Consider the following 72,089-nt stretch of genomic DNA (forward strand, 5'->3'; position numbering starts at 1 on the left):
TGGTTAGCACTTGGTAATTTGCAACGCTACGTTTTAGGCTCAATTCCTACCAAGGGTTCGAGCCCTCCTCTCCGTCTCACCCAAAAAAAAAAAATTGACATATTTGAGATAATATCCAAATTTTTCTAAGGTTTGAAATTAAAAAAAAAACAAAAATAAAAAATAAAAAACTTATTATGAAAGTTTTTAAATAAAATAATTTATACCTTGTTAATTTGAAGTTTTGATTTTGCCCAAAATTACTTTGTAGTGATCGGCATTAATAGGGTGGTGTTAGTGGTGGAAATGAAATCCACAACGTGGTGGTTAGAGTGTGTGGTACTACATTGTGGAGGTGTTCGTTTCATCTTGCTTTACATTTAACTTTTTTTTCTTATTTTTGTTCTTCGGATATGTTCTTTTTTTTCTTGGAATAAGAGCTTGTTGGATTTTTCCAGTGTTTTAAAAAACGCCGAGTCTAATCGTGAAAAGGGGACCGGATCGCCTAAAAAATCGGAAATCGTCCGGTTCTAGAGAGAACCGGACGTTTCTGTCCAGTGAATCGCCGATTCACTGTACGGGATCGGCGAGTCCGAACATTGAATCGGCGAGTCCGTACGGATTTTTTTTTTTTTTTTTTTTTTTTTTTTGTAATCCATGATCGAATTGTTTTTGTTTTTTTGTAATCTATGATCGAATTTTTTGGTTTTTTGTAACCCATAATAGAATTTTTTGTAATCCATGATCGAAATGTTTGTTTTCTTTTCTTGTAATCTATGATCGATTTTTTTGTTTTTTTTTTTTTTTTTTTAACCCATGATAGAATTTTTTGTAATCCATGATCGAATGTTTTGTAATACATGATCGAAATGTTTGTTTTTTTTTTGTAATCCATGATCGAAATGTTTATTTTTTTTTTTGTAATCCATGATTGAATTTTTTGTTTTTTGCTTTTTTTGTAACCCATGATAGAGTTTTTTGTAATCCATGATTGAATTTTGTTGTAATCCATGATCGAACTGTTTTTTTCTTTTTTTGTAATCCACGACTGAATTTTTTGTTTTTTTTTGTTTGTTTTTTTTTGTTTGTTTTTTTTTGTAATCCATGATCGAATTTTATGTAATCCATGATCGAATTTTACGTAATCCATGATCGAATTTTATGTAATCCATGATCGAATTTTATGTAATCCATGATTGAATTTTTAAAAATTTGTGATTTTTTTTTTTTAATCCATGATCGAATTTTTTTTTGTAATCCATGACAGAATTTTTTGAAAATTTGTGATTTTTTTTTTAATCCATGATCGATTTTTTTGAAAATTTGTTTTTTTTTTTTTTAATCCATATTATTCAAAGAGAAAATGAGAGAGATGATGATTCTGAGGCCACCCTATCCCAGCCATATTATTCACATATCGAGTCCCAACAGCAACAGTGTAGGGATGAGCAGGAAAGACTGTAAATTAAATGCTGAATGGCGATTCATGCAGGGAAAGAACATATCAATATTCGCATATTCATTCAAAAACATGAAAATTCTTAATGGAGTACCCTCATTTTTTATTGAATTCCTAAAAAACAATATTTATAATGAATTTTAATAATTTTTTCGAATTTTTTTTAAGCTTTATTCTGACCGATTCACCGGATTCTCGATCCGGATCACCGATTTGCCGATCAAGGATCGGTTTTTTGGAAGCCCGATCCGGATCACCGATCCGTTTTCTAAACCATTGGATTTTTCTAATACGAAATTTTGGGAAGCAGTGTATACATATTTGGAAAAATGTATTCAAAATCAGATCATCGCAAATAAACCAACGGAAATGATAGCACTCAATGGATTTAGAGCAAAATGCCCCACCCCAATCTGGACCATCCATTCCAACAATATCCGATAGATCTAGGACAATGGGGAGTTTTTTAGAGCTGTAACCAAATCGACCCATGGGAGACTGATTTTAAAAGTTCTGATTTTGGGAAGAAGAAAAAAAAAAGTATGGGGCGATTTGAAGTTTTCAATATCAGACCGCATAAATGGGTCGATCCGCTATTGGAGAGCGGATTGGCCAGAAATGGCAAAAATAAAAAATGAATAAAAAAGTGCAGATCAAACGGAAAAAATAAAAAAATGAATGAAATAAAAGATCGGGCCTATGTTTGCACAAAACTAAAATATAAAAAATAAAAATAAAAACACAAAAAAAGAGAGACCTTCAAGTAAATTTTCCAAATATTGGACCACACCATAATTGTGTTAAAAAGTCTCAATTTACTACGCAATATTTCCTACATGTCATAATTTTTGGGCTGAGTTTTTTTTTTTTTATGTGAACAACTATTTTGGAACTTTTTAAAGTTTTAAACCGGCTTATTTACCAAAAAAAAATTGGTTTAGAAGTTCTAAACCGATCTCTCGGTCCAAAAAAAAAACACCCCCATTCAGAACTTAGACCTTAGAACATGGGTTATTTAAAAGAAATTCAAAAAAAAAAAGTTAAAAAAATAAATTTATTAAAATACACCTAACTTTTCAACAATTTATTAGTTTACCCTTTTTCTGCTATTCCAATTCATGGTCATGTGTATTTTTGTGAGTATTTTAAAATCAAATATGGGTAGAGCAAAATAATTGACATCCTATGTATATTTTGACTCCCTAAAAAAACAAGAGACGAATGCAGAATATAAAATATCAGAGATATTTGCTTAATGCGGCAAAGAGATATTAGCGAAATTTTCCCTATAAATAAAACCCAAAATGAAAAGTCGATATTCTTTTCAGTTAAATATTTGAGAATAAAAATTACGAAAATAGCAAGCTCTGAAAATTTTCCAGGTTTACTTTACACAAAAATACAGAATGTGATATATACTTTAAACCAGTAATTTAAAAAACAGATCGGTACCCCAGATCGAGCACCTCAAAAACCCATCTGGATAGGTGAATCAGCAATCCGAATCGGGAATCGGCCGAATCGGTCCTATTAAGCCTTAAAAAAAATCCAAAACAATTATAAAAATTTATTATAAATGTTATTTTTTAATAATCCAATAAGAAATACGGGTATTACATTATTAACTTTTATTTTTAATCAATTTGTGAATAATTTAGATGATATTTTCCTGTATGAACTTATGTTAACCATTAAATTTACATCACATAAAAAAAAAAAAACATAGAATTACCATGGATAAAGTATATAATCATACATAGACTACAATAAATAATGGATTAAATCGATAAAAAATGGCCACTAAAATCTCGAAATGGAAGAAAAACCTAATTCACTTAAAAAAAAAAAAAACCAAATTATTACAACCTAACTAACTATAATCCAAAATTATTACAACCTATCTAACTATAATTTTATATATTGCAATGAAAATTGTTGGTTTATATTTTATTATATAAATAATAGCAAATTTAAAATATTTTATAATATTATTTAATTTAAAATGTATTATTGACAACTGTAAGAAAAATAATACATTACAAGATTTATAATGTAAATAAATAAATAAATAAAATATTTGATTATCAATACATAACTTATTCGAATGCGCATCAATTTTCGAAATAATACTTCAAATTTTTTAAAATTTAATTTTTTAGAATTCTAGAATAAATTTAATGGAAGAGATTGTTTGTTAGAGACAGAGAAATATTTGAAATGTATATGAACCATATCTTAAAATTAATATTCTTAAATTTATGCTAAAGCTTACCATATTATAAAAATAAAAATAATAATTTGATCAGTTATTCCTAGTTTGTATTAAAAATATTTGTTGTATTAAGAAATATCTTTTATTTTTTGACAAGAAATACTTGTATTTTTTTTACGAGAAAATATGATATTTCTTGTATTACTTCTTCTTTTTTTTTGACAAGAAAAAAAAAGAAGATGTTATATTACCTTCTTTTTTTTTTGCTTGTTGTATTACTTTTTATTTTTTATTGTTTATTTTATCATATTATTTTCCTCATTTTAGTTTTTTTATTAAGACAAAAGTAAAAACCTATCTTTTTTTTTTATGAAGACAAATTTTAGTTTTTTTTTTAAGGCAAAAGTAAAAACCTATCTTCTTTTATATTTTGTGATATTATTTTTTTATACAAAATTTATGATATGATTTTTTAAAAAAACAGTTATGAAAACAAAAAGTGAATTTTGCACAATCACACATAAAACCACTGCTGCTAACCATGGCAACCCTTCGCGCGCTGCTGAAGATTTTTGTACAATAATTACCTATTTTGTATGAATTTTCAATATAATATCGCTTTGCGCAAGTCCCACATCGAAAAATTGGAGAAAGTCTACAAGGTATAAATACCTTTACAAAAGCTTTAATGCCAACATGATGGAGAGAAAGGGTAACCTGTAATGGTATCCTGTAATGGTATTTTGACAAAATTACCAAAATGTCTTCAGGTAAGGACTCGCTTGTGACTTACGATTCAAAATCGCCGATCCTAAAGGATGATCGGGAATTTTCATCCTAAAGGATGATCGGGCAATTCCCGGAGGATGATCTGGAATTTTTGTTCTAAAGGATGATCGGGCAATTCTCGATTTTGATTTATGACGCAAAATCACAAAATCGCAAAATCGTCCCAAAGGATGATCGGGCAATTCTCGGAATTTTCATCCTAAAGGATAATTGGGCAATTCCCGGTTTTGATTTACGACGCAAAATTGAAAAAATCGTCGATGATCGGGCAATTCCTGGTTTTGATTTATGACGCAAAATTGCCGATCCTAAACGATGATCGGGCAATTCCCGGTTTTGATTTATGACGCAAAATCGCCGATCCTAAAGGAAGATCGGGCAATTCCCGGTTTTGATTTATGACGCAAAATCGTCGATCCTAAACGATGATCGGGCAATTCCCAGTTTTGATTTATGACGCAAAATCGCCGATCCTAAAGGATGATCGGGCAATTCCAGGTTTTGATTGCTGTTGGAATCGCCGATTGCCGATCCTAAAGGATGATAGGGGGCCCGATCCTAAAGGATGATCAGCAATTCCAGGTTTTGATTGCGGTTGGAATCCCCGATCGCCGATCCTAAAGGATGATAGGGGGCAATTCACGATTCAAAATCGTCGATCCTAAAGGATGATCGGGCAATTCCCGATTTTGATTTATGACGTAATAGGGGGCGATTCACTATTCAAAATCGCCAATCCGGTCCTAAAGGATGATCGGGCAATTCCCGGTTTTGATTGCGATTGGAATTGCCGATCGCCGATCCTAAAGGATGGTCGGGCAATTCGCGGTTTTGATTGCGGTTGGAATCGCCGATCGCCGAACCTAAAGGATGATAGGGAGCGATTCACTATTCAAAATCACCAATCAAAAAGGATCATCGAGCAATTCCCGATTTTGATTGCGGTTGGAATCGCCGATCCTAAAGGATGATCGGGCAATTCCCGATTTCGATTGCCGTTGGAATTGTGATTTATGACGGCGTTTCACGATTCAAAATCGCGCGATCCTAATGGATGATCGGGCAATTCCTGGTTTTGATTCACGATTCAAAATCGCCGATCCTAAAAGATGATCGGGCAATTCCCTGTTTTGATTCACGATTCAAAATGGCCGATCCTAAAGGATGATCGGGCAATTCCCAATTTTACAGATCGTGATTTATGACGCAATAGGGGGCAATTCACGATTCAAAATCGTCGATCCTAGAGGATGATCGGGTAATTCCCGGTTTTACAGATCGTGATTTATGACATAATAGGGGGCGATTCACGATTCAAAATCGCCGATTCTCCTCTAGGATAAGGCAATTCTCGATTTTTTCGAGAATTCCCGATTTTACAGATCATGTTTATGACGTAATAGGAGGCGAATCACGATTCAAAATCGTCGATTCTCCTCTAGGACCAGGCAATTCCAGGTTTTAAAGATCGTGATTTATGATGTAATAGGGGGCGATTCACGATTCAAAATCGCCGATTCTCCTCTAGGTTAGAGCAATTCCCGGTTTTGCAGAAGAATCGTCAATTCTCCTCTAGGATCGGGCGATTCCCGATTTTGTAGAAGAATCGTAAGCGGTTGGAATCGTGATTTATGACTTAATAATAAGGGGCGATCCACTAGTCAAAATCGTCGATTCTCGCCGATTTTCCTCTAAGATCAGGCACTTCTTGATTTTGCAGAAGAATCGCCGATTCTCTTATGGGATCAGGCGATTCCAGATTTTGAAGAAGAATGGTTTTGCAGAAGAATTGTCGATTCTCTTATAGGTTCGAACGATTCCCGGTTTTACAGAAGAATCGATACAGGGTGCCCGATTCCTGTGTTGACTCGGATTTTAAAATACTCCTTTAAACCAATAGAATACATCCTGAATTACTTCAACACCCGCAGTTGTTTGTTTATTTTCTATCGTCAAATCTTTTGACAAAATTTTACCAAAGCGTTTCTAATTTGGCCCAAAGAAAAACCAAACAAGTTCAAACCTGAGGAAACTAAAATAAAAGGAGTGGACACAAATTAAATCCATCTCCTCATATAATTAACAAAAAAAAAATCACAATCAACATAAATTAAGGGTCGCGATATCCTAACCAACACAGGGAATTGTGATTTATACAAAATTAGTGGAATGGTACAAAAAGACCAACCTCTGAGGGTTTCCCTCTTAATAGAATCATGAATGTCCAGAAAAGGATCATAACCTCTACAAAAACAACCACCTTTTTAGACTTGCCAAAAGAATACCAGATCACCACAAAACAAACGGAACCCAATGCAAGAATCCAAAAGAGAACTTGAAAAAAAAACTCTACTTAGACCAGATCCTCCAAGTCATCAAAAAACGGGTCTTTCAGGAGCTCCATGGCTGATGGTCTCTCGCGAGGTTTGGCCAAGCACTTCTCGATAAAAGCTTGAACTTCAGGGTCTTTCACCTTCCTCAAAGCCAAGGGCCTTATGCCATGGCTGACCCTCTTGTAAATCTTGGCCACACTGTCGCATTCATTGTAAGGGATTTCCATGGTGACCATCTCCAAAACACACATACCAAAGGAGTATATATCTACCATCTCTGTGTAGTCCTCTTCATAAAGCTCAGGTGCCATGAACTCCGGTGTACCAAGTATGGAGTGAGCAGTATGGTCTTGCCCAACAATGGCAGCAAGGCCAAGGTCTCCTATCTTCACCTGCGCATCCATTTCGGTGTTACACTGGAGCCAAAACCCATAAAAAGGGAAGAAAAAAAAAAGGACAAAACAGACAAGTAAGGTCAGCAATCATGGTCTTAATGTGTAGTGTTATTTACATAGGAATGACTGCCATGGAGATTTACAGAGATTGAAATTTCGGATATACGGAAACCTGCAAGAAAAAGGAACTGGAAAAAGCGATCCGTATCAAAGAGCATATTAAAAAGTCTAATCAAACCCATAGAGTATATTCACCCTTTGAAGCAAAGCCCTGGTTAGAGAATACAATCCAAGTTCCATGGATGTTGAAGCTTCAAAATTTCCCTTGCTAGGTTATAAGAACAGCCCTGGCAAGTCTTGATTCCCCTGTTTAGGAACCTTCCTAAGAGATCTGTCCAGCACCTTAGGAAGTGCTTATACGTCGTTGCAAAGCAACCTATAAAGGTTCTTGAGAGCAATGGTTTTGCTCACATTTAGGATACTACCAGAACTTTGTTTTGGTAACGAAATATATTAGCTCTCGATAAAGCATTCACTCTAGAAACAAGAAAATTTACCTCCATCCTTGTCACAAGAACCAGGGTCTGAAACTAATGGGAGAAACCCAATTGCCACTATATTTTCGACTGAAAATCCAAAAATTGTCAGTGCTGATCACTTGGCACTCCCTATCAACTTTAATCATTTTCGTAACAATTAAAGACAATAGTAGCTTAATAAACATGCTGTTAATTTCTGTTAAAGTGATCACCAAAAGATATCCACAGTATATGCTAACAGGAAGATTAGATACCAGTTTTAATTGGGATCCACAAAACAAGAGGATAAACTCTGCAGAAGGCATTAATCAGGCATATCAGTGATAGTCAATCACTAAATTTAATTTTGACATAAGAATAGAAAGATATCACATTATATAGAGAACGTAAACAGGGCGCGCAAAGTAGGACCACAGAAACTCAAGTAATCAGAAAATCAGTGTGCGATTAACTAAGGAACTCGGAAAGTAACAAAAGCGGTAACCAAACCCTAAAGAGAATTAATCTGAAAATAAAATATTAACATAATTCACAATTAATTGTGAAAACCAAGAAAATAACATGTGCCATACCTGCTAGCAAAACTAGCAATATAAAAAGAGAATAAGGTCAAACAATGAAAATTATTAAACAAAATAAGAGTAAAAGGTTAAGCAGGAAATGGAAAATTAATATCTATAGAGAGAGATTCAAAAGCCAAACTTTAAAAACCATGATCATAACAACCAATGTAAGAGTAGGCCAGTACTTGAAGAACAAATCAAATCACCAAAAAAACCAATAAACGATACATCTCAGATAAGCAAGTGATTCATGAGCCAAGTAAATAATCCAAAAAATAAGCCAACCAAGAGAACAAGAAATCCAGAAAATTACACGACCATGACAACAAGGAATCAAGAAAATAACACAATGACTAGACAGGAAATAAAAAAACTAACCTGACCAACATTGCCATTGATGAAAACATTGCCACAATTGAGATCCCTGTGAATGATGCAAGGCTCATGCTTATGCAAATACTCCAAACCCCTTAAAATTTGCCTTGCCCACTTCTTCAAAGCCATGAGAGACACATGCTTGTGCTTCTTCCTGTACTCCCTCAAGTTCCCAGAAATGCAGACCTCTGTAATGAAATTCAGGGTATTGTTCTCTCTACCCAACCATACAGCATAGAGAGCAATGATATTCTTATGCCTCAAAGACCTCAATAAATAGACCTCAGACTGAATCCTCTTCACCATTCGTTCATCACCAGAGAAATTCTGCAGGTCGACCTGGTTCCATGCAATTTCGATGCCTTCTTCTTGATCAAAACCCCTGTAAACTTTCTTCACCGCACCGGAGCCAAGAAGTTCATTGTAACGTCCGAATCTCCCTGATGGATCAGTCTCCACAAATGGCTCCGCGTCATTCTCCAGAGGATCAGACATTGAGCTAGGCATCTCTTTGATCGAGAAATATGACAGAGACGCGAGAGAAACCTTTGGTACCCGTACAGTCTCCAGCGTTCCTTAACCAACGAAATCTCTGAAATCAAACAGCAAGACAGAGAGAGAGAGAGAGAGACAGAGACAGAGAGAGAGAGAGGAGAACCACCAAAAACCCTAGGGTTTTTCAAACCCTAGAAAAGTAGCAGGAGAAAGAAGCATAAACTCAGAAACCCTAGGGCTCAAATAAACACTGAAGGGGAGCAAATAACAAGGAAGTAAGAGGTGAGAGCTTCTTGAACGTGCGCAGTTGCAGCCATGGATGATCTTACGGAATCATTCAAAGAAAACCTAAAAATTAATTAGGTTAGTAAAGAATCACATATTCTGGTTACTTGATCAATCAACAGATCGCAACCACTTAGGCTTGGCTTAAATGGGATTAGTAGCAGAAGTGAAAGGGTTAATATCCCTGCTCATTTAAGCGTATCATGGCTATTTAATTTTGAAAAAAAGTTCATATAGGGGTGAGGCTCTAATCAATCAAAATAGGCACAACTCAAAAATTCATGTTTCTTAATTTAATCATCTCAACTTCAAGATGTATCTCAACTTCAAGATGTATCGACATGAGAAAAAATAGATTTAAAGTCTTACAAGATGTATCGACATGAGAAAAAATAGATTTAAAGTCTTAAATGTAATGCATATTGTAATGTATTATCTAGACCATTAATTTTTACGATTTTCAAGTGTTCATAGATTTCCTTGGTCTATACTACTCTTTAATATTTAGACGATCATAAAAATTTATGATACTAAAACAATATATTTTGGTACTATTTGAAGTGGTGCCTTACTTTGATTGTTTGGGGCCTCAACCTTATACAAACCACACTTTTTTTTTGGTAAAAATTTATATAAGGATGCAACCTTATAATATATAACTACCGATGCACTTCAAAAATCCATTGGAAAAGGTAGTTATAATGTTGAAAAACCCTTTGATTGATCATCTCGACATCAAGATGTATGACCATGAAAAATAAAAAGATTTTAAGTCTCATAAATAGTGCATTTTACAACATATTATCTACACCGTCCATTTTCAAGATTTTCATATTTTTATATATCTACTTGATTTTAACCATTTTTAAAATTTAAAATTTTATAATTACATATAAAAATAGATTTTAAGATAACCCTAAGAACATTGTACATCAAAATTATATACCATGATAAAATTTGAAGGTGCACATTACCTCTATAGCTACGGATGCATCCGTATGCCAACTGAACCCATCATTTTTATATTTTATATAGGTGCACGATGCTGAAAAGTTTAGGTACCTAACATTTTAGCTCAATTCGAGGCATTAAAAAAAAAAAGAAAATGTTTAAGCATTGAATTCTTTCAACTGTCATTTTGTATTGATTTATAACTATATTTTTATAGGATTGTCTACAAAAAGATTATTTATCATTTATTTTTTATACATGGAGGTCATAAACAATCTCACTCATTACATATCAAATTAGATATTTTGGGATGAGTTGCACTTTAGAAAGAAGAAGATAGACCCACTAAAATTATAGGGAGTAAATTGTAGAGAGAGTCTCAAATATTTTTCCTAAAAACTTTGAAGTCGTAGCATCGTAGGAATATAGCTATCCCAAATGTCCCCTAAATCATTCTCTTTAAAGGGTGCAGTTTGTATAGAGCCTAGGCTCTAAACAATCAAATTAGACCTTACCTTCAAATAGTCTCGAGAAATGTGGTTTCAATATTGGAAATCTTTGTGATAGCCTTAAAATACATGTTCATTTTTATTTATAAAGTTTAAAGCTTTAAAAATAGTGCAGATTGACAGATCTATGAAAATTTGAAAATCTTAAAAATTAACAGTCCAAAAATGCATTACAAAATACACTATTTTCAAAACTTGAAATCCAGTTTTTTCTCATGTCCATGCATCTTGATGTCGAGATGATCAATTTGATGATATTTGGGCATCAAAACAACTTCTTCTAGTGAAATTTTTGAAATAGGCTCAAATTTGATTGTTTAGAGCCACGGCTCTATATAAACTTTTCCCCTCTTTAGTTACATCCTCTCTAAGCACAAGGACCATTTTTATTACTATGACATGTGTCCCACCTTGAACTATGGCTTACTATTGTAGTATAGACAAATGAAATTTTTGACATGTACATGCCCAACTCTATAGCTCAGGTATAAACCGCTTAACCTAAATCCAACCAGGGCTCATGTTAGGTCAAAGTCTTATCTGAACCCCAAAGGATTGGGTCCGAATAAGGATCTACTCCACCCATTTACAACCCAAGTTTGTGGATCAAAGATAAATGGTTGGCGAGAGAGAGAGAGAGAGAGAGAGGTGTTATGGAGTTTGTAGATTAAAGAGAATCGATTGGAGAGATTGAGATAGAGAGAGAGAGAGAGAGAGAGAGAGAGAGAGAGAATTTTGTTGTTTATAATGAAATCTAGCAAGATCGCAGATGAAATCCTATCAAACTTATGCTTTGAACGTATTAAAACTAAAGATAGGTAGAAATTCGTCCGGTCCATCAAATTACAATTCAAAAAGAAATCAGATCTAGAGAGATGGGGATCCTTTGAGAACTGTTGGAAGATTTGGGACAAAATCACTAAAAATCTTATCAAAAACCTTAAAAATTAAAACAAACTACATTAATATAAAAAATAAAATTTAAACTAAAATTAAAAAAAAAAGGAAAAATAAAATATAAGATCGGCCCGATACACTCGAAGACCCGAGTTGGTACTCGTATCAGACCACGGGTTGTTTACACCATGCTCACTCGCTTTTTCTTAAATAGTGCCTAGGTATTTCTCCCTAGGGTTAGCTTTAATAATGGCAATTAATAATTGTTAAAATTAGGGTTTTACTAAATTATGGTTTTTTGGATGACCTAGGGTATTCTAGGGTTTTGACTAGCCTAGGGTTTTTCTCTCTTTAAGATCAGGGTTATGAGTAAGGTGTTCAGGAAAGTTTATATGATGAGTTGGTCGTATTTTGGGTTCGTTTATAAATCCTCTCATGCGTTCTAATGTGTTTCCAATAATTATCCCACGAATTATCTCATAATTATTTGGAATTATCAAAAAAAAAGACTAGACGATAGTCCTTTTGTCGTTTAGGCTTATCTAGATCAAACGACAATCTCATTGTCGTATGGATAGAATTTTTGTCATTTTTGGTTTAGATAATAGTCCCACTGCTATCTAAGGTGTTTCTAGGCAAGTTTTAGGTTGGACGAGGCTCCCACTATTATCTAAGTTTTTTGGGATGGACAAAATCACTACTGGTTTCTGGAACTTTCTAGAATTTTTAGTAAACAAAATTGTACGGGCCATAACTTCCAAACCATATATCGAAAGTAGACAACTTAGACCATAAAAAAGCTATTGATCTATTTGTAATTTAGAATCAAATTTTGCCCAATTCGACAAAGTAATGAGGGGTTTATAAGGCTAGGACTATGTCAGTGTTCTAGTTTCTGGGCATTCAAACTACGAAAAATGTTAGTATAGGGTCTTAGTAAGTTATTGTGGTCCTTAAGGTTTAGGAATTTGAGAAAATTACCAGTTTTAAAATTAGGTCTATACATTTGTTCTTTAGAGAGAGTGGAGTTTTATAAGTGTTAGTTTTGTATATCTGTTGTATATTATGAAAGTAAAGTATATTATAACTAGTGAGTTTTTACTTTATTAGTTGGCGTGCAAGCAAATAATGAGTTCATTCCCCATCTAACACGCATATAAATTCCCTATATCTATTTTACATTATTAAGCATGAGTTAAAGGATGACACGAAGCGCAAAAATAACAAGGGACCTAATTGACGAGAGGAGGGAAAATATCCTAGAAGAAAAAAGATATGGTGAGAGAGAGGGAGAGGGAGGCGACGGGGACGAGATCTATACTTCACTATTAAGTGTGAGTTAAAGAATGGAACACGTAGCGTAAAAATAGCATGAAACTCTTATTGAGAAGAGAGGGGGAAAGAGATATCCTAGGAGGAGAAAGACATGGGGAAGAGAGGGATATGATGAAAAAGTTGTGCGAGATAGGAGGGAGAGAGAGGAAGAGAGGGAAATTCATCATGAGAAAGGAAGAAGATGGATATTCATCATGAGACAGGAGGAAGAGAGAAAATCATTCTTTCAAAACAGGTTGAGGAGTGCGAGCCCTTAATGGACGTCATATTTAATTGAAATGGTAGGGCTTCTTTTTTGGGGGTAAATAAGTGTTAACCTTTAGTAAATAAGTGCTAACGCTTATTGTTGTGTATATTCTTATACAGCATATAGAGAGAGACCTGGAGAGAGAAAATTCAGGAGAGACTGTTGGGTGTATTTTTAGTTATCATACAAGATTAAATACATTTTGATGTACCAATAAACATAAGGGCATGACCTTGAGACAAATATTGAAGGGGCACGAGATTGATTTCTTGACAGACGATGGATAACTATACATGTCGATTTTTTAAAATATATGCAAATATATGCTCCTGATGTGATATGCAGATATGATATGTCTAAGACTCATCATATGAAGGCCCCAATATGCCTTGAGGGTCCAGGTCGTCGGTCAACCCATGTATGTCATGGCTAATGGCCAATGTTAATAAACAGTGTCAAGACATCTCAATTTGAAACAGATTTTAAGTTACATATACGCTTAAGGCAATATAGCATCTCCACATGATATTGGAGGAATTTTATATGGTACAACATACTTTCCAATCCGTCGTCAATTAAGTATGTGCAGCTTGACTAAAGGCAAATCATAAAAGATATCAAATCATCTCATTCGAGACAAACTCTGAGATACATATACTCACAAGGCTTATATACACCTCTCCACATGATATTGGATGAAGTCTGATGCGGTACGATATACTTTGAAATCCGTCATTGGTCGCATATGTATATTATTGCCAATGAACGATCATAAGATACCATCAAGTCAATTCAGTTTGAGACAAACTCTGAGACACATATACTCTTGAGGCTAATATATGCCTGTTCACATGATATCAGAAGAGTTTGATGCAATACGATATGCCTTTTGAATCTGTTGTCTGTAAGTAAGGATAGAGTGTTTGATAGACAGAACATAAAGAACCTTACCATTATCACAATGAGGTGTACATTTACAAATATATTTCATGAGGATTCATATGCCTACAGTCCAAAAATCAACATCACTCGAAGTTGACGTATTCCATCATCCGTATTCATTAACAGTCAAGATACGCCTTGATTGACAAATTCAAACTTGATGTTTTGGTACTGATCCGAAACTTTCGGGAAATGAAGAATTATATCATTCACCCAAAAGTTTCACAACATTTGGAGTTGGTTTAACCTATGGTCCATATTCATCAGCATCCAAATGCATATGCGCCGACCGCCAGACCGTAGCCAAGATGACCTTCGGCCACCAAATTTGATATTTCTCTCAATACATGATGAGTTTTCTCATGGGACCTAGACCATTAGATTCCTAACTCGATGTCCTACCAACCATGTAAGTGCAATATTATATTATTTTCTTATGAGAAAACGACAAGCTCTACAACAGTAGAAATAAAAATTGTACAAAAGCTTGACTACTGATGGATAGTATCTCTCAATATATGGAGAATCTTGTGCTCAATTTTAGTTAAAATGTGTGTCATAGTCCCTTCTGTAAGATTAGCATATCCCCAGGGTCTATAATCCCTTGTGGTGGAAGCCGTTGTGCCTGCAATCCCTGGATTTGCCATTGTAATTTCCATTATGAAGGGATTACCTTGGATGTATCATATCTCCATCGTCTGTAACCCATTTGAAGTTTGGTTTAGATCATTATATTCATCTCTAAGTCTTTTATCATCTCTCCAAATTTTGTGATAAATAGACTCGTCAATAGAAAATGACAAAAGAAATACAAAGACATGACGATACTGTGTTGCAGACTAACCAACGAAAAACAAAGAGTAACATATTTCCTTAATTTTCTCATGCAATGACATGGTGAATCTTGAAAGTTGCGTATTCAAATTCGAACATCAAATAAGATAGAAACCAATCAAGGACATGTTTATCGTGAAGGCCCCTGCGAGCGCATTTAAATTCAAACGAAGATACAACATTATCATCTTAAACCAAATAGTGTAAGATAGAGATAAGTCATCAACAAATGGATGATGCTCAAAGATAATCTTCCTTATCAATTCGTGAAGCCTAGTTAGACCCCCTAGACAATGTACATACACACACACACATGCACTGATAGAGAGGGAATTGGTGGGATATGTGCCACTCCTTCAATTTTCATGTGTGGTAGAGAGAGATAGGAGAAGTAATTGTATTATCCACTATCAGATAAGGAACATACCATTGATGTTGTCGATCTTTGATCTGAAATGCAAAAATCTGATATAGAGAGAGAAAGTTGTTGATCCAGACTCACTTGGAGACCCGATTTGAAAAAAGAGCAGACCACAAAAAGTACCCCCTGCAAATAGTCATGTATACAGGCCCATATACCCATGGTACTGATATCTTTCCATTTTATCTGTATATTTGGCTTTCTAGGATTGTGATGTATAAGCTTCAAACTGCCTAACATTTACGTTGATGTAAATTATAATAGATATTTAAGCCTTTTAAATTCCTCAGTACCCAATATATATATATATATATATATATATATATATATATATATATATATATATATATATATATATATATATATATATATATATATATATATATAAGAATGCCACTGAGCTTCTCAAGGATCCATTCTTTAATGGACTTGATGAGGCTTCACAAGAAGGAGTTTGTCATGGTTTGAGTTTTCATGCGTGAATACATACGAGCAATACATTCTTTTGAAAAGTTAGTCCATAAGTGAAAATTCATTTTTGTGTATAGGTTTGGGTAGCTCTATGAAGTGGTCAAAAGCGCTCTAGAGATTTTATTTTTCTTTTTGGATCTTGTTGTGTTGCTTCTCTGAACATGGATGGATGTTCAATAGCATCTTATATTCCATAGTTTGCGCTAGAGTCACTGGGATTGTTCTATCAAATATGGGTGTGCTTTTGGAAGCCATTACACAACAATCATGTTTTATCATATAAGTTGGATGGTTTTAGCAATATTTTCGGATGGTTCCAGCCTTCCAGATTTTTAGTTGAAACTTTACCATGAACTTACACTTTACCATGAATTTACATGTCATTGTGTTTTTTAGCCTCCTGCAAGTGCAAAAAAATAGGCCCTAATCGGGGTACTAAGGCACCTGGTAATGCATCTTTGCATATAGCTCGTTATCCTTATATCTTTAACACTGAAGAAATCAATGAATAAAAACTTGTTTTGAGTCAAAAAAACTTAACCATGTCAATTTGACTTGTCAAGTTGCAAAATTTCATATGTTTTTTGCTTGTTATTATTTTCCCTGTTAGTCTTACTCATGGGTGGTTTATTCTAATTGTGGTAGGATTGTGTTACAACTTAGTCGACAAGCTAGGAGCTAGGTTCAGCTGCCATTATAGACAGTTTGTTTTTACAAATTCCGTTACACAAAAATTTAGGGAAAAACAGATGGATATGCCCTAGTTTCACTATTTGATTCAAACGATTGACATGTTTTCTCAGTCACCAAGTTTGAGTTACACAAATTATAAACTCTTTTTGGGCTATTCGATGAAACTCGATTCAATATAAACCATTGAAAGGTGCTTGTGCAATATTTGAGCGTCCACATCATATGGACGCTTTACCATTCATTTATTTTATTAATCTTGTATGCTTCTACATCCTTATTAGTTCTTTTCATTAAATCGAGAGCTATGTATTTGGGTTTTTGGCTGACAATTGTTAATAGTTATGATTTCATTGACTACTGAAGCTCTATTCATCTGGATTGGTTCAATTACTTGACTTTGATCTTTCTTGCCTTATTAGAGGATCCTTGGGGTTGCTCAAATTTTCACAATTGGCATTCCTCTTCTCTTATCTTAGAAGAAATAATATTTTTGTTGTATCATCCATACCATGTTATGGGCAGGGCACCCTTGTAATTTAGGCATGTTGATGTTATTTGGACAAACTTCTACATTGTGTATAAATTTTTTCCATTAATTAAACAAAGGTTATTCCCTTTTTCTATCGCATTGTTAGTTTGGTGTATAAATCGATTTAAGGATTTTTAGCATCGAAACAACCTCTTCTAATTATGATCGATCATCTCGACTTCAGACTAAAAACTGCGATAGAAATAGGGAAAGAGTATCCGATTTAAAGCTACAACGGGGCACAAAAAATATCCGATTTAAAGCTAGCAATACGATAAAAATAAATGAGTCAAGTTTTTTAGATGCACCAACACCAGTGTCCATCAGGGTTATCCAGAATCAGAGGTCAAGATGACCGATTTGAGGATTTTTGGCATCAAAACAACCTCTTCTAATTATGATTGATCATCTCGACCTCAGATTCTGGATAACCCTGATGGGCACTGGTGTTAGTGCATCTAAAAAACTTGACCAATTCTTTTGCTCCATCTAAAAAGACCCATTCTTTCACTCCTAGCACTAGATTCCAACATTACTTGGAGTTGAATTTATTATTCTCATTTTTTAATAAAAAACAAAACATGTTATTGCAACTCTTACTAAGTCTTTTTTTATTTCTCTATGTTTTATAAAAATGCAGGTCTACCTATTGGGATCCCATATAAAAATGACGTGAACCATTCAGTTCAAGTTAGAGAAGCCCTTAGAGTGTGCCTCAATTTGCTTGAAATGAAGTGTAAACTTGGCTTCATTTGAAATGGAAAAAGATTGCTTCTTAGTGAGTTGAAAGGAAGCATTTTTTAAAAGAACTAAGATGACGATGGATTTCAAGGGGAAATACACAATATGACTGGTTATTTTTGTTGCGAAAAGTTTATTTGTGGTACAGGAAGGTCACAATCATATATTTCATGGTTAAAATTTGTTATTTACTATGGCTCATGGTTGAAGAGTTTTTTTTGTTGTGGACTATTTTGATATATCCTCTCGGATTGTGTCCTTATACTAAAGGTAAATAATCTTATCATATAAAGTTCCTCTAAACTCTGGAATTGACCAAAACATGAATGATAAAATATTAAGGTTCGAATTGGTTCAATATAATTAAGGAAGGTTTGGGTGTTTCTAAGGTGATCTTTGAGTTGAATTTAGCTAACCTTATCACTTTAAATTTCATTAAGGTTAGACCTAGGTGTACTAGGCAACCACCATAGGCAGTGTATTTCAAATTGAATTATGTTGGCTCATCTTTAGGAAGTCCATGTGTGGCAAGGTGAGTGGTGTATATCATGGTAGCGGAGGCCATTTGGTATTTTGCCATGCAAGACTTTGTGGAAATGTATATGTTAATCATGCTGAAATGGTCGCTTTGCTGTTGGAGGGAAAGATAGCTTGGTAACTCTTGGGTAATTGAAGGGAATTCGCTTAATCTGCTTAAAGCATGTAATAAGTTATCTAGGCCATTCGTGGCGTTGAAGATCTTTTTTACTGCAGATTTTGAAGATTTCATCTCGGTGGTCGGTGTGGTAATATGGTCGAGTTGATCCGCCATGGGACGTCGATCCGAACTAAGTTTGGATTTTCGACCTAGTGGGAGCTTCAAGTGTAATTAACTTGGTTTAGTATGGACCCTTTCGATTGGGTCAGGTCCAAGTTGGGGTTGACCTAGACTCGACCCAACCCAAACTTATGTAAATTATATAAAATATATTTACTAAATAATATATGAAATAAATATTTTGTTTTTTAATTTCTAGACCTTGGGTTTGGGTCCAAGCCACTTCAACTCAACTTAAGCCATTATTGGGTCCGAGTCTAGGCGAGACCTAGTCTTCGGTTTCAATCCTGACCCGTTGCCACCCTAAGTTCAATGGGGCTGTGGGGCAGCATGGTGTGCTGTTATTTCTAAAAAAAAAACCTCGGACCACCTTCACATCGCAACCGTTGGTCTAAATCAATATCCACCGTCCAAAGTGCCCTCCGAAACCCTAAATGGTCCAAAACTCCTATTTAATCGCCATTCCTCTCCGTTTCACCTTCTGAAAGTCGGACCTTGGGCCCTTCTCCCTCTCTCTGACCAAAACCCTAGAAGTCTATATCTGTTTTTCCCCCTCTAATCAAACCCTACAACTCTCTCTTCCCATCTCTCTGTCTATTGAATCACATACCCGCTACACCGCAAAAACCCTAGAAATCTCTCTCCTTTCATGCCTCTCCGCTACGAAAACCCTAGAAAACTGTCCTTTTTTCTCTTTCTTAGGTGAAGTATCCAGGAAGATCTGGAGAACCACGTATTTCGTTTCTTCAGATCCTTTTTCACTTTCTTATCATCTTGTTTCCTTCAGTTGTTTCGTTCTATTCCTTTAAAAACATTGTTACCCAAACAAAAAACTTTTTTCGCGCGTTTCATTAATATTTCTTAATACAAATACCACTTCTCTCTGCAATTGTTTCTCTTTTTTCATCCTCTGTTTTATGTTCATAACCACATGCTACAATCCTGTGATTATGAATGCATTATTTTTGTCTATTTCTTTTTTGGATCTTATTCTGTTTTACCATTGGAATAGCTATCTTGATTAAATTACTATTTTAAATTTTATTCGTGACCTAATTTGATCAAGTTCTTATTAATTTTCTCCCATCTTGTCATTTTATGTGAATTTTTTGTAATCAATTTTGACGGGGAGTGAGGGATTTGGCTGAGTTCTCCCATGCAAAAATGGAGCAAACAATTAGGATTGTTTGTATAGTCCTTTGTAAACGTCATTGATAGAGCTCTGATAATTTGTTGGCTCTCCGATTAAGAGTTGGTTCTCCCTTTTTTTAGGTTTACTAGCTCCTGGACTGTAGTCTCTTTTATCAGAGCATCCTCATATTTCATTGCCTTGTGTTGTGGGATCTCAGCAATTACCATTCATGGAATTTCTGGTTCTTCTTCTGTTTGATATTCTTTTGATTTTTGTATCTTTTTCCAATTTTTCATGTTGCATGAATTCCCTCGACAATGAGACGGGGGATGAGTCCCTGGCTGGGACTCTCCTTTACAGGATGGAGCGAACTGATTTTGTGTTTGTAAATTCCTCTGTAAACGTCTCAGAGAAAGCTTCTGCTTGTTGTGGGTTCTTCCATTAAGACAATTTGGTCCTCAGCCTTCTTGTTTTGTGGAATTGTAGCCCCCATTTGCAGAGTGCGGCCTCATATTCCATCGCCTTGGGTAGCGGTGTTACTGCAATTACCATTTGGGACTGGCCATGAGGCATACATTTTCATTCGTTGCATCAAATTTCTTTATATTGGACGACTTCATTGTTTTTCATCACCTAGTTTAAAAACTTTGGTCTTGTTCACTTTCATCAATTAATATTTTATAGATTATTTGTCTACAATTTTATTGTGAAATTTGCATTGAAACTCTTTCAGTTTTAGCTTTTGATATAGAATCTTTGAATTTGAGAAGTTCATTTAGATGTTTGTTTTTTGAGAATCAAAGGTGAAATTGTTGGCAATGATGAAATCAGAAACAATAACACCATCTTTCGGGACTGAATGGTGGAAACCTTGCTGATATTCTGCAATTCTGAGCCCCCCTCTCCCTTATTCTCAGTATAAAACGTGCTAGTTTTCTCTTTAATACTTATTGGACGGTTGGCATTTGATTTTAGGACTTTATTTTTTAAGAAAAGTTTTATTTTGTTACGAGGAGGTTGCGAATACTCTCGTCAGATTTTAAATGGGGTGATCTTAAGTGTATTATTGACTAGATGTAATATTTAAAGGACAGTGTAGAGTGAGACCTTTTACACATGTATCTTGACCATTGGAAGTGAAATAATCTTGACCATTGGAAGTGAAATTGGATGGCTACAGTTGTTCCATTGGCCAAGCTCAAACAAAAGAAATTTGCTTGAAAGTTGTGACTTATCAAATTTTAACTTTGAACACTTTCTTTCAAAGGTAAGTGGTCTTATTGCATACAATTTTATTTTTAAAAGGAAAAAGTTTATGGAAGGTTTAATTTTAAAATGTAAAATTAAATATGCACCTCAAAATCTATCTGAAAATTTTAATGTTGGAAGAATCCTTTGAGATGTATGTATACAAAAAAAAAAGATTTTTTAGTCTTAGAAAACCATCGTTTAGATTTTTCATTTTCAAGATTTTCATGTTTATAGATATACTTGACTATTTTTAGAGTTTAAAATTTTATAATTAGATATAAAAATAGATTATGAGATGATTTTGAAAAAAAATCATACCAAAATAAAATTTGGAGGTGCTTTAATTTGATTGTTTGAAGGTTGGAACTTTATAGAAAAACATTTATTTAAAAAGAAAATTTTCAACCGTGTGGCACATGTCTAGCCATTTAATTTATAAAGGGCTAATTTTTTTCTTATTTTTATGGACTCATAGAGGGCTTTATTATGTTTTCGTTTCTTTTGGATTGGTTTTGGTGATATGGAAAATATTAAAAATTAGATAAAATGGGATAAAAATGGAGTTTATGAAAGGGGGAATTAGGGCGTAGTTTAGCTTAAATGAAAGACAAAAAAATATAAGGACTCCGGTTCAGAGTCTACTTGGATGACTAAAAAATAAAACCTGATTTTTGAACGACACTGTTTTTGCTATAATGATTTTCATTGATTCCTCTTAAAGATTTCTTTTCAATTGGAATTTGGTTATTCGTGATGATGCTTATGATTATCATTGTGAAATTACCATGGACGGTTAAAGTGCCCAACTTATAAAGTTTGCTATATTGAACTACTCAGTTCTTTAAAAACCAGAGCAATTTCTTGGTTTGGGTTCATTGGGAAGCAGAGGATCCTGGTTTAGAGTCTGCTTGGATGACTAAAAAATAGCTGATGATTTTTGGACCATTGCTTTTCGTATAATGATTTTACCATACATACACAGAAGTCACAAACATGTTAAGCCGTCAGTAGAATTGAATGGTTGGGGTGTATCGATTCTCTACATAATTGAGGAAAATTATCAAGAAATCTAATCTACATTAGCCACCCTCTTTCACTTCTAACAGCTTGGATTGATTGTGCCTTTCTATGAACAAGGTTAACCATCTTATCATTCATTTCCTAAAATCTAATTCAGTGCGGCACAAGTTTAAATGTGGTCCTCTTCCAAAAATCTACCATGCAATTGGATTTAGGATATGAAACACATTCAAAATCATTCTAACATGTAGTTTTGCTTTAAATCCATGACTTTGTAGCTCGAGAAATGGCGTAGATATAGTGCTTTGTGGAGAATTGAAATGAATGGTTTGTGTAGATATATTGATATGAATGGTTTGTGTAGATATCTAGATCATCGACATGTAAAATTTTAAAGTCTAAGTCCATCTTTAACATTGACTCTTTTAGAAGACAACATATGAACTGATGCGTTGGTTGATGCATAGTTCCTTGTCTCTTTAATATTAAAATAAGAGAAAATGTCTCTACATTTTTTATTTTTTAGGTTTTATTTTTCAATAGAGCCAATGTTTCAAAACTCTTGGGGCATTGAAATTTTAGATCTTATATCTTCTAAGCCTCTATACTACCCTTATCCATTTTAAACCTATTCTTTTAACACAAAACAACTCTGAAAAAGACATGACATTTCTAAAGCTATCCTTTCTCCCCAATCTTTTCTCTTTCTCTCTCTACCCCCTGACTCTCCCCAAACCCATTCTCTCTTTGCATATTTCCCCACTCTGTTTCTCTGTCGCCCTAGTTTTTGCAACCTCTTTCTTTGTGTTTTCCAACATCTATTCTCTCTCCATGTATTTCCGCAACCTCTCTCACACCCAAACCAACCTATTTTTTCCCGTATTTCCCCAATTATCCTATGAGTGCTGATTATTAAGGACTTCAGAGGAGTGATGGTACATGATTTTTTTAGGGAGTGGAACCTATTTTCTCTCTCCCCGTATTTACCCAACCTCTCTCTCACACCCAAACCAACCTCTCTCTTTTCTCGTATTTCCCCAATTATCCTATGAGTGCTGGTCAATGAGAACTTGAGAGGAGTGATGGTACATTATTTGAGTGGAACCTATTTTGGGAATTGAAGTTCTCAATTTTTGAGAAATATAGTTTCAAAGAATATCTCAAGCATAACTAGACAAAGTTTTTGTTGTTAATCAACATCTTACTATTGATGTGCCTTGCATTCCAAGCAAAGCCACGTGATATCTCTAGGTTTCCATACTTAGTAGGACCTTAATCCCAAATTTTAAGAAAACAAATATTTTTGGAAAGTCGAAGAAACCATAATTCATGGCTGATGAGGTCTGGGAAGACTTAGATCTGATAGCTATGAGCATTATTCGATTGTGCTTATCAAATGAAGTGATATTCAATATCGTCAATGAGCATTCGGCATCAAATCTTTGGTGGCGGCATGAGAGTTTATATATGGTGAAGTATTTCACAAATCGATTGTTTTTTTAAGCAAAAATTGTACATCATGCGGATGAATAGCATGAAGAAGTGACAAAAAATTTAAGCAAAAATTATGCAATGGTGTAAAGAAGTGCAAGTTGGACTTTTGTGATCACTGTGTTTATGGTGAGCAGTGTAGGGTACAGTTTCACACATCAGAACATGCCACAAAAGATATTCTTGACTGTATTCATTCAAATGTACGGGGCCCTGCATCGGTTGTCTCAAAAGGTGGATCTCTATATTTTATTTCCTTCATAAATGATTTCTCAAAGAATGTGTGGATTTACACATTAAGAAAAAGGTAGACGTATTTAACACATTCAAAAATTGGAAAGCTATAGTCGAAATACAGATCAGAAAGAAGGTCAAGTGCTTGAGGACTCGTAATGGTGGAGAGTACACTTCAACGGAATTAGTAAATTCTTGCAAAAGCAAAAGAATTATTTATCACTTCACCACTCCAAAGATGCCACAACAAAATGGAGTTGTTGAGTGCATAAACATGAAACTTTCTAGAGAAGGCTCGGATCATGTTGAGTAATGATGGTTTGTCAAAGCACTTTTGGGTTGAGACGGTTACTACCGCGTGTTATCTCGTCAACATGTCACCATCTACACTAATCGATTACAAACACCAAAAGGGTTATAGTTCGGTAAACCTATCTCTTATTCTCATTTAAGAATTTTTGGTTGTCTTGCTTACGTTCATATAAAAGATGATAAGTTGAGTCCAAGATCAAAGAAGTGTATTTTCCTTTTATGCGTATGGGATTAAGGGCTATAAAATGTAGTGCCCAGATCCTAAATCACTTAAGTTTATTGTTAGTTGTGATATTAAATTTGTTGAGTCTGCCATGTTAAAGCATATTCCGAAGGCTACAGAAAAGGAAATTTGCAGTAATAGTGATGCAGTTGAGGTGGAGTTGACAACTCTAGAAAATTCTCCAAATTATGTGCTTAAAATTCTCTGTGAGAGAGTAAAGGAAGAAGTTGACCATAAGGAGGTCGTTGAGTCTACACCACTTGAGGAAGAACCTCAGTTTGAAAAAAGAAAAAGAGAATAAAAAGCCAGTCATGCGGTACGGTTTTGAGGACATGGTGGCTTATGCATTGAATGCCACAAGCCAAGAGCCATTCACTTTTAAATAATCTACACATGATAGTGACAGTAATAGGTGGAGTGAAGCTATGGATGAAGAAATAGAATCTCTTCAAAATAATCGTACTTGGGATCTCTTGAAGTTGCCTAAAGGCAAGAGAGCCATTGGTTGTAAATAAGTTTATAAGAAGAATAATGGGTGACTTGGGACTGGTGGTGATCGGTTTAAGACATGTTTGGTTGAAAAAGAGTATGTGCAGAAAGAAGGTGTTGACTATATTGAGATTTTTTCTCCTGTTGTGAAAGACACTTCTATTCAAGTTTCACTAGCCATGATTGCATTGTTTGATTTGGAGTTTGAGCAGCTTGATGTCAAGATTGCATTCCTTCACGAAGAGTTAGAAGAACATTTTTATATGACTTAGCTAGAGGGGTTTGTTGTTAAAGGAAAGGAGGATCATATATGTAAGTTGACAAAGTAATTGTACGGCCTAAAATAGTCTCCTAGGCAATGGTACAAACGCTTTGATACATTCATGATTGAACACGGGTATGTCAAATGTAAGTATGACAATTGTATCTATTTTAAGAGATTTATTGATGGTTCGTTTATCTATTTATTGCTCTATGTAGATGATATACTTATTGCCATGAAGAATTCTTCAAAAATCAGTAAATTGAATACTCAGCTTGCCAGAGAATTTGAAATAAAAGATTTAGGTTCAAAAAAGGAAATTTTGGGTATGGAGATTCATAGAGATCAAAAGTTAGGTAAATTGTGGCTTTCTCAGAATGAGTACATTGAGAAGTCCTCGTTAGATTTGGGATGAAAAATTCAAAGCTCGTGGGTACTCCTCTTGCTGCACATTTCAGATTGTTGACAACATTATCTCCAAGTTCAGATTCTGAAACAGAATACATGTCACGTGTTCCTTATGCAAGTGTAGTTGGAAGCTTCATGTTTGTAATGGTTTGTACTCAACCAGATATTTTTGATGTTGTTAGTATTGTTGGCAAGTATATCGCTAATCCAAGAAAAGAGCATTGAAATGCGATAAAATGGATTCGGTGTTACCTAAAGGGTACATCAGATATGGGTCTAGTGTTTGATAGAAATAGTAAGTTTGGTGCCAAGGTTGATGGTTATGTTGATGCAGACTTTGCAGATAATTTGGACCATATGATGTCTACTACATGTTATGTGTTCACACTTGCATGAGCTCCATTAGTTAGAGGTCGATGCTACAAATTGTACTTGTCTTGTTGTCATGACCCCGCCCCTTGTCCCTTACCAGCAGGTGACATAATGCGGGATCGCGACCGGAGGTCGTCGCGAACGTCACTCAGGTGGGAGTGGCTCAACTCATGAAAACGCGGAATCAAGAGCAAACCATGAAAAAAAACTAAAATAAAACCATTGCATTCCAATTAGCATGATAGTGATAACAAATACGCAACACACATATACGTACATTTACACATGTATCAAATAAAGTCCCTCAACATTCCAACAAAAATGTGAGACAGGCAGTTAAATATATATAATGCATAAGTCACAATCACCTTTCTTAAAATAGAGTAATAAAGACAGCAAATCACAATTTCAATTAAAAGCTCATGCAGAAAATGTAAATAAGTCAATCAAACAGATCTATCTACTCCTGAAGTAGAAGCCACATCGGTTAGGCTAAGCCAATCCAGAACTTGGACTTCTACTGTCACTCAGGAGGGTGGACGACCTACTTCGTAAGGCTCTCACACACACACATCCCCAGCACGCTTTGGGGTTTTCGATAGGCAGAGGCCTTGTAAGACACTACCCTCTCCTTGCGCCCTGTTGGTGAGAGGGCGTTACACTACCATTAGGTGACCCAATGTGCAGTGCCCACATAAATCTGGGGGGCACGACCCTCCCAACTACTTACATCCTACGTCCCGTCCTATCATGGGGAGTCAAGGAAAAATCGTAGCTATCAGTACTATCATTCACACAGTAGGTGCCCATTCATATATAGCATAAGCATCATGATATCATCATTCACACAGTAGGTATCCATTCACATATAGCATAAGCATCATGATATTATCATATCCATTCACATATAGCATAAGCATAAGTGATACCATCATTCACATAGTAAGTATCCATTCACATATAGCATAAGTCATCATGATACCATCATTCACACAGTAGGTATCCATTCACATATAGTATAAGCATCATGATACCATCATTCACATAGTAGGTATCCATTCACATATAACATAAGTCATCATGATATCATCATTCACACAGTAGGTATTCATTCACATATAACATAAGCATTATTAAAATCCTGCAATTCATATCGCAACAATACAGTCATCATAATCATGCTTCCATGTCATAACAAAGCATAACTTCATTATCATGCATGCGTACGAGCGCTCACAATTGGGGTCCTAACTTTTGGACCATTTAGAGTTTGAAGATGATTCCAAAATCAATTTCGTACCAAACACACATATCCCTCACTTGGGAGTGGTTTAAAGGCAACATGATTCCGTTTGACCTCTTAAAGGTTTAAGGAAATGAGGGTCAACTAACTGCCCCCTGTTGCGTACAATGAATAGCAACATTCCCTGCTTCAAATCATTATAACATTCAAACCGTAAGGCAACTCGTGACGATTTCAAAATCAAAGTCTAAGCCAAGACGTATATCATTCTAACAAACCAAACTTGAAAGCATTTGGATTCCATTTGGTAGTTCGAAAATTCATGGTAAATAAAGCGATAGTTCTGATTTTTATCAACACTGCCCACAATGACATACCTTCATAAAACAAAGCATAACTTTCAATCTATGAAGCTTTTCAAAATAGTTTCTTCATACAAATTTTAACCCATTCAAAAATCTTTCAAATAACTATGGTTTGGCTAAAAATGAACTTCATTTAATTAGCTAAAATTAGTGACCACAATGGTATTAATGAAAATCCAAGAAAACAGTCAATAATGATATACCTTCCCATTTTGAAATATAACTTCATTTTTTGTAAATAATTTCAGTAATGGGTAAAAACAAACATTTTACTAGACTCGTATTCTTTCCAATGGGGGTGGCTTGAGGTCAATCGGACCTCGTTTGACTGTTTAAAAGCCTCCTACTAGAATATACGAACTTCTGGAATTTCACAGTGGCATACAACATGTCTCAAGCATACCTTCCATGATCTTCATTTCATGGTGATGCACATGATAACAACCATTCTCTCACAATGTGAACACACACAAACTCATGCATAGCATGTATGTAACAATCCTAAAATTTCAAAAAAAAAAAAAAAAAAGGAGAAAATATGCTTATAAATAGGTGATTTTCTGTTTTAGTATGATGGTCCTTGGGGACCATCACTGTTTTCAAAAACTTTTGCTTTGAATTAACTTTTGCTTTGCCTTTACTTTTTTTCCTTTCCCCGCTTTTGCCTCCTGCTGCTTGCAGCTGGCAGCGTCCTTTAGCGGACGTGGTTTTCGTAAGATAAACGTTTGCTTTTAACGCGACACCTCAGGTATGAGGTAGAGCGTAAGAAAATAATATAATAATACGTTATAAGAATTTAAATAGGGGATGTGAGCACTCCCACCCTAAAACAAAACTTTGAGATCTCTCTCTGGTCGAAACACAGTAAACTTCTCTCTCAAACCGAAAATATTTATCGGAAGCTCCCTCTCAAATAATTGTGGGTAAGTGACATCGTCTTTCTGAAAAATAGTCTATTTTCAATAAATAGTGATATTTCCGTCTAGGATCTTTATTTTATCAGTTTTGTGTGTAAGTGACCTCATTGTCTCGAAAAATAATCCATTCTTTTTAAAAATAAAATGAAATAATTATTTCTGCTTATTATCATGAATTTTAGGTGCGATAAATTTTATGCGCACGTGACCCCATTATCTTGAAAAATAATCTTTTTAATAAAAATTGTGATATTTTATCTATGTTAGAAATTTTGAATGCTGTAAATTAGAAAAATAAATTTATTTATTTTTCTTGTCTATTGGTAGAAATAAATGTGATATTTCTGCTTTTAGTAAAATTGTGATATTTCTTTCTACTGTTTTGAATATTTAGACATTGTAAAATTCATGTGCAAATGACTGCCTTATTATTTAAAAATTGACATTTTTGCAATTGATTATAGTATTGTTGTGAAATGTTTATTTGTGAATTGATATTCCATAAATTGTGATAATTCCGTATTCTTGAATTTTTATAAGAATTTTTCTATACATATTAAATTGGCAATTATGCTAGAATGCCTTTACAAACTGCTACCTTTCTAAATTTGAGCCCAAAATATTTGATTGGTTATTTTTGAAATATTATAGAGAGTGACTGTTATTAATGGTTTAAGTGAAATTCATATTAATGGTTTCAGTGATATGTTGCGTACATGATATTGCTGCTTTCGAATGTTTAAACAGATTTAGAAATAATTTAAGTATGCAAGTGGCCTCATCCAGTTCGCCGGTGATGTATAAGTGGACCTATCTGGGACGCTGGTAGGGATTAAGTGGACTCATCCGGTACGCCGGTGGGGTATAAGTGGACATGCAGGGATTAAGTGGACCTATCTGGGATGCCGATAGGGATTAAGTGGACCCATCAGGACGCTGATGGGGTCTATATGTGACCTACTTGGGACGCCAGTAGGGTATTTTGTGAAATCCTTTGAATTATGTACTGTCGTTAAAAGTGTTATAAGCATTTCAATTACTCGGATTATACTTAATTAGGCAATTATTGAAAGTGAAATTGTTAATGCATTTCTATTAATAGATCTCATTTTGAAAAATATTGATATCTTTCAATCATGATTATTTTTAGGATTACGATGATCACTTACTGAGTAGCCAAACTCATCAAACTATGGCAAACATTTTTCAGGATAACTGCGGTTTCATTTGTGTCCTCGTCAAGATCAACTTTGAGAAGATATTGTAGTTTTGCTTAAACTTTCTTTTGTTACTTTGTAAGACCTCGCCACTGTAAATTTGTCCTATCAATAGATGTATATATGTTTTGTCTGTCACATCTCAGGAATAACAGTATTGTAAATTCTTGGGGTGTGACAATGTATTTCTTACATAATTTAAGAATCATGCATTCATTCTTGACATTCACCATTATCATAGAACAAGAGCCTCAATTTCTAAATAAAAAGGTGTAAGGATTTTCTTACATCACATATACTTTCATTCTCATTTTATATGCATAATTTCCATGCATCCTTAAGACTATTATGCGATGGTGATGGATCCACTTACCTAAACAACAATGGTGACTTCTCCACTCCTCTTCTCACAGCTCTTACTCGCCCAACAGTGGCGGCCCACCAATAGTCTCTTCCTCCCACCTTGTGTCTTAGAGAGCGAAATGAAGTAAGAATGGGTGGCACGGGTGGGGAAGGGTACTTAAGTACTCTTGGGTTGAGGTGGTTGGCCAAGTGTTACTAAAAGACTGTAAAATCTAGACATGTAGCACTCAATCAGTATGCATACAACAAGTGGCATACACAACTCATGAATGTCAGAGACACAATCGGCACTGCACACAAATCCACCCTTCGTTGGCTCTTCCAACCGGCGCTGACCTCTTCTCCAACTCACTTGGCGCTGACATCTTCTCCAACTCACCCAGCGTTGACTCTTCCAATAGGCGCTGGCCTCTTCTCTAACTCACTCGGCGTTGGCTCTTCTAAATGGCGATGGTCTCTTCTCCAACTCACCCTGTGTTGGTTCTTCCAGCCGGCGTTGGCCTCTTCTCCAACTCATCCAGCGCTGGCTCTTCCAACCGGCGCTGGTCTCTTCTCCAACTCACCCTATGCTGGCTCTTTCAACCAGCGCAGGCCTCTTCACCAACTCACCTGGTGCTGGCTCTTCCAACCAGCGCTGGTCTCTTCTCCAATTCACTCGGCGCGGGCTCTTCCAACCGGCGCTGGCCTCTTATCCAACTCACCCTGTGCTGGCTCTTCCAACCGGCGCTAGCCTCTTCTTCAGCGTCCCTATCCCGACATGCCTTCTAACTGACCGGGAAAAATTTTGGGTCATCACACTTGTTTATGATCGAAGCATAATACATTGTTGTTACTGAGGTAGTGAAATAAGTCATTTGGCTTAGAGGGCTTGTAAGCGATTTGGGCTTACGACATGATGAGATTATTATTTATTGTGATTGTTAGAGTGCAATACATTTGGCCAAGAACCAGGTATATCATGCAAGGAATAAGCATATTGATGTTAGATATCATTTTATCCGTGAGATCATAGCTGAAGGTGATATCTTATTACAAAAAATTGACACTAAGAAGAATGTTGCAGATATGTTGACAAAACCGGTTTCATTACAGAAGTTCAAGCAATGCTTGGACTTAACTAATGTGTTGCCAAGGTAAGCGCCTATGGGGACGCGTGTGGAGAAGACGGTTGATTGGAATCTCTTTTGGAATCCAAGTCAAGGTGGAGATTGTTGACGTGCCTTGCATTCCAAGAAAAGCCACGTGATATCTCTAGGTTTCTATATTTAATGGGACATTGATTCCAAATTTTAGGAAACAAATATTTTTTGAATATCTCTAGAGTGGCAAGAGATAGGGGCATCATGTGACATATATTTGGATTTGTTCTTATTATTTAGGAAATTATCTTTTTGAGTTAGTTCTAGTTATATTAGAATAGACATGAGAATCCACACGAGATAAATATGAACTTATGTAACTAAAAGTTATGGAAAAAGATAGAGCCTCACCTACCACCTCTTTTGGGTGGTTTTGCTTTTTCTATATATTGGGTTATTTAGAGAGAGAAAAAGATCCAGAAAAATAGAGAGAAACTTTTGGAGGTTTTTGCAGAGAGAGAATATTGCAGAGAATAATGCTTTGTGGGATATTGAATCTCTTATTCTCTTAAGTAAGTTCTTTTGTAGTTTTTTTTTTTTGATTTAATGAAAAATATCGATTGTCTTCGCCTGTGGATGTAGTTACATCTGTGACGAACCACGTAAATCCTAGTGTTTTTTTTTCTGTTATTTATTTTTTGTTTTATTTTTGTTGCTTGTTGTTTGGTTCGTCAAAAATCAACAAATCAGGTATAGCGCTTCCATGCACAACACTTACCACCATGGGGAAATACTAGGAAATCAACTTGGATTTATGCAAAAAAAATGTTCTGGTTTGAATTGGTACTATGTAAAGGACTTTCATGGATTCCATGGAGGAGAGAGGTTACCGCCTTGCTTTAAGGCCTTAAGCTCTTCATTGTTTCTTTCTTCAACCAAACTAATTGTAGAAGGGGAATGTGAACATAATTATATATACTGTTATGGGAGGCCCTAATCATGGAGATTGTTGGATCCATTTGAAGAGCCTTTGGAGATCTCTAATTTACTATTGATCTTGTATTCACCATGTTCATTAGAAGGTGATTTTGTTTAAGATACCATAGCCCCTTCTGGGTCTATAGAGTGGATCTATATCTTAATATGGACAATACTATTACATGGATGTTGCTAGATTATTCATGTGGAAGTGAGGGCGATCTTTCTCTTCTTTTTTGTGGAAACACTAGACCGGTAAATACTCATTATTTTGTTGTGGAAACCAATAAACACGGAGAGAGAGAGGTTGGGGAAAGGTAGGGGTTGGGGAAACATAGGCAGAGAGAGGGGGGGTTTGGGGAAATATGGGAGGAGAGAGAGAGAGATGAGGAGAGAGATGAGAAATTGAGGAAATACAAGTGGAGAGAGAGACGAGGAGAGAGAGTTGGGAAAATATGTAGAGAGAGAAGGGGTTTGGGGCGAATTAAGGAGGAGTGATAGAAAGAGAGAGAAGATGGGAGAATATAACGTGAGGAGAGAGAAAGAATGAGGTTTAAAAAGGACATGTTTTTCTCATACTTATTTGGGCTAAAAAAATATGTTTAAAGTGGATGAAGTTACTCAAAAGAGTAAAAAATATGAAACCTAGGAATTCAATGCCCCAAGATGTATCGTGAAACTATGGGTGAATAAAAATTTTAAATAAGGGGTACGAAGATATTTTCCTTTAAAACAAAGTATACAATATTTAATCGGAAAAATAAGTTGTACAATTGATGATAATTCTTCCTAAAATTTGTTGAATATATTGAGCCTTTTTTTTTTTGTTGAATATATTGAACTGAATTTTAAAAAAATAAAAAATAAACATAGTAGTATAATAATATGAAATATATTATAAATTTTTTTCAATTTTGTTTAACCAGTCTAATACGCTAAATTTAATTTTTATTTTAGACCAAACATATGAAGAGACGTCGGAAGCCGTGCTCTTGATACTATTGTTGGACTCATGCCATGAGGAGCTTTTGAAGGCAAAATTGCTCACATGGTGAAATCCAAAACCAGCCGCTTTAATAATATGGTGAAATTGATAAAATGTTGTTTTGCTGATTTTAAACCAAACTTAATCTTTCATTTTAGACCACATTTGCCAAAGCACGTCAGAACCGTGCGGTCTTGATGATGGTTGGACTGATGGCCATCAAGAGCTTTTGTAAGCAGTAATGTTTAGATGGTGACTATCATGTACAGGTCCCGTGAAGGAAAGTAACGGCGTGGATCATTTCTCTAAAAGAATCCGACGACTATAAAACAGTGAGCCGTTACAATAATGTTGGGAAAATAACCATAGTCGTCGTGCGAATAGCGTAGACAAAGTAGCGGACGGTGGAGATGAGTTTCTCTTCCTCATCAAAGTTCTCCGTCACCCGTAGGTGAAAAAGTCACTCCTCTCTTTGGGGCTAGGGTTTTCCCTGAACCATTTGAACATTGCAGATATGGGCTCTGCTAGGGTTTACACTAGTGGTTTTGTCTTCTCATATTGGATTGGTTAGGGCTCGGCTTAGGTTTTTGATTCTTCTTCATTGTGGGCCTTTTTCTTCTTGAACTTGCAGAATCGGTTTAAGGTTTTTCTTTCTGCCTTGGAGTTGCAGTGCAATTCAGTGTTAGTGGTAGGGTTTTGCATAGAGAAAGATGGACTCTTTCAGTGCAATTTCAGAGGCCATGAAAGCTGTAGCAAAGAAGAAAGAGAACCTCCACAAAGCCTTTGAAGGCCTGATTTCTCACGGCTCTCTGGCTTCCTTGCCCCTTCAATGGAAGGACATTGAGGCCCATTTCCATTTGATCGAGAAAGAAATCAATGAAAAGCTTGAAAAGCTCTCTGAGAAAGAGAAATTGATGCCAAAACCAGAGATGATTCAGCAAAAACCAGAGAAACCTACTGAGAACATCGCAAAAATTCCTGCAAAAGCAGAGGTATCTCCAGAAAAAATGGTGGCAAAACCAGGAAAAACTGAAAATACTCCAGTAAAACCAGAGAATTCTTCTGCAGGTAATTCAAAGCTAGGTGTGAAGCCGAAGCGAATATTGAAGACCCTCTGTGAAAAAATGGATGCAAAGGGACTTCTCAAGTTCATAATTGAACATCGACGCGAGGTCCCAGCCATTCGATATGAGCTTCCTATGGCTCTTAGGTCAGCCCCTAACTCTGCAGAATTGGTTCTTGACTGTGTGTTAGAGTTTTACCCAACAAAAGGCAAGCAAGAAACCCCTAAAGATGAGGTTCATGGTACGAGAAGAGCGTGTATTCTTTTACTGGAGAGGCTTTCCACCATTGACTCTAATAGGAATCCTGACATTAAAGAGAGAGCCATGAAGATTGCAGGAGAGTGGAAGAAAAAGGTTTATACAGAGACTGAGAAGGAAGGTGGAACCCCAACTGCTGCGCATGCATTTTTGCAGCTTCTGGCTACTTATGGTTTGGCCTCTGGTTTTGATGCTGATGATTTGTTCGAATTCATTTCTTTGATTGGAAGGATGACGGAGGCTCCTGATCTATGCCGAGCTCTTGGTTTTACTCCTAGTATGCCTGGTAAGTGGGTTCTGTTAATCGTCTCTCTCCCCCTGAGATTGGATATGAATTTCTGAATTTTCTGAGATGATATGAATTTCTGAATTTTCTGAGATGGGAGAATTTTGGTTTGTCATGCTTCAATTGCTCTTGTTGATTGCAGTTGCTAAGAGTTTGTATTCATGGGTTTTTTTTTTATCGTATTAGGATAATGATTTCTCTACTAGGTAATTATGACATGGATAAATTATGGTTTTTGTCATGATTACGATTGAGACAGAATTTATCTATTATATGGTTATGGCATGATTAATTTCTGGTTTGGGAATGCTTTGGTTGTTCTTGTGATTACAATTAAAAGAGATGATGGTAAGTAGTAAAAAAATTGAGAGTTGATATTCGTAACAACTTCTCTATATTAATAATGAGATGGGAAATTGCTGGACGGGGTTCTTGAAATTATAGCTAAGAGTGTAATGCCCATGGATTTATTTCTCCTGAAACTATTATGAATTTATATCTTATTGTCCTTGGACGTACATGCTTGCTAAAGAAGTATTTCTACATTCCCGCTTAGTTAAGAGGAGTCAAATATCTTGAGTGAAATGGTTAATAGAGGGGGGGGGGGGGGGGGGGGAGTTAAGTATGCCATTCTTCTATAAGATTTTTGGGTTTCTTCCATAAGATTGCGAATGATGGACCAATCAAATTGAAAGAATGAGGTCTTATAAAAAAAGCCAAGCTTATCTCGAAACCTCGTTGGGAAAACATTTCAAGCATGGGAGACCCTACGATGGTAGTACAACCGATTTCCGTGATGGATTATGAAATTTGAAGCACCAAGAATAGTGCAGATTTGTGAACACTTAAAAACAAACTATCTAGATAATGTGTTACAAGATAAAGTTTTTTTAGGGCTTGAAATCCCTTTTCTTTTCACGTCCATAATGGTCAAGGTCGAGATGATTAATTTGAGGGTTCTCCGACACTTGAACTGCACTTTCATGTGAGATTTGAGATGCGGCTTTACTTTTTTTTAATAAAAATTGGCCGGGGATAACATTGTCCTTTAAACATTAAAATTTTGATGTTTAAATTTCAAGAGAGATGATTTACAGACACCATTTTTAGGCAATGAATCCGCAATCTCAGTAGTTCCTCTCCAAGAATGTTAGGATTAGACCTTAAGGTTTTTGATAATATCAAATGCTCAATATAGAGCTTGTACAAAAATTAGCATGGGACAACATAGGTTTCTAAACATTGATATTTGAAGTCTAAAATTGGAAGATAGATAATTTAAGACACTGCCTTAGCCACGAATCAGCAACGTTAGTAGCCTCTCTACAATGTTGGAAAGAGGCCTAAGGGTTTTGGTAATATCATATATTTAATAGGTAATAGGAACAATTACGTACTGGCACATTCCCCCCAAATTACGGTAGGAGGCAATTTTTTGTAAAAATTATGTGGAGACCACCCCCACCTTGTAGCCCTTTTTTTTTCATAATCCCCCACCTGTCGGACATTTCCAATGCCGGATAGCTAGGAAAACCCGCAAATTTTATATTTTTCTTTTACTCAAAGATATTAAGAACACTGAACAACCATATTATTTGGTGTTTCTAATGTCTGACAGCCCAAACTTCCTAAGTTGTCGAGCATTAGAAATACTGGACTTATTATAAATAAATATTATTTAAATTCTTACTATTTAATTAATAGGGGCCGTCACTTGGTGTGATAGTAAAAGGCTCTGGTAGCCAGCGCAAGAGCACAGGTTCGAGTCTTGAGAGCGATCACTTTGTGCATAAGCCAAAGGTTAGGACTGTTTCCGCTCACCCCTCCCGAGACCTTGCTTAGCACCGGGTTACGGCCCTTTCTTTTTTACTATTTAATTAGTATAGTATAATTTAATAACTAATATAATAGAATATTTTTTTTGGAAATGGTTAATGGATAGAAGTATTTAATTATTAGAATATTTATTCTAATTTGAGAATAAGAATTTCTATTCTATCTTTTTTTATATTTAATTTAAATTTTAATTAGATTTGTAGTTATATTTTATTTTTCTAATTTTAGAATTAGAATATAAAAAACTAGATACGAAATGGTAATATGATAAAATAGCAATCTAAAATAGAATAGAAAAAATAGAATAGAAATAGCGCATAAATTTAGAAATAAAAAAGTAAAGGATCAATTAAAAGATAAGGAAAAAACTCATTCAAATACAAATAACAATATAAAAGGAGTATAATTAATTAAATTACACTAATTCTATGATGCTAATTAAATAGTAAGAATTCAAATAGTTATAATTACTTATAACAAGTAATAAGTCTGATATTTCTAGTGCCAGACAACTTAGGAAGTTGGGCTGTTCGACACTAGAAACACAGAACATTACGGTTGTTCAGTGTTCCTAATATCGACAGGCCTTGAGTAAGAGAAAAGTAGAAAACTGCTAGGATTCCCCACTTGCCTGGTGTTGGAAATGTCGGTCATGTGGACAATTCTTGAAATCAAAGGGCCGTGGGGTGGGGTGGTCTCCATGTAATTTTAGCAAAAAAATTGCCCCATACTGTAATAAAGGCCACGAAAATGAGTCCATACATAATTTCTCCTAGAAAATATTACTCAGACGCCACAGGTAATCTGCTGTGTAATAACATTCTTCAAATTCCCCCCTGATTAGGATACTTTCTGGTTCAAGATATGCAGCATAGACGTATCAGAAGGGTGTGAACATAGCTTTGTTGGAATCACTATCTAGGATAGGGCCTGGGAAAATCTTGAGGACTCTTCGTAGATGCTTTTGGAATACCCCTCCAATTCTAGCTCATCCAGTGCTGCCCTTAGCAGTACCATAAAAGTTAGATTTGATTGTTCCTTATACAGGTGACATCCATCATCCAGTTAGCAGCACTGGTTTCCCTGGTTTTTCTGAATCCTTGATATGGTTTGCCGTTTTGAAGTTGGTAATTGAGTAACCTGAAAGCTCTCTTCTAACTAAAGCCCATGACATTGTGGTATGTTTTTTGTCTGCTTTTTTGGCCATGTGACACTATGTTGTTTGCCATTGAGGAATCTCGTATTGTGCTTCAGTCACACTTCCTACATGAGAACAATCAAACTTAATCTCAAACATGAGACCAAGCTTTGGCAATGGAGGAGTGAACCATTGCTTAACCAGGGTTAAGTGATTCAAGAACACTCATTCTATCCCAAACAGCATAAATACTGCAGCTCATAGTTCACATGATTAAAGTAATGAAAAATAAGTGTTGCAATGATCATGCTTCTTCCCTGCAAATGATGCAGTAATTTGGAATTGACATGCCTTGATGCATTAGTTCTTTGAATATTAAGGCTTTATTGAGCAGAATCAGCCACCCAAAAGCTAGAGTTTTAGGTGTGACAGGAATCCCCCAAATTAGATTTTCAATAGGCAGCCATTTGATGTTTTGTTGGTGGATTTCTCACTTTCTCAGTGAACCCACCTTTGTGTTAGGGAGCCCAAATTATATGATATTCCCTTATAGGTGTGTAGAAGATGATCTGAAGCTTTGAAAGAAGGATGATAGGAAAAACTGGACAATGAACAATGGGATAGGCAGTGGAAATTTTCAAGAGAAACTTGGCAAACATGGATATCTTGATATTTATCCTTTGGTGGAAGGATAACCCTTTCTAAGGGCAACATTGCCAAACTTACTAGTATAATCCATGTCACGATTCTAGCTGCCAGGAAAAGTGGTCAAAAGAATAGAACAATTCTTAAGAGTCCCTGTGGGGAGATAAAGATAACAAGCATATTCCACCCAGAGAGGCTAATGGAACTTTGCTCGGTAAATGGTGATGGCGTTGCAGTGAATGGTAAATCAATGATACCTCACACTGAAGGAATGTCTAGGGTGCATGAACAAGTATCTGTTCTACTAGAATCCAATTTCAGAGCCAATGTTGGTTACTAGTCAGAAATGGAAAAGTAAGTTAGATTTTGGAAATAGATGTTTCGGTTGGAAATCAGACTTTGAAAGATAAACACCAAGACTCTATTAGCAATTGCAATGACTAAACAGTGCCTTATTGCTGAAAATCTTGAATAGAATGCATGGGAGACTAGCATCAATCCCACCTTTCAGAAGACACCAAAGTTTATATGCCACCAAGGGTAGAATAAAAAATGGTATGAGGGCCAAAAAGTTGAGTTGTTTTAAGTAAATTTGTTCTACCTGCACTCAACAAAATCCTCTTTGTAAAGTTGTTCTACTAACATTTAGCAAGATCCACTGCTGAAACAGCAACTGCATGAAGAGTTTGGGAAATTCGAAATTCCTAACCTTTTACAACCCAAGCTTTTACTTGGTTGGCTGTTATGGACAAAGCACTTACCATTCACCATATTCAAAACCAAGTAGTTCCAGTGTCCGACAGCCATACTATGCAAGGAGGACTCCGCCATATTTAAAACCGAATGCCAAGAACCAAGAGATTCATACTATGCATGGAGGATACTGAAACAGTCACACATTATTTCTGTATTGCAGATTCAGTTAGTAATTATGGTCCTTCCTAGAGTCGTTTTGGCTCTTGACCTGTATTGTTGGGGCACCTGTTCCATTCACCAACCTGGATCAGCGCACAAATACTTGAAAAACTGAGAAAAAATCTGGAAACTGGTAGGAACCAGATATTTTTGGGCTTCCCTAGACTTGGACCTCCCCAACAAAAAAAAGGGTGGCAGATTATTCTCCTTGTTTGATCCTGTGATTTTTAAACCCTGATATATTAATGGAATTCTATAGCTTGGGGTGTGGTGCCTTGTTACCACCAGCCAAACACTTGGTGCCCTCTACGCCATGACGCCATTAAACTCAGTTCCATTGGTGGCTCTAGGAGCAATCTAGAGCCACCTTGGCCGAGGTGGTACAATGATCATGGGGTAGCATTGCTGCCTTTTAGGGGCCCTATTGGGAACATTGATGCAACCAAATATGTAGGTAACACCATTCTAACTGGCCCAAGATGATTCAATCAAAGTCGGGGCTGACTTAGTGGAGGATGACTTCGCTAATTTCATGTTCTCGATAGAAACAAGGCTTGGTCATGCTTGGTGCCTATGAGGCATTTTTCACGAAATTTATGGTATAATGGAAGAAATTACAATTACATGCAAACATGCTTGCTAATAATCAAATAATTTGGTTGACACTTTGGCAAAATGGAGAACTGAAAGAGTCTTGAGTTTCAATTTGGATGGTAGCAATTTTTTACGACCCATTGATAGGTAAAAGAGGAAGCTTGTAATTGGGTAGCCCTTTGTTGGGCAAAAAAGAGGATGCTTGTGAAGGAGTGGCCCTTTGTTGGTACCAATGTTTGAGGAATCGTCTATTCGCATTAGGTATCAGCAATTCGAATTGAATCTAGTAGGTGCCTGACCGTTCCTTTATGAAACTAGGAATTAGTCTTACTTGGTGGGAATTGCATGGTTATGTTGGAGATCTGGGTGGTTCTGTTAGTAGAATCGATGATCTAGGTCATTGAATTGGGTGATTCCCACTTGATTGATTTTTTTTTTTTTTTTTTAATATTCTATTTTTTTGACCCTGAACAATTGGATGATCCGAATTGGAATTGCCGATTTGAATCCATACAGTGGAGGACTAGCCCCAACAGTCAATACTGGGTTCTAAAACACTGGTTGATGCCCATACACAAATTTATATAGTTTCTTATGTGAATGAAGCACCAAAAAGAAAAAAATGAAAAAATAAACAAAAAATAAAATTGATCATCTCTTCCTCTTTGAGATCCCTACGAAAACATGGACTTTCCGCGAGCCATAACCTTATGCTACTTCTACTACCACTTTGTGAATATCAAAAAGCCTCAAGAGTTGCTCTTCAAAAATAAACAAAAAATAAAATTGATCATCTCTTCCTCTTTGAGATCCCTACGAAAACATGGACACCACATTGTCCGCGAGGGATAACCTTATGCTACTTCTACTACCACTTTTTGAATGTCAAGTAGCCTCAGAAGTTGCTCTTCTAGTGGTTTTGTATGCGTGGTATTGTTATCTGCAGCAACATCTCTTCATAAGTGAGTTCTCTTTCCATCTTTCATAAGCAGGGATCTCACTCAGCTATTCCTTGTCCTAGCACCCAAGCTTGAGTCCTTCCCTCCTCGGAATTTTCGTAATCCATCCTATAGTTGTTGGAAGCGTCTGTGATTCTGAAGCAATTTTGGAATCAGAATCGCGTGTATCAGAAGTTTCGGAATCTAGAAATCACTATCCGTGCGATTCGGATTTGAGAAAAATGATTCTCACAATTTCGGAACCATGATTCAAAAAATTAGAAATCGTTTTTCCTATTTACAAGAATCGATGTCCCTTCATGTTGGAATTGCGTTTCATACCTACATGGAATCACACATGACCTCACTTGTTTTGGTGGTTGCTGGAATCGTGATTCCTAAAAATAAAGAATCGTGATTCCTAAAATTCTAGAATCGCTGTCTCCATCAACTTGGAATCAACATTCTCACCATTCCGGAATCGTGATTCTCCCCATATTGGAATCGAGATTCTCCCTTTACTAGAATTGTGAACCAATTCCCTCTGGTATATGAGAGAAGTATTCAGAAAATATATAAATTTACCCATTACTACAAGATTGAATTTTGGTCTATATATACTCAGTCCAAGACTCCAGGTACTAATGTCAACCTTTATGATATCTTTGTTGACAATCCCTTACAATGGACTCGGTCTAACGATAACTCTGTTATGTCTACAAGGTCTGGAGCTAGTCTACGACATACAAGTAGTGAGAACAAGGGCAAGCTCCCTTTTTCTCCTTTCCTTGAATTGTAAAATAAGTACATGACATAGTAATTCTTCTTTGTTAAATGTAGTTTTGAGTCTTTTGACTTTTGAAAATTAAGTTATTCAATTTTTAAGTCAATTTATGTGATATTTAATGATTAATTTAACCTAAAACGTCACACAGGGCACTTCGTTCTATCCTTATTACCTTCTTATTTTACTTAAAGAAAAACATTTTTATCCTCTTATTCAACTTGAAGAAATGACGGTGTCGATCATATATTAAACATTATTACATTAGTACGTTTAGTATCTACACCATTTACCAAACATTATTAAATTTGAAGTAACATATTTTTTTAATATTATTTATTCTTGGTAAGAGTTCTTAAAAAGTAACATGGAATGAAGGATGGAAATTAGTAACTAAGAAACTAAAAAATTTAACATATTACTTACATGTCGCGCTCTCACTCATGATTGGTGAGCACACATCGAAGGGTTTTTGCTCTCATATGCTCACATATTACTCATATTTTAAATTTTGATTTTATTGTCGTGTGCAACACCTTCAAATTTTCTCACACTCACTCATGATTGAGCACACATTGCAAGGTTTATCCTCTCCCTATGCTCACATTGCTTCCTGACAACATGAATTTGCAATTCCTTAATACTTTGAATCAACGTTTAGCATAAGTAGAATCACATTGTTGTGTAGTAAGGAATCACGATGTCTGCAATGTAGAAACTTGATTCCAAACAACATGGATTCGCAATTCCAAAATATTTGGAATCAACGTTTCTCACAAGTAGAATCACATTCTTGTGTAGCTAAGAATCACAAAGTCCTCGATATGGAATCTTGATTCTGGCAATCCAGGAATCGAGATTCCTAAACTAGGTGGAATCGCATTTCGCAAAAAATGGAAACGTGATTCCTTTCTTTTAGAATTGACCTTCACCAGGGGAGATGTCGAATCGAGATTCCGAAACGGAATCGCTATCCTCATAGGCGATTCGGGTAACTATAATCCATCCCTAGTGCTTAACTACTTTGGCTACCATTCTCTTGCTAAAGTGGTCAGAGTGCTATCCTAACCTTCACCCACTTTCTAAAGAGACTGATTTGTTGATGTGTTGAATACCCATGCCATCTTTGGTCCTTGACCTGAAAACAACCTCCCTTTTGACTAAATACAATTTTCTTAGGAACGATTCCATAAAAGCTGCACATCATTTCTCAATCTTATTCACTATGGAGGTAGGCACTTGGAATAGGAATAAGAGATATGCTGGTACATTGGATCGGGATAAGAAATATTTTTGTGTATAATTCTATTGAAAGTGTCAGAGCCAACCTAAGGAGATTCTAGAGTTTTCCCTTATTGCAAAGGGATCGTCATGAATAGGAGACAAATATTGGATGAAGCTGTGGTACTCAGAGAGTGAATTGGTTAAAGGTAAGGCTGCCAACAGGCCAGACTGATGTCAATCGAGGCCAGTTCCAAATTTTTATGACTATGCTTGGGCACAACTTGAGCCAAAACCAAGACTTTCTGGCCGAGCCTAGCCGGCTTGAAAAGATCAAACTGGACACGGCCATAAACACAATATATATATATATATATATATATTGGGAAAATATCTTATTATCCCCTATTTTTACCTTTTATATCTCATCAAACCTAAGAATTGAAAATATTACTTGTAAACAAATGGACTCCATCTTTTCTACCTTCCAACCCCCTAAACCCTTTTGACCATGTATTATTGACCTCAACAACTTATGAAATGGCTCTCTCTTTCTCTCTCTCTGTCTCTAAAACTCCATCTCTCTCTAAAACCCAAACTCCATCTCTCTCTCACGCATCATCGTCTCTCTCTCAAAATTCCATCTCTCTCCCTATAATTCAAACTCCATCTCTCCCTCTAAAACTCCATCTCTCTCTCACACATGAGAAGGTGTGCTCGTGTTTGAGCTCAAGCTAAACCCCTTGGCTGGTAAACTCACCGATAAGCGAAGAGAGAGATGGAGTTTTAAAGAGACAGATGGAGTTTGAATAGGGTGTCATTTTAGTGTATGTTTGGGTAAAGAATTTATGGTCAAAGGGGTCCAGGGGGTTGTAAGATAAAAAAGATGAAGACATTTTGCTTACAAATAATATTTTCAATTCTTGGGTCTCTTGAGATATGGAAGTTAAAAATAGGGAATAAGGAGATATTTTCCCATATATATATATATGTATAATTTATTTATTTAGTTTTTTTGAATGGTACTTTTGGAGAAAAATGCATGGCTGCCCAATGTAGATCACATCATATGGGTTTGAGCACCCCAAATCCTACTCGACCGAACAATGGTGAGTTTTCCACCCACTAAGGGCATTTATACAGACAAATTTCTCAAATAAGCAAAGGGAAAAAAGAAACAAAAAGTTATTGGGATCTTTCAAATAGGTGGCGACCCCCCTCTAGGATCTCTCTCCCGTGCTCCGGGATCTCCATTTCTAAATTTTGGGATCCCAATCCCTATTATCAGGTATTTGAGTTCCCACTGTTAGAGATCTTGATCCCAACTTTAAGACTGAGATAAAACTAAATTGAGGATAACGACTAGTTAGGAACACAACTATAGTTTTAATATAGTTGCATTGCTTGCTGGCTATAAATAAAGAGATACATACTTTAAAGAATATATATTATCCTAAATCTTAAAAGGTTGGGATCAACATCCCAAAAGGTCATGATCAAGATCCCCAAAAAGTTGGGATCTCAATCCCTAACATTTGGGGATCTTCTCCCCTAATATATGGGCATTTTACATGCGACGCTCCCAAGTATATGGATTTTCTAGCATTTCACGATTGCTCACTCCTTATCTCGATTTTTCTCTCAGTGTGGCTCCCAATCGCCACAACTATGGGAAAAATATGAAGTGAAATTACTTGTCCTTTACCCAATTATTAGGGGATTAAAAAACAAACGATGGAACCCAAAAAAAGAGAGAGAGAGAGAGACATAGTGAGAGAGACCAAGAGAGAATGAAAGGAGCAAAGTCTTAGTGTCTCATGAATCATCACAACATCAATGAATGTAGCAAACAAAAAAAATGAAAAAACCTAAAGAATGGAATCCATGGCCTCTCAGCAAAAGAAGCCATAGATGAAGACTACCATTGAACCAGCGGTGAGATAAGGCATCATGACCAATGTATTAGAGAGTAACGAAGCAAGGGCATCAGCTGCATAGGCTCCTGAGAGCATGGCAAAAGGCATGAGAACCTCCAAGAAATCCATGGCGGTCAAGCATCCATCTCTCTTTGAACCTACAATAATCCATCTCTCTCTGTCCAAAACTCTGTAAATCTCAAGAGGTAGAAGTGACAGAGGGAAAACCCCATCTCCAGAGAGACAATGAGAGGTGGAATTGAAAGAGAAAGGGGTCGAGGCGGTTTTGAGAGGGAAATGGGAAAGAAAGATGGCTTTGAGAGAGGAAGGGGAATATTGAGGAAAAGAAAAAGAGAGGCTGTTTTGAGAGACAAAGGAGATTGAGAGAAAGGGAAAGAGAGGCAGTTATGAGAGAGGTGGTTTCTAGGGTGAGGAGCCAGATCAAATGATAATGTATTTATTGCATAAATTATATATATAATACATGATCATTCCCTGTACATAATATATTTCATAAATGATCATTTCATATTGTATTTAATAAATCACCATTCCCCATAATGTATAAACATTTCCAAAAAGTTTATGTATATAATGTATGAAAATATATTATATATAAATTTGAAGGTCAGGCCAGGGGTGGCCTTGGCCTGGCCCGAAATTGTTTTGGGCATAATTTGTCAGGCCCGGCCCAGGCTGTGGGCATTAACTTCAGGCCAGATCACCAGGCCCAGCAGAGAACCCTGTGTGAGGGCTGGCCCATTGGGAGCCATAGTCAGGTTTCAATGAAACACATTGGGAAGTAGACAAGAAAGACATGTGATCAAATAGATGGGATAGTATTTGATTGATTGTTGTTTTTGTGGGGTTTGGGTAGAAGAATAGGTGATGGATGAGCCCATTTATTTGTGCTGCATCCTATGATATTGTTATTTAGTTACTTCTTCTAGAGGCTTCTTTCAGTTTAGAGGGATTTAAGACTGCACAAACCCTTATCTCCAATTCTATCATGATTGTGGTATATGTGTTCAGATAAATGATTGACAATCAAGAAAAAAGTGTTTTGCATAATAACCCGTAAGGTGGTCACTTTAGGACAGATTGAAGGTTTGGTGTGACTCCTGGGAACTTTTATTTCTCACACGAAATATGTGGATGATGCCTCGGGGATCTGTAATGTATTCCCAGTGTGTGTGGTGAAATTTTGATACTGCTACAGACTCAGCTTAACATTAGTGAACGTGTAGTGATGGAGTTGGCAGTGTTACAAAATGCCTGGTTAGCTTGGGACTCGTCCTAGTCAGTCCATATGGGGAGCCAGGTGATTCCAGGCTGAAAACCCTAGGAGTCGCCCGAGCATCCTGATCTTTTCATTATATTTTCATTTTTCTTAATAAATATGGCCTGGTCCGACTTGGACCCGCCTGAGTCGGACTGTGAAGATTCGGGCTCGGCCTCCTGGTTGGTTGGAGCTTGATTCTGACTTTTTAATCACTAGGAGTTTGGTTTCTTAACAGAGCTTGGACTTAGTACGTGTGGTTCATTGTTTCCATATGGTTGGTTTTGTTGAGATTGGAGATTCCATGATTATGTGGTTGCTGATTCTTGAGGAGTTGTGGGAATATTTGTCTTGTAATCTTTTATTAGATGGATATCTCAAGCTCAACTTCGACGGTGGATTTCATTGAATAACACTGGTCCCTGTGGGGTGGGAGATCTTTACAGGGCCTCATGTTGGATCGATGAAGATCTTTACGGTTCTTTACAGAGCCTCATCTTGTTTTAGCATTCTCATGGCCCTTCATATTCAGAGTGGAGGGATATCATGACTGTTGAACCTTTGGTCATCTTTTTCTTGTTTTTTGTGTTTTTTTTTTGATTGATAAAAGTCTGTCTGCAGTGACCTATGGCCCAATAAGTTTTCCCCCTCTTTAAGTGATCCTTGATGTCGGAAGCCTAGCTTCTCTTAATGTGATTGGATCGGCCTTTAGTGACTTATCCCACCATGGAGTGCCACCTATGAGTAGGTAATTTGCAATAGTAGTTGTAACAGGCCTTTTCGTTTAATGGGTAATTAGCAGATCTAATTTTGAAACTAATGCCCTTTTAATGTCTTGGCGTAGATTTTGTGAAGGCAGTATTCCTGTTTCTCACCTTCCTGTTCCTGTATAATTTGGGTTCACACAATATTAATAGATGTCACAGTTTGTTTACACCTTATGTTGCAACTTGATGTGTTACACTATGTGCTATCAATAGTAAAGGGATTGGATCTCCTTTTTGTTTTTGCTGGTATGTTTTCCTTACTTCCCTACTCCCCAGTGTTCTGTATTCATGGATCTTCATGTTTGGTATAGATATCTGTTGATTCACAGTAGTTGGGATAGTGGCAGCTGGATTGTCAAGATAGCCTTGTTCATTTCATGCTCAGGGTTTCTCTTGGCTCATGGGAACTGATGCTATTTAGATGATTTCTGTTTTTTTATGTGGGATATTTTCTTATGATTTCTGTTTTTCATTTGTTATATTTTCTTGCTGTAGCGGAGCTATACTCAAGCGTTTGCATGCTTCCCCTTTTCTTCTTCTTCTTTTTTTTTTTTTTTGGGGGTTTTTCCTAATCTACTCCTGGTGAAGGCACCTGATCTTCCCCTTTGGCTTTCTTCCCCCTTAAATTGGTTATCTTTTTAAATGTTTTTTGGTCCCTTTGTCTTCTGCTTCTTTCTCACATCATTCCTCTCCTTCCCTTTTGTATGATTTTTATGGCAGATTTAAACTTCTTTCTGATGACAGGTTTTATCGAGAAACTGATCTCAAGTGGGAAGTATATTGAGGCCGTAAACTTTACTTGTGCTTTTGGCCTTGTTGACAAGTTCGAGCCAGTTAACTATTTGACATCTTATATGAAGGAAAACAAGAAAGCTGCTGATGAATTCTTGTCAGGTGGAAAGAGATCTGTTAGAGCACAGGTATGATAGCCAAGTCTCTCAGCATTCATCTGAATGCTCCAAGCAGTCCATATTGCTCAAAATTTGTTGCTTCGTTACTGTGGTTTATTCCCAAAAGTTACAAGTCTTGATATTTTCAAATAGGGAAACTACAGCATACAGAACCCGCATATTTATGGTACATGTCATGCAGTGGAGGCATTCATTGACTGTTCCAAACAATGGACGGTGGGATTTACTGTGATTCCTAATGTTGGACATTCAACTGGGTACACTTAGTTTTTACTATTTGTTCACGATGATGGATGATGGAGAGGTGTTGTAGTTCCTGTTGATGGAGATTCACCTGGTTACAATTACATGAAGGTCATTTCGGGCGTTTACTATATTGTACACAGATAGTACATAGATACTTCGCCTTGCAATTATGGGTTGTCTTTAAGTTTTTATTGAAAATTAAGGGGCATAACACTTGCTGGGTTAGCTAGTAACATAACTTTCATGGCCTGAGAAAAACTTAACAAATGACAATAGAATTGTCTAAGCCGCATCAATTCATCAAGTCCTTACTAGGGATTGCCTCATAGGACATGTCAAAAAATAACTAAGACAAGTCTACCTTGTGGAGGGTTTCCTGTGAATCGGTCCACTCAATTTTTTTTTCCGTTCTCTTGTTTGAGTTTAAAGCCTCAATATAGATAGGTTTTGAACAAAAGCTATCATTCTGTTAGCAAAGAAAGCATAAAGAATCATTTGGAAATTTGGTTTCTGGTTGGGTCAACTTTGATATGATACTTAAGAAGGATAGTGGTTAAAATACCTTGCTGTATTGTATAAAAAAATGTACATAGGTAAGATTCTTGAAATGATGACACCTTTAAGGATTCACCAAGAGTGATTTAACATTGCCAAACCACCTTACATCAGGAAACAAAACTTTGAGTTAGTTTAGTGACTCCATTACCTCTATATAGCAACTGAAACATATTCCTTGTTTGTACTTTTAGTTGGGAGAAAAGCATTTTCTATCAGGGTTATTGCCATTTGAAGAAACAGAGAAATGGGAAGAGAGGGTGACCACCACTGGGTTTGTCTCGAATCCTGATTGGTTCTCTCTCTTCATCACCACAATAGATTATGTTCTTCCATGTTTGTTGTACTATAGCATACCTACCTTTTTCTTCTGCTGTGTATTGTTCAATTCTCTATTCTTTCTTAAATGATGATTAACAATTGATGCCTTTCTTACAGAACAAGGCTGCTGCGAAAGAAATCTCTGGCCTATGGGCAGTGATAAAGTGTGCTAAAGAACACAGCCTACAAAATCGAATCTCCTGTGATAACTTACAGAAAAGAATTTCACATCTGGACAAGCTAATGGCTGAAAGAAAGAAGCAAGTTTCTTTTGATAGAAAGAACAAAAAGCGCGCCCGTAAAGACCATGCACCAGCTTCTTCACCAGGGCTTAACGGACCCAAGGGCATCTTTGGCCTGGCTTCAGGATACATCGAAAAGCCATCAGTTTATTCATACCGAGGCGAGAAAGGGGTCGTTGGGCCTTATGGGCTTGGTGGGTTGAGTCCATACGAGAGACCTGTGGGCTTTGGGTCATTTTCTTCCTCTCTAAGTGTTTCACAAGGGAGCCAGGCACATACGTCTCGAACCCAATTATACTCATCGGAGTCCCTCATGAGTGGTGGATTGCCTTATCCAGCACCCACTAGTGCGTCAGGGTATGGCACCCCACCAACTAGTGTGTCCGGTTCCTATGGTGTTACACCTGTGGGTGGGTCAGCGTTGTACAGAACTTCAGCCATTGCTCAGTCTGGGTCCTATGGGACTGGACCTGCTAGTGGGTCTGGGGCGTGTGGCACCATAACCCCTGGTGGGACAGGGTCCTTTGGAGTTGACCCCGCTGGTGGGCAAGGCTCCTATCATGCTGTGCCGATTGGTGGTTCAGGGTCCTACAGAGTTGCACCTAATGGTGGTTTAGGTTCCTATGGTACTGGACCACCTGGTGAGTCAGGGTTGTATGATGCTAGACCAACTAGTGGGCCAAGGTCCTATGGCGCTGAAGCCATGGGTGGGTTAGGGTCTTATGGAGGTTTGGGGAGCTATGATGGCTACTCTTATGGTGCGGGTAACTCCTCTTACTATTAATGATGATGTTTCTCTAATGGGCCAGGTGGTCTAGATGCGGCCGCATAATTTTGAGAGGTTTTGAGTGTTGTAACATAGTTCACTGGCACTATTAACATAGTGAATATAGGGTTTGAAGTTGTTGCGAATCGAAGAGGTTTGGAGCATTGATGGGTTGAGAGGGCTAAGACCCATCTGGCCTTTGTTATGCAAATCAAAGTTTAAATGAGCTATTGAACTTTATTTTATTTTTATTATTTATTTTATTTATTTTAGGGGCATGGGCTTAATTATAATTACTATTGTTCGTTGAATTTCGTACTTGAAGCATGAGGGGACTGAAGGGGGATTCGATTTAATGTGTTGGGTAGGATGGGAGGTGCTTCATTTAGGATTAACAAGGCTCTTCTTGTCGGTTGGAATTTTCTTTGTGGATTAGCTTGGGAGTTGTGTGGGAGAGGGAATCGATGAGGTGGAGGTGAGCTAAAGGGCAAGTGCCATATTTATGGGGACTACATGAGTTATAGAGTTTTATTGGGGTTGATTTATAGAGAGATTTATTGGGGTTACGAGAGAGAGAGCGAGAGAGATGAAAAGAGAGAAGCTTTCAGGTTTTCTGTTATTTATTTGTTTGTATTGATTTAGAGGTTGCAACCTTAAACAATCCAATTAAGGTACACCTTCAAATTTTATCGTAACATGTAATTTTGGTGAAAAAATTCTTACGAATATGTCAAATCTATTTTCATATCTAATTATAAAATTTTAAGTTCTAAAAATGGTTAAAATCAAGTAGATCTATAAACATATGAAATTTTTGAAAATGAACGGTCTAGATAATGTATTGCAAGATGCACTATTTATGAGATAAAATATTTTTTTTTTTTTCCATATTTATATATCTCGATGTTGAGATGATTAATGAGAGGTTTTTTAAACATTAAAACCACCTTTTTCGATGGGTTTTTGAGGTGCATCTATAATTTTACATTTTAAGGTTTGACTCAGATAGGGCAACCCAAAAAAACAGTCTGAATCAATGAATCAACAATTTGTACATTGGTTTACTATGTAGAAAAAATAGTGAATTGGCAAAAATAATACGTGAAAAACAATGAATGGGCTAAAAACCAGTATGCATTCAACAATCTGGATCGCTTTTTTTACTATAGAGGATCGTTGTTTTAGTGTTCAGAACCATCAGATCGCTTTTATACTCTGCTGGTTTCCTATGTATACACAGAACTATAACATGGTGAGCAATTCCTAAGTCGGACCAGGTGATTTCGTGCCGACCTGGCGTTTTTTAAATCAATGGTTCCCATTTAAATAGGAAGGGCCTTCATGAGACTTTGGATTTGTTACGTTTTGGGAAAAGGAAGTCCACCCTTTTTTCCGGACTTTCATCCCGTTCACACACTCGAGTCCACCTAACACTCAAGATCCCCCTAAACTTTCGAAATCAGGTCTATAAACCCCCCTTACTCACGTTTTCACCGTACAAATTACTATTTTAATTTTTAATTATTTTGACAGAAGTTAGCTATTGTATTAATAAGTGGAAAGTTAAAACGGTGTAATCCGAAGCATCAGAGATCAAAAGAGAGGGCAAAGAGACCCCCAACTTGGCTAGAGAGTCTGCAAGCGCATTGGCGTCCAGAAAAACATAAAGCAAAAAACATTAAGCAACGAAACATTCAGACAAATCAAGCATTTGCAACGAAATCGACCTAAGCTCCCCAGGTACTATTAGCTCCTTGTTACACCACTTGATGGCATTTAGCGAGTCACCTTCGATTATGCAGTGAGAGCTCAATTTTTTTGCTTAAAACTAGTTTTAAGCCTTAGAGAAGAGCCAAAAGTTCAGTAACATTTGTAGTGGCGACCCCTACAAGGCCAGCAAAAGCGGAGATGACCCCCAACTCGAATCCTTGAGCACCCTACCAATTCTTGCCCCACCTAGATTACCAAAGGAACTATGATCAAAGTTAAGCTTGAAACAACCCCTCAATGGTGGCGACCAAGTGCATTTCAGCCGATTCTTCATGATATTCAGGCACAAAAGATTGAGAAGATTGAGTATAACATCTACTCTAGAAATCCCAAATCCTTCGCTCGTAACAGCTAGCCAGCTCCAGAGTGACTGGTTGATGTTTTGGAGAACTCTATCGAGTGGAAGAATATCACCATTATAAGTTCTTTTCTGCTCTTAAAAAAACTCCCACAGAATTGCCCATCTCACAATTTTCTAAATAATACTACCAACTTCGGTAGGTTTGGGAGGCCAGCTGAGTAGCAACACCTAAGACCCCCTCAAGCAATGCCAAACTTACTCCCAGCTTTGGGAAGAAGCAGCTCCATATACCCGAGACAGAGAGCAATGCAAGAATACGTAAGCTCTTGATTCCTCGTCCTCCTTACACCTAAGGCAAACATTAGGTAGGACCTTACCCCTTTTAATAAGATCATTGATAATATCTTATTCTGCATAGCAAGCCAAATGAATACCTGACCCTTACGGGAAACTAACTATTTCTAGATCTGGGCAACTTTTGGCAGTGCCCAATGCCATCTATCATGGAATAACAATCTGTAAATCGACCTCACAAAAAACTACCAATTAGTTTCCACCAGGTCGTTCAACAGAGTGGTATACTTCGTCAACAAATGATCCCCTAAACTATTACAAGGAAAATTCAGGTTCCATACAATTTGATGACCTAAGAATTCAAAAACATCTGCCACCGATGCATTAAGTTGAGCCACCTTTTCAAAGAGAAATAGATGGGAAAATTTGGGCCGACAATCCCCAATCCATTTGTGATGTCAAAAGGAAACTGGATTGCCTCTCCCCACACACCATCAAACATTAGACTCCAACAACGGCTTTCATAGGAAGATCGATTTCCAAAAGATAGAGCGACTAGAACTGCCCCTACCTCCCCCAATCCACATGACAAACCTATCAACTCCATATTTAGATGAAAGCACTTGGCACCACAACTGATCTTTAAAGTGAAGGTTGTGCTACCACCATTTACATAAAAGAGCATCATTAACGAGGGATATTTTCCTTATACTTAGGCCTTCTTCGCCCTAGAGAATGCAAACCATATCCCATCTAAGACGGTGGTATTTTCTATCTTCACCAATCGAACCCCAAAGGAAATTGTGTATCGTGACCCCGATCTTTCTTGTAACGCCAATGGGCATTTGAATTAGGAACATTTGAAACATGTCGAGATTTGGAAGGCAAGATCTCAAAAGAGTAACTCTCCCACCCAGGGGCAAATACTTGGGCTTCTATAGATCTAGTTTAAATTGCATCCTCTGTAAGATCTTATCCCAAGCCAAGATAGAGAATCTAGCATCAGAGATTTGAAGGCCCAAATAAGTAATAGGGAAGGACATCATCTAGATGAAGGAGAGGCGGAGGGAGCCAAGAAAGACTGATCCAAGGTTGCAGTCAGTGAGTTATTTTCTTCTCTTCTTCCATTTCCTAAAATTTCCAATTCAATCTTGTACATAGAAAAAAAAATTGGAGGTAACATATGTGATAGTAGATATTCATTAACTCCAAAAGTATTAGTTGTTGGAGATTCTAATAAACTAGAAACTTGAGTTTAATTATTATAATTCTCCAAATAGGCCAATAAGGAAGACTCATTTTACAGTAGTTTATGGTATGTCTCCTATAGGTTTTCATGACTTAGTTCCCTTGCGTGCACGTGAGAATCTAGATCCAGAGTTGCAAGCATGTATGAGTATATAAGGGAACTGCATGACAATATTCGAAGAATCCATATTCGAGATATTGTGTGGTGTATATGTAACCTGAATGATTTCTTGTTGTCACCTACCTCAAAGCTAGGAAAATTAGACCTAGCAAGATTAAGAAGAAGACTAATGACAATGCATATGCGGTGGAGTTACCAAGGAGATTGAATATCTCTCAAATATTCAATGCTAGAGATTTGCTCGTATTCTATGGTGATGTCGATCTGATGGAGTCGAGTCTTCTCAAAATCCAGGGAGGATAATGCAAATCACTGGGCTATTGAACTTTATTTTACTTTTTAATTTTTATTTTTATGGGCATGAGCTTAATTATTGTTATTATTGATCGCTAAATTTTGTACTTGAGGCATGAGGGCACTAGAAGGGGATATGATTCATTTATTGGGAAATGTGAATTTCATCTAATAACTTGTCTTGGTGCCTTGGAATTTTGATATAAGTTGTTAAGTTTTAAACATGGGTGTGGTTTGCGTAAGGTTACAACCTTAAACAATCTAAGTAAGTTGCACTTCTAAACTTTGTCATAAAATATAATTTAAGTGTCGAAAATTCTTAGCATGACTTAAAATTTATTTTCATATCTAATTATCAAATTTATAACTCTAAAAATGGTCAAGATCAAATAGACCTATAAACACATGAAAATCTTGAAAATGAACGGTCAAGATAATGTGTTATAAAATGCACTACTTTAGGACGTGAAATCTTTTTTTCTGCATATTCATATATCTCCAAGTCGAGATAATCAATTGGAAGATTTTTCAGTATTGAAACAATATTTTTGAATGGATTTTTACAGTGCACCTTATTCTCCATGGCACCCTATATAAACCTTTCCTTTTTAGACATATTACATGGCTTTCGAGTAAATGACCTTTCCAAGCACGGCGGCCAGCGGAGGTAAGCACGCTTCAACAAACGGCATATTGGGACGGAATAGCACAAGAATTGCTATTATAATGGAAAACCAATGAAGCAATGTTAAAAAAATGGATCGATGGCCCATATCACCCATCTCGAGAGCCGGTTAGAATCGGTGGATCTGCTGATTTGGCCTGATCTGGCTTTAAAAGAATTTCAAAAAAAAATTAATATTTTTTTTATAAACATTGTATTTTTATTTTCCAAAAAAAAGGGTTGTACATTATGGAGTTTCAATATATTGCAAACATTTATTGTCTGAGTATTTATTGATATTAATTTTTATACTAATTTTGATACAATTCTCTACAAAAATTGTGTTATTAATTTTGATTTTTATACTAATTTTGATACAATACTCTACAAAAATTGTGATATTAATTTTTGTGGTTTTAGTAAGAAATACGGGAGAACGAATGAGAACGTGCGGGTTTTATTTCTTTCAATCTTTTTTTTTTATAGTAAAATTGAGTGATTTTAGTGAACTCAGATAAGTTACCCCTTTGTTTGGAGCTGACTCGGACGATTCAGAATTGGTCCGGTAATTATATCTCTATCTGGCGGCATAGAGATCACATGTATTATATCTCATAACCCCTTGAACAAACTTCACCTATTTTTTTAGCCCAAATAGAAGTTCAAAAGCCACGAAAACTCTTCCCAATACGTATGGGCAAAAATGAACAGTGATTTTGTCTACCCTCATCACCATCTAAACTTCATCGTACAGTCACATTTGTCCGTTTGTCTAAATTTCATCGTACGGTCACACACATTCTAAATTTCAGACCATTTTGATCAGTAAAAAAAAAAAAAAATTGAAACATTACCGGACAACTGTGATCAGGCAATGAAGTTTGGATGGTGATGAGAGTAGACGAAATCATCATTCATTTTCACTTTTTGGTGTTTTGTAATATCTTCATATATATATATATATATATATATATAAGTTGGCCTATCTTACAAAATTTAATTTTTAACATTATTCTCGCATTTCAAAAGCTCTTTCTAAACCAACGCACTCTCTCTCTCTCTCTCTAAACACACGCACTCTCTCTCCCTAAACAACGAGATTAATCTTAATGCGTTGATTCTCGTCTTACCTTTCTTGTAGTTTTTAAGCTTTATCTCCATCTCTTTACATCTGTATAAGGCACAATCCCCGTCACTTGGTGGTCATTGAGACGCCCGATCATTAGAGGTGGGGGAAGAATTATGCCACATTGGGGATATGCCCGAAGAACATGTGACTTGTGCTCTGATCCTTCTACGATGTGGGTCCCTCACGCAACTTAGATAAATTCCATTTGAATAAGTAGCGAGGAGAGCTTTTTATTTAAACTATTCGAAATTAGCTCCATGAATTTTGGTCCGTCATTTTATTATATCAATTAAATTTTTTTTTTTCAACTATTTGAGATTAGTTCCATGAATTGTGATAAGTGATTTTACTATATCAAATGAAGTTGTAGGATTGTGGCTGATTATTCTAAAACTAAAAAAATGATAATAAAAAAAGTGATTAGCTACGTATGCTTAGCTAGGTTGCGCCAATGCAAAATGGAATGGATGGGACCGAAGTAGGAAAATTAATAATTTGGAAAATAGCAAAAAAAAAGAAAAAATACCAAAAATTGAGAACCGGACGAATAGTCAAAACTCGTTTAATCACGAAGTTTTTTTTTTTTTTTAAAGTACTAATATCTACTAAATATGAATAATATTATCTTTTTTTTCTTCTTTCAATTTTGTTTAGTATGTCTATTCAATTAAAAAAGTTATTATTATTATTAACGGAAATAAATCAAACATTGACTTAAATTAGTTTTTAGTTAAATTTTATGTTTACCTTGCTAAGGCACTTACGAGCAGTCCCAAGTCCCAACTAACAAGTACCTGCAGATGTAACTCAAGATTATAATTGAGCGGACCCTTTCTCCACTCAACTACCCACAAACCAAGGACAAAAAAATAAAAAACTAAAGTTGTGACTCATGACAGACTCATACCTTGAAAGGCTTTTAAGGGAGAAATGTTTAAATGGTAGCTATCATGCATGCAAAAGTGGTTTATGCGTCACAGTATGCATTACTATATTTGTGTCCCCTGAGGCATCACACATCCATCTAAAACATGGAAATTGATGTAAAGTGGTGGTCATAAAAATTCAACTGTCTGAAACTTTTTAAAAAAATATCAATTATTCTTTCTTAAAATTTTCTTATTTATTTATTACATATTTAAGATCTCCACGTTAAAAATCATTTATCCAGAAAAATGTAATAATTACAGCTAATGTTGGGTACCAACTATAGTTTTTTAGTGGTCCAAGCCCAAGCCTAAGCCCATTTCATTAGGGATCTAACGATACTCGTTCGTTGTGGGAAGAGCATGGATAACGTAGCGGACGGTGGAGATGAGTCTCGTTCCGCTTTAACATTTTCCGTCACCCGAGGGTGAAAAGCCATTCCTCTCTTTAGTGCCGGGGCTTTTTCTGAACCATTTCGAAATTGCGGATATGGGTTCCGCTAGGGTTTATAACAGTGTTTTCGTCTTTTCGTGTTGAATTGGTTAGTGTTAGGCTTAGGGTTTTGATTCTTCTTCATTGGGGGCCTCCGTCTTCTTGAACTTGCAGGGTAGTTTTAGTGTTTGTCTCTTCTGCCTCGGAGTTGCAGTGCAATTCACTGTCATTGGTAGGATTTTGCATAGAGAAAGATGGACTCTTTCAATGCAATTTCAGAGGCCATGAAAGTTGCAGCAAAGAAGAAAGAGGACCTCCACAAAGCCTTTGAAAACCTGATTTCTCACTGCTGTCTGGCTTCCTTGCCCCTTCAATGGCAGGACATTGAGGCCCATTTCGAATTGATCGAGAAAGATATCAATGAAAAGCTTGAAAAACTCTCTGAGAAAGAGAAATTCATGCCAAAACTAGAGATGATTCAGGAAAAACCTGAGAAACCTACTGAGCACATGGCAAAAATTCCTGTGAAAACTGAGGTATCTCCAGAAAAAACAGTGGGAAATCCAGCAAAAACTGAAAATACTCCAGCAAAACAAGAGAATTCTCCTGCAGTTAATTCGAAGATCGATACAAAGCCAAGGCCAATATTGAAGACCGTCTGTAAAAAAATGGATTCAAAGGGACTTCTCAAGTTCATAATTGACCATCAACTCGATCTTTCGGCCATTCAATACGAGCTTCCTATGGCTTTTAGGTTGGCCCCGAACCCAGCAAACTTGGTTCTTGACTGTGTATTAGAGTTTTACCCCCCAAAAGGCAAGCAAGAAATTTCTAATACGACAAGAACGTGTGTGCTTTTACTGGAGAGCCTTTCCATCATCGAAGCTAATAGAAATCCTGACATTAAAGTGGGGGCCAAGAAGATTGTAGGAGAGTGGAGGAAAAAGGTTAATACAATGATTGACAGTGGAGGTGGAACCCCACGTGCTGCTTTGACATTTTTGCGCCTCCTGGTTACTTATGGTTTGGCTTATGCTTTTGATGCTGATGATTTGTTTGAATGCATTTCTTTGATTGGAAGGAGGAAGGAGGTTCCTGATCTATGCCGAGCTCTTGATCTTTCTCCTAATATGCCGGGTAAGTGGGTTTTGTTAACTCTCTCTCTCTGATATTGGACATGAATTTCTGTGACAATTCTGAGATCGGTGAGATCTGCTTTGTGCATAATTCAGTTGTGGATTACAATTGCAAAGAGTTTGTGTCCATGGGTTATTTTATCTTATTCAGATAATAATTTATCTATTAGAAAATTATGACAGGTGTAGATTTTTCATTTTTCTTGTGATTACGATTGAGATGTAATTTATCTATTATATGGTTATGGCATCATTAAATTCTGGTTTGGGTATGCTTTGGTTTTTCTTGTGAATACAATTAAGAGAGATGGTAAGTAGTTAAAAAATCAATATTAATGGGTGACCATAATAAACAGATCCTTGACTGCGCCGTGCTTGCTCATGAAGCAATCCATTATAGGCACCACTCTATGGAACCTGGTCTCATCTTCAAATTTGACTTGGAAAAGGCTTATGACTATGTAGACTGGTCTATCCTTCTCCTTGTCCTATCTAAGATGGGGTTCCTTGACAAATGGATCCATTGGATCCATACTTGCACTTCCACCACCTCCTTTACTATTCTTCTCAATGGTTCCCCTAAGGGATACTCCTATCCTTCACGGGGGTTGCGTCAAGCAGACCTCCTCTTTCCCTTCCTTTTTGCTACTTTCCCTGAAATCTTTGCCAGATCCATTTCTCATTTCTATCAAAGTGGCATTCCTGAGGGATTCAGACCTTCTAGGCATGGCCTTCCTCTTTGTCATCGGTAATGTGCAAACGACACCCTTGTTTTTCTAGATGCCTCTGCCCAACATGTCGACTCTCTATGGACCTTCCTTAGGTGCTTTGAACTTGCTTTCAATATGAAAGTCAATATTTCCTTTTTTTGAAAAGTGTTAACATTTATATATATAAGAGAAAGTATATACCAAAAGATCTATAAGAAGAAGGCATCCCACATGCTAGGTTCTTAGAGTATACATGTGGGGGTTGAGCTTATAAACGGATAGAGAAAAACAGAGGTGAGGGGGAGAGAAGCATAAAAAACCTTTAAGGCTGGGGGAATAAAAGCTAAAAAGATGAAAGTCTCTATCAATGGGCCTCCAAAGAAGGAGGAAACTTGAGTTCATAGGCCTCCTGAGTGGGAGAGAGCTTTAAAGAAAATAATCCTCCAGAGAAGGAAGATGCTTGGGGTGAAGGGCCTCCTAAGAGTGCTTGAAAGACCTTCCTGGGGGTTGGTGGAGCCTGGGCGAGGGCATCAATAAAACCTGAGTAGGGGCAGTGAATGGGGGCATTCTGTCTAGTCATTTCTTGCAAAAAATTTTTAACAACTACAAAGGAGGGGACGAGAGATACAAACAAAGAGGGAAGGGGAGAGAAGGGAGGATGGAAGTAGGTTAGAGGAGAACAAGGAAAGATTGGGGAAAGGAAAGTTAGAGGGAAAGATAGGCATACTGAAAAGAGCTGGGGAGAGAAGGGGTTGAGAATGGGAGGGAAAGAGAGGCATACTGGAGGGAGGAAGAGAGGGGGGGGGGGGGGTGGGTGGGTTTGATTAAAGGGAAGCTTAGAGATGGGGAATAAGGGGGAGGAGAGGGAGCTATGAAAGAGAGGTGGAAGAGGAGTGAGATAGGGAGGGAGAATAGAAATAGCGGTAAGGTTTGAGTGATAGCCGACGAGGAAGAGCGAGCTCTACCCTCCCTAAAAGAAGAGCAAAATCTTAAAAACTGATTTCTTTCGGTTTTTTTTTTTTCCACGAGAAGTGGGGAAGCGGGGGGAGGGGGAAGTAGAGGGGAAGGGGGAGGGGGAGGGGGAAGCAGAGGGGGTGAAGTGGGGAGAGGGGGGCGGGGGTGAAGAGAGCGAGAGGTTAAGAAATTAAGGGTTGCACCTGAGCCAACAATGCTCTTGCCTTAGCCAGCCTGTCTGCTTCAACATTGGTTGTTCGAGGGATGTGCTTGAACGATACTTGCTGGATGATGCTGTATAGGAAATCGATATGCTAAAAAATGGAATGCAATCGCCAAGGCGGTTGGTGAAGGTGGCAGCCCTTAGAAATACAGTTACTTGAGTCAGATTCGATGGAAAGACCTTAGTAATTTAGGCCTTCAATGGAGACTCTCTTGAGGCCTTCAAGGATAGCCAAAGCTTTTGCTATGGTGAAGTCTGCCACACCTATGAGCTCCGAGAAGGAATATAAATCCCATTTGAGCTTTCCAGTGTGCCTCCAATGCCAGCAGGCCCAGGGTTACCAAGGGAGGACCCATCCATATTCAGTTTAAGAAACCTCAGCTAGGGGGGTGGGGGGGGGGGGGGGGGGGGTGTGCAAAGCGTAGAGGTTCTGATGGGAGAGGGGGATAAGTTCAAAAGGACATTCCAGTTGGTTAAATGGTAGGACATGGGTATAGAGGAATAAATGGGAATGGTCTTTTAGACCAGAAGGAGATAAGAGTTGTTAGAGAGTAAAAAATGGAACCTCGACTACTAGAGGTGCTTCTGAAAATCTTAGAGTTCCTCTCGAGCCAACCACTCCAGAGGAGGGCTACTACGGACAACTGCCAAAGCTGCTAGCCTTGTTTAGAAATAGGAGGGGAGAGAAAAGAGTTGAATAGATTTTGAAGAGGAGAAGGAGTTACCCACTGGAGTCGAAAAAGCTTGAGAAGAGAAGACCAAAGGCCGTGGGCTACCTTGCAGTGAATAAAGAGGTGGGAGCTAGATTCTTTATCTTGAAGGCACATAATGCAGCAGTTTGGGAGGGAGATACCTCTACGCTGTTTGTTGTAGCCCTCCTTTGGGACATGGATGCCAAGGTGGGAGTCAATATTTCTAAGTCCATACACCTTGACATCCATGTCCCAGATGAGTAACTCCTCTTTTTTGTTGACATGCTGGGTTGTGATATTGACTCTTTTCCTTCCAAATACCTCGGCCTCCCACTCTGCATTGGCAACACCAGGAAAGCTCTTTGGGACCCCATCACTGAGAAATTCCATAAAAAGTTTGCTTCTTGGAAAGGACCCTTCCTATCCCTTGGGGGCAGGATAACCCTCATCAAATCTGTGCTTTCTAGCATCCCCATTTATGCCATGTCCATGTTCACCACGTCCGCTTCCACCATTGCAACCCTTCAAACATTTCCTTTGGTCCTCCGACCCGTCCAAGAGGAAGAGCCCTTTGGTCTCTTGGGAGAAAGTATATCAACCTAACAAGGCTGGTGGCCTTGGTATTCATGACTGTAAACACACCAATATTGCCCTCTTGGGCAAATGGTGGTGGTATTTTGCCACTAGTCACGATTCCCTTTAGCGCCAAGTCCTCAAAGAAATATATGGCCCCAATCTTTCTAACTAGTTCTTCTCAGATGATCCAAGGCTAGCGACCTCCTCTGCTTTTTTCAAAAGCTTATTGTCTTGCCGGGATCTTTTCTTGTCGCTTACTCACTTTTGAGTGGCCTCAGGATCAATATTTTTTGGAAGCGCTTATGAATGGGAGACACCACACTTAAAAGACCTTTGGAGAACACTCTTCTTCCTTGCTTTGGACCCTAATGTCGTTGTGGCCTCCTACTTTCAGCCCTCCCAAAACCAACAAATTTGAACTCCTTCTAGATTTTAAAAACAAAGAAAAGAAAACAAATTTGGACTCCTTTATTTAGAAGACGACTCAAGAGAATGAATTTCAACTCTTGCTCAGCCTTCTCACCTACCTATTAACTTTTTGTTGGAGGTATTGGGGCATATAGACCTATCTGGTTCAAACATCCTTCTAGTAACTTCTCAGTTGCCTCATTCTACCTTGCTATCACCCCTCAAATGCCACCCAGCCCCTCCATATATCATAAAGTGTGGATCCACCTAATGTTCAGGCTTTCTCTTGGCTGGCCATCTCAATGAGAAACCTCACCAAGGATCAACTTCAGAGAAGAGGCTTTAATCTTGGCAACCAATGTGTCCTATGTGAAGAGGAAGAGGAACTCAACCTTACGTTTTTATTCACTGCCGCTACACTCAAGTGTGGGGTCTAAACCATAGTTACCAGGATCTCCTACTTTGGTAGGCGATCCCTTCTAAGATCTCGATTCTCTCGCTCCTGGCACGGATCTCTCAGATATCTCAATTTTTTAATTTTGGGATCTTGAACTCCACTTGTAGGGATCCTGATTCCTGCTGTTAGGGATCTTGATCCCAACCCTAAAGACCAAAACAACAACCAAACTGATGATTTTCTTTGTTTATAGCCAACTAGCAACACAAGTATTGCTTGCTTGCTACCAATAATGAGATCCCTACTTTAAAGAGTATACATAATCCTAGATTATCGTACACTTTAATGTTGGTAACAAGATCCCCAAAAAGTTGGGATCAAGATCCCAAAAGGTCGGGATCAAGATCCCCAAAAGATTGGAATCTCAATCCCTAACATTTGGGAATCTCGATCCCTAACGTGTGCATTGTACGGACATCATTCCCAACCATAGGGATCTTGTAGCATTTCACGATCCCTCGCTTCCGATCGCAATCCTAGTACCGTTCCCTCTCCTGATTCCAACGACTATGGTCTAAACACCTATGTGATTTCAATTACTCTTGGGTGACCCTAGCAGACATCCCCGGCCTCTTTGCTGCTCATTTTTCTCCGCCCTTGCCCTCAGCTGGGACTTTCTTGTGGCGTTCTTCCATTCAAGCCACCATATGATCCATTTGGAAAGACAAAAACTCTCGAATTTCAGGGACAACAAAAATTCAGCTGCTGCCATGGCTGATAAGGCTAGAGCACTTCCTATTTTGTGGCCCTCCAATTACAAACTTCTCAGAGCCCTCTACTCGTCGGATTTCCACCAAAACTGGCTCTCTATTCCAAGATTGTCATGCTCAGGCTTCTGGCAACCCCTATGGCAGTGTCAATGATGACTCTCAACAACTAGTCAGAGAGGGAAAACTAGTTGGATTTTGGAAAATAGATCATTTGGTTGGAAACCTGACTTTGAAAGATAAATACCAAGACTATTAGCAATTGTAGTGGCTAAACTGTGCCTCATTGCTGCATTCTCGACAAGAATGCACGGGAGACTAGTATCGAGCCCAGCTTTCAGAAGACACCTTGAGAAGAAGAAATTTAGGATCTTGCTGTATTGCTTGGAGCCTTGGATAACATTTAGATGCCACTTAGGCTAGAATAAAAAATGGTTTGGGGGCCAAATAGTCGAGTTGTTTTAAGCAAGGTTGTTCTACCTACACTTAACAAGATCCTCTTTGTAAAAGTTGCTCTACTTACATTTAGCAAGATCCACTGCAGAAGCAGCAACTTCATGAAGAGTTGAGAAATTCCAAACCTTTTACATCCCAAGCTTTTAGTTGGCTGACTGTTATGGACAAAGCACATACCATTGACCATATTGAAACTTGAGTAGTTCCAATATCCTACAGACGCATACCATGCAAGGAGGATGCCACCATATTCAAAACTGAGTGCCAATAACCAAGAGATGCAAACGATGCGCAGAGGATACTGAAACAGTTACACATCTCTTTCTGTATTGCTAATTCAATTAGTAATTGTGGTCCTTCCTAGAGTTGTTTTGGCTCCTGACCTGAATTGTTAGGGCGCCTATTCCATTCAGCAATCTGGATCAGTGTACAATACTACAAAAACTAAAAAGAATCTGGAAACTCCGTGAAGAGTTGTGCGTGCTACCCCCCACCCCCCGCAGCAGGTTATGCGCCTGTTTGATCCACGGATTTTTAAAACCCTGCTATAACCAATAGAATTTTATAGCATGGGGTGTGGTGCCTTGTTACCACCAGCCTAACACTTGGTGGCCACTACTCCATGACGGCTTTAAACTCGGTTCTGGTGGTGGCTATTAGGGGGCCGAGCTGGTATCGGTGGGGTCTTTCACAATGATGATGGGCAAGTGTTGCTGCCTTTTAGATGCCCTATTGCGAACACTGATGCAACCAAAAGTGTAGGTAACACCATCATAAGTGGCCTAAGAGTATTCAATCTTAGTCGGGGCAGACTCATAGTGGAGGATGACTTGGCTAATTTCATATTCTGGATAGAAGTGAGGGTAGGTCATCCTTGACGCCTACAAGGAATTTTTCACAAAATTTTTGAGATAATGGAAGGATTATAATTACATGCAAAGTTACAAACATGCTTGCTAAGAATCAAAAGATTTGGCTAACACTTTGGTAAAACAGGGTTCTAAAGGAGTCTCATTTGAGATCATTGGGATGCATGCAATTTTGTACAACCTTTTGATAGGAAAAAAGAGGAAATTTGTAAAGTGGTAGGCCTTTGTTGGGCAAAAAAGTGGAAGCTTGCTACGTCGACTCTTGAGCAAAGAGGCTCTCATTCTGGGAGACTGGCCTGTAGATGTCGTCTGGATCGATCAACAAGGGACATGTTGGCACCATGTTCTGACTTCATCCGCATTCAAATCTCCTGAGCAGGGTCCTTCGCCATTGCGTGGTTATGTCTTCCTGTTTACCAAGGGTCCAGCCTCTAGGCTATTACTTTTACTAGCCTGTATTTGCGCAAACACATCATATCCTAGTTTGGTACGTCGCCTGGCCCGGGTAAGCCTTTTTGGGAATATGCACTCAAAGGTGATTACATATTCATCACCGACCGAGGAGTAGCCCTTCGTTGGTACCAATGTTTGAAGGATCATCTATCCGGATTGGGAATAATCAATTTGGATTGGATGCAGTAGGTATGCGATCTGGTTAGTTTATGAAAATGGGAATGAGTATACCTGGTGGGAATTGCATGGTTCTGTTAGAGATCTGGGCAATTCTATCAGTAAAATCTATGATCCAGGTCAGAGACTTGGGTGATTTACACTTGATTTCATCATCATCATCATCCGAGCCTTATCCCAACTGTTTGGGATCTGCTACATGAAGTGATTCTCACGTAATTTAACTTGTTTTAGTTTGCTGTTTTTGAACAAATTCAAATCCGTATAGTGGAGAACTGACTCCAACAAACTGATACTGAGTTTTACAACACTGCTTGGTAACTGTACACAAATTTGTATAATTTTTATATTATAGGATGAATGAAATACAAAAAACAGAAAGAGGTAAACAATGAAAATAAGATTGATGATCTCTTCCTCTTTGTGGCCCTATGAAAACATTGGCACCACATTTTCCTGGAGCCATAACCTTGGGCTACTTATGCTACTACTCTGTGAATGCTAAATAGCCTTAGGAGTTGCTTTTTCACTGACTTGTATGCGTAGTAGTGTTGCATGCAGCCACATGTCCCTCCATAAGTGAGTTCTTTCTCCATCTGTTATAAGCATTCCTTTGGTGCTTACATAGCACTCTCACTTAGCTATTCCTTGCCCTAGCAACCAAGCTTGAGCGCCCCTCCTAAGAGTTTTCATTATCCATCCCTGGTGCTTAACTTCTTTGGCCACCACTCTTCCACAAGTGGTTGAAGGATTACTCTAACCACCACCCACTTTCTAAAGAGACTGATTTGTTTCTTTGATGTGTTGAATACCCATGCCTTCTTTGCTTCTAGACCTGCTAACAACCTCCCTTTTGACCAAATGTGATCTCTTTCTAAGGAACCATTCCATAAAAAGCTGTGCATCGCTTCTCAATCTTATTCACTATGGAAGTAGGCACAAAGAATATGAATAAGATATATACTGATAAATTGGATAGGGATGAGAAGTATTCTGGTATAAATTCCATTGAAGGTGTCATAGCCAACCTTAAGGAGGTTCTAGAATTTGCCCTTATTGCAAAGGGACCTTCATGAATGTGAGACAAATTTTGGACGGAGTTGTGGTACTCAAAGTGTATTTGGTCAAAGGTAGGGCTGCCAACATGCCAGGGTTGATATGGCTTGAGGCTGGTTCGAAATTTTTATGACTATTCCTATGCACCGCCCAAGTCGGAACCAAGAGTAGCGACCTAAGCCTGGCCAGCCCAAAAAGATCGGGCCAGGCTCAGGCCATAAACACATTTATATATCAATATATATTTCTGGAGCGGTGTTTTTAAGGGAAGATGCTTGGCTGGACAATGTAGATCACATCATATGGGTTCAAAACCCTACCCAACCAAACAATATTGAGATTTCCACCCACCATTGACTATTTGCACATACAAATTTCTCACATAAAAAGGGGCAAAAAAGAAACCAAAGGAAAATACAGTTATTGGGATCTTTCAAATAGGTAAGGATCCCTCTCCTATGCTTCTGGAGAGGGATCTCGATTTTTTGATTGTGGGATCTTGATTCTTACCTGTTCCCACTGTTAGAGATTTGGATCTCAACATTAAAGACTTAGACAACAACCAAACTGATGATTTATTTATTTATATCCAATTAACAACACTATATTTTGATGTAGTTGCATCGTATAGACAAATACTCCCAACCATAAGATCTTTTAGGATATTACTATCCCCCGCAACTGATCTTGATTAGGCTCCTGGTCTTGCTCCCATTGTGCTTTTGGTCCTGCTCTCAAACCCATCAACTGTCGGAAAAATATCAGTTGAAATTGACCCAATTATCAGGGGATTAAAAAAATAAGGAACCCAAAAAAAAAAGCGAGAAAACTAAAAACCTAAATAATGGAATTCATGGCCTCTTAGGAAAGGAAGCCGTAGATGAAGTTTATCAATGAACTGGAGGTGAGAGAAGGTACCATAATCATGGCATCTGAGAGGGACTTGAAGTAGGGCATCAATCGCATAGGCTCTTGAGCGCATGGCAAAAGCCATGAGAACCTCCAAAAAATCCATGATGGCCATTCCGAATCTACAAGCATTCATTTCTCTTTGTCCAAAACTTTGTAAATCTCAAGAGTAGAAGAGATAGAGGGAAAACCCGATCTCTAGAGAGATAACGGAGGGTGGTTTTGAGAGAAGGGTATTTAAGAGAGTACAGGGGGAGAGAGGTGCTTTTGAGAGAGAGATGGGAAAGGGAGATGACTTTGAAAGAGAAAGGGGAATAGTGGGAGAAAGAAAATGAGCCGCTGTTTGGAGAGAGAACGGAAATAGAGGCAGTTATGAGAGAAGGATTTCTAAGGTTATTGGCCAGATCAAATTAGAATATAGTTGTGGGCAAGCTTTCTATACTTCCCTTAATATATAAAACTTATATACTTGCCCCTATCCAACCGTCCATTTTGAATAGACGTCTGAGATGGCCCCAATCACAATGTAACGCCTCTACACTATTTTATTTTTAATCTTTCTGTACAAAACATTTTGACACAAAAATTTGGGCGCCCACTCCTCTCTTAAACTTGCACTTGTAAAAAATATAAAAGAATATTTTCAATAAAATAAAATAATCAAAATTCCCCCAAAAGTTCAAAAGGGTATTTTGGTCTTTTTATTTTACCAAAAATATTTTTTTAATAATTGTTTTAGGTACGTCCCATTGAGATGTTGGCGCATACTAAATTTCATACATATAATTTGTAGAAAAAAAATTAAAATTAAATACTCTAAAGCGTCAGATCTAGATCAAACGGTCCATGGCTCCCTTTATCAAAATTGGTCGGCTAGATGGGGTGGGGTGGGGAGGATATATCTTCCATACAGTAAGGGAGTTATAGAAAGCTTTCCCTATAGTTATTACATAAATAATACTAATACATGCTCATTCCCCATACATAATGTATTTAATGGATGATCATTTCATATTGTATTTAGTAAATGACAGTTCCCAATAGCCTATAAACATTTCCAAAAAGTTTGTATGTAATGTATGGATACACATTATATATAAGTTTTCAGGCTAGGCCAGGCCAGGCCAGGTCTGGCTGTGGCTCGGCCAAAAATTGTTTTGGGCCTAACTTGTTACATCCTGCCTAGTTCGTGGAACTTAACTCAAGCAAGAACACTAGGGCCAGCATAGAAGCTTGTGGGACGGCTTGGCCTTTTGGCAGCCGTAGTCATAGGCTACACTGAAAAACATTGGGAAGTAGACAAGGACTTGCAATCAAATGGATTGGATATTATTTTTTATTATTTGTGGTTTTGGTGGGGTTTGGGTAGACAAGGACTTACAACCAATGCTCAAGAAGACGCGTGCGGCTGTGCAAGCAGTTGGGATTCCCAATTGGCAAGGCAGCTCTGCCTAGTGACCCGGGCGGCCACTGTGTGGGGTACAGGGGAGGAAGAGAAACCCCCCCCGGGGTGTTGATAATTTTTTTCATGAATGCCAAATATTAAGGGATTAGTTGCCTTGAATTTGGGTTTCTTATTTTTTAGATAATTCCTATTTTGTCGGATCTTATTTTATGGATAAGTTCTATATTGATTAGGTTGGGGCCTTGAGTCCGCATAGATAGGGATAAAGTTACCTTTTGCTAAAGTTAGGAGAAGTGGGAGAGCTTCATGTACCACTTTTTGAGGGGCTTTATTTTCTCTATATAATGGGTTATTTTAGAGAGAGAAAATGCCAGAAAAATAAAGGAAAACTTTAAGGGGTTTTGTAGAGAGAAATTGTAGAGAGAAGAAAGCTTGGTGGGAGATTGAACTCTGTGTTTCTGGTTTTCTCAAGTAAGTGCCTTGTAATTTTATTTTTTTGATTTAGTGGAAAAAATCGATCGTCTTCGACCGTGGATGTAGTTACATTTATGATAAACTATGAAAATACAGATTTTTTTTTTTTGTTGTTTCTTTCCTGTTTTATTTTTCTTGCTTGTTGCTTGTTTTTGTCGGTTCTTTTTTCTCGTACTTTATTTGCCAAAAATCAACTTATTAGGAAGAAAAAAAAGTCGATAAAAACAAGTAGCAAGCAAACCAAGAAAGAAATAACAAAAAAAACAAGAAAAGAATACCAATATTTACGTGGTTTGTCACATATGTGATTACATCTACGGGTGAAGATGATCACTGTTTTTCACTAAATCAAAGAAAGAAAATTACAAGGCACTTACTTGAGAGAACCAGAGGCACTGAGCTCAATCTTCTACCAAGCTTTCTTCTCTCTACAATTTTCTCTCTACAAAAACCCGTAAAGTTTTCCTCTATTTTACTGGCGTTTTCTCTTTAAAATAACCCATTATATAGAGAAAATAAAGCGCTCCAAAAGCAGTGTGTGAGGCGCTCTCCCACTTCTCCTAACTTTATCAAAATGTATCTTTATCCCTATTCATGTGCACTCAAGGCCCCAACCTAATCTAAGTAGGACTTATCCATAAAATAAGATCCTATATAATAGGAATTATTTAAAAATATAAAACCTAAATTAAAGGAAACTAATCCCTTAATATTTAGGATTCATGACAATAATTATCAACAAATCTCCACCTTGGCTTGAATTCCAAAAGAGATTCTCATCGACCGTCGTCTGCACACGTGCCGCCATAGGCACTCACCTTGGCAACACATTAGTCGAGTCCAAGCATAGCTTGAACTTTTGTAATGGGGCTTGGTTAACATATCCGCAACATTCTTCTTGGTGTCAATCTTCAGTAACAAGATATCACCTTCAGCTATTATCTCACGGATAAAATGGTACCTGACATCAATATGCTTTGTCTTTGCATGATATATCTGGTTCTTCGCCAAATGTATTGCACTCTGTCTATCACAATAAATAATAGTCCCATCCTGTCGTAAACCAAAATCACTTATAAGACTCAAAGCCAAATAACTTCTTTGGTTGCCTCGTTAACTGCCATGTATTCTGCTTCAGTTGTAGACAAGGCAACCACGATTTGTAGCATCGACCTCCAACTGATCGGAGCTCCTGCAAGTGTAAACACATACCTTGTGGTAGATCTCTTACAATCTAAATCACGTGCAAAGTCAGCATCAACATAACCAATAACCTTGTCACCAAACTTGTTATCTTCGTCAAACACTAGACCCATATCTGATGTACCCCTTAGGTAACACAAAATCCATTTTATCGCATGCCAATACTTATTTCCTGGATTAGCCACATACTTTCTAACAACACTAACGAGATAAGAAATATATGGACGAGTGCAAACCATTGCATACATGAGACTTCCAGCTGCACTCGCATAAGGAACACGTGACATTTGTTCTTTTTCAGTATTTGAATTTGGAGATAATGTTGCCGACAATCTGAAATGTGCAGCAACGGGCTTTGAATTTTCCATCCCGAATCTAGCGAAGACCTTCTCAATGTACTCCTTATGGGATAGCCACAATTTACCCAACTTTCGATCTCTATCTCCATGGCCAAAATTTTCTTTTGCTGAACCTAAATCTTTCATCTTAAATTCTCTAGCAAGCTGAGTCTTCAATTTACTAATTTTTGAAGAATTCTTCATAGCAATAAGCATATCATCTACATAGAGCAATAAATAGATGAATGAACTATCAATAAATCTCTTAAAATAGACACAATGGTAATACTTCCGACATTCCCGTGTCCAATCATGAATGTATCAAAGCGCTTGTACCACTGCCTAGGAGACTGCTTTAGGCCGTACAGTGACTTTTTCAGCTTGCAGACATGGTATTCCTTGCCTTTAATGACAAACCTTTACTGCCATACTGACAACGCCAAACCGGGTTTTGATACTACTTGTGTGCGGAAGCTCTTTGGAAAATAAAGTACAAGGAATAAAACATGGAACAAATACCACAAGAACACAAAGATTTATGTGGTTCACCCCAGAAGGGCTACATCCACGGGCACTACAAATTGAAATTCACTATACCAATGAAAGTTACACCCTAGATTTTGGGACATAGAGTTACCTCTCTAAACCTCAACAAAACCTAGTCGAGCAAACCCTTTTAAACCACTCTCCTGACCGACACCACGTGTCGTTCTTCCTTCTCTTTACTTGTAGCAACCATTACCAACAACACCCGATAGAGACGCGAGAGCAACGCGAAACTGACTTTCTCTCTAACTAAAAGGTGAAACCACCCAAAATCTCTGTAGGAACTGCTTCTATACAAGAAACCAGCCTTTCAATTTTAAGGAGTCTATAGGAGGCACCAGCGCAATGTTTTTTTTCCATCGGAGGCTTTCTTCTCTCTAAGAAGAGACCTTGCATCTCATGCGCAGGAGGTCCCTGCCCCACCCTCTCTCTAGAGGAAACCACCGTTCCCATATGGTGACCCAAATAGGGCACATGATTTGCTCTTTTATCCCATATATATAAGGTTAGGAATCACACTAAATAGAAAAATTCTTATAGATGTTACATATATCTCAAGAACCAAGAAATATATCCAATAGTCATAATCCTTTTGGATTTCTATTTCTTTAGGAAACTTATCAATATCAATCTCAATTCCACACAATGTGGGATTTCTTTATGTGGGTGATTTTGGATAGCACCAAATCCAATAGGTGGGTGTCCTAAAATTTCAATTTTGCATCATAAATTAGGAGCAAAGCCAAATATAGCAAAAAATATGTCATAAAATTTCAAATGTCCATTATCAAGTAGGAAAATTGTTTCATGCGATGTGGACCGCATTCCTACATTTGCGGTCCACAAGGTGTAAAGTATCCATCTTAAAGATGGATGATGCAAATAGGTGGTCCATCTGAAAACAGTTGAAACTAACGGTTCAAATGTTTTTTTAATAGAATTATTATTTTTAATTTTCAAAATTTATTTATTTATCAATATTCATGATATCCATGTTAGAGATTACATGTCCTTAAAAATTAGGTCAAAAAATCCATCTCAAAAATAGAGTTTTAAGAGGTGACTCATTTCTACATGGACTCATAGAAATCATGTCCTATCAAGTATAAACATAGCCAAACATTGCTAAAAATTATAATCACAAAAATAGCAAACCCTAAAAAAAAAAAGAAAGACATATGAAGTTTTGTCATAAATGTAAAGAAAACTTCAAAAATAAAAATAAGAAAATTATAAAACGTATAATGTTACACAATACTCACAAAAATTCGAAACCGTAAACATAAACAATTAAATTTACTATCCTTTTGAAAACCAATTGAAGTA

At 37.1% G+C, this 72,089-nt stretch overlaps 3 protein-coding genes and 1 non-coding gene across 8 annotated transcripts in view; 3 read left to right on the plus strand and 1 right to left on the minus strand.

Annotated features, from left to right (window-relative positions):
• Nucleotides 1-6,564: 6,564 nt before the first annotated feature.
• Nucleotides 6,565-9,574, minus strand: LOC18427667 (putative serine/threonine-protein kinase WNK11). Its single transcript, XM_006836715.4, has 2 exons — nucleotides 8,648-9,574; nucleotides 6,565-7,164 (listed from the first exon to the last, which is right to left on the minus strand). Exons 1-2 carry the CDS (start codon nucleotides 9,149-9,151, stop codon nucleotides 6,793-6,795), a joined length of 876 nt encoding a protein of 291 aa, XP_006836778.1. The 5' UTR covers nucleotides 9,152-9,574; the 3' UTR covers nucleotides 6,565-6,792.
• Nucleotides 9,575-20,755: 11,181 nt separating this feature from the next.
• LOC148780183 (small nucleolar RNA SNORD96 family) lies at nucleotides 20,756-20,842 on the plus strand. Its single transcript, XR_016043483.1, has one exon. It is a non-coding gene; the product is annotated as a small nucleolar RNA SNORD96 family (small nucleolar RNA).
• A 12,811-nt stretch (nucleotides 20,843-33,653) lies between these two features.
• LOC148780184 (truncated FRIGIDA-like protein 1) lies at nucleotides 33,654-49,980 on the plus strand. 3 transcript variants are annotated; one of them, XR_016042703.1, is made up of 4 exons: nucleotides 33,654-34,760; nucleotides 47,538-47,713; nucleotides 47,837-48,058; nucleotides 48,700-49,046. XR_016042703.1 is itself a non-coding variant. In XM_088849686.1 (3 exons), exons 1-3 carry the CDS (start codon nucleotides 33,863-33,865, stop codon nucleotides 49,850-49,852), a joined length of 1,983 nt encoding a protein of 660 aa, XP_088705812.1. In that variant the 5' UTR covers nucleotides 33,654-33,862; the 3' UTR covers nucleotides 49,853-49,980. The 3 variants fall into 3 exon arrangements, 2 of the variants coding, with proteins under 2 accessions (XP_088705812.1, XP_088705813.1); XM_088849686.1 differs by lacking the exon at nucleotides 47,837-48,058 and having other exon boundaries at nucleotides 48,944-49,980; XM_088849687.1 differs by having other exon boundaries at nucleotides 47,837-49,046.
• A 6,840-nt stretch (nucleotides 49,981-56,820) lies between these two features.
• LOC18427663 (FRIGIDA-like protein 1) overlaps nucleotides 56,821-72,089 on the plus strand; it is a 19,019-nt gene continuing 3,750 nt past the window's right edge. The window contains exons 1-2 of one of the 3 annotated variants that reach the window (XM_088849688.1): nucleotides 57,736-57,961; nucleotides 58,096-58,151. In XM_088849688.1, coding sequence (XP_088705814.1) covers nucleotides 58,145-58,151 — 7 coding nt within the window. In that variant the 5' untranslated portion in view covers nucleotides 57,736-57,961; nucleotides 58,096-58,144. Of the gene's footprint in view, nucleotides 58,152-60,456; nucleotides 60,832-72,089 lie in introns of those variants that run through there. The other 2 variants (XM_020663206.2, XM_088849689.1) reach the window with 2 other exon arrangements.

The sequence above is a fragment of the Amborella trichopoda genome, chromosome 10 (genome assembly GCF_054954075.1).
Source record: "Amborella trichopoda isolate Santa Cruz 75 chromosome 10, AtrichopodaSantaCruz75HAP2 v2.0, whole genome shotgun sequence".
In the NCBI taxonomy this organism is placed as follows: domain Eukaryota; kingdom Viridiplantae; phylum Streptophyta; class Magnoliopsida; order Amborellales; family Amborellaceae; genus Amborella; species Amborella trichopoda.

Coding starts and splice junctions, on each gene's coding strand:
- LOC148780184 (XM_088849686.1), top strand. CDS start 33,863: ATGGACTCTTTCAGTGCAATTTCAGAGGCCATGAAAGCTGTAGCAAAG. Junction 34,761..47,537: donor TTTTACTCCTAGTATGCCTG/GTAAGTGGGTTC, acceptor TTCTGATGACAG/GTTTTATCGAGAAACTGATC. Junction 47,714..48,943: donor AGAGATCTGTTAGAGCACAG/GTATGATAGCCA, acceptor CCTTTCTTACAG/AACAAGGCTGCTGCGAAAGA.
- LOC18427667 (XM_006836715.4), bottom strand. CDS start 9,151: ATGCCTAGCTCAATGTCTGATCCTCTGGAGAATGACGCGGAGCCATTT. Junction 7,165..8,647: donor TCAATGGCAATGTTGGTCAG/GTTAGTTTTTTT, acceptor ATGGATGCGCAG/GTGAAGATAGGAGACCTTGG.